Source organism: Lolium perenne, chromosome 4 (genome assembly GCF_019359855.2).
Source record: "Lolium perenne isolate Kyuss_39 chromosome 4, Kyuss_2.0, whole genome shotgun sequence".
In the NCBI taxonomy this organism is placed as follows: Eukaryota; Viridiplantae; Streptophyta; class Magnoliopsida; order Poales; family Poaceae; genus Lolium; species Lolium perenne.
Genome location: NC_067247.2, coordinates 324,959,613 through 325,019,837, shown reverse-complemented (window position 1 = coordinate 325,019,837; position 60,225 = coordinate 324,959,613). Strand labels below are relative to the sequence as shown.

General features: G+C 47.0%; 3 protein-coding genes and 1 long non-coding RNA gene across 5 annotated transcripts; 2 read left to right on the top strand and 2 right to left on the bottom strand.

Moving 5' to 3' along the window:
• Positions 1-22,798: 22,798 nt before the first annotated feature.
• LOC127347848 (uncharacterized) lies at positions 22,799-23,487 on the top strand. Its single transcript, XM_051373995.2, has one exon. The coding sequence runs from the start codon at positions 22,825-22,827 to the stop codon at positions 23,485-23,487; it is 663 nt and encodes a 220-aa protein (XP_051229955.1). The 5' UTR covers positions 22,799-22,824.
• A 657-nt stretch (positions 23,488-24,144) lies between these two features.
• On the top strand, positions 24,145-25,084 carry LOC127349079 (uncharacterized). The gene is made up of 2 exons (XR_011756899.1): positions 24,145-24,607; positions 24,708-25,084. It is a non-coding gene; the product is annotated as an uncharacterized lncRNA (long non-coding RNA).
• A 2,850-nt stretch (positions 25,085-27,934) lies between these two features.
• LOC127296340 (uncharacterized) lies at positions 27,935-32,150 on the bottom strand. Its single transcript, XM_051326397.2, has 6 exons — positions 31,783-32,150; positions 30,793-31,262; positions 29,600-29,975; positions 28,734-29,362; positions 28,297-28,512; positions 27,935-28,036 (listed from the first exon to the last, which is right to left on the bottom strand). The coding sequence occupies exons 2-6, from the start codon at positions 31,054-31,056 to the stop codon at positions 27,935-27,937; spliced, it is 1,587 nt and encodes a 528-aa protein (XP_051182357.1). The 5' UTR covers positions 31,057-31,262; positions 31,783-32,150.
• A 9,622-nt stretch (positions 32,151-41,772) lies between these two features.
• On the bottom strand, positions 41,773-48,915 carry LOC127296339 (RNA demethylase ALKBH10B). 2 transcript variants are annotated; one of them, XM_051326395.2, is made up of 8 exons: positions 48,160-48,915; positions 45,684-45,779; positions 44,515-44,618; positions 44,264-44,381; positions 43,775-43,888; positions 43,586-43,698; positions 43,324-43,475; positions 41,773-42,814 (listed from the first exon to the last, which is right to left on the bottom strand). In XM_051326395.2, the coding sequence occupies exons 1-8, from the start codon at positions 48,707-48,709 to the stop codon at positions 42,079-42,081; spliced, it is 1,983 nt and encodes a 660-aa protein (XP_051182355.1). In that variant the 5' UTR covers positions 48,710-48,915; the 3' UTR covers positions 41,773-42,078. The 2 variants fall into 2 exon arrangements, with proteins under 2 accessions (XP_051182355.1, XP_051182356.1); XM_051326396.2 differs by having other exon boundaries at positions 43,775-43,885.
• Between the last annotated feature and the right edge of the window lie 11,310 nt (positions 48,916-60,225).

Sequence of the window (60,225 nt, the reverse complement as noted above, 5' to 3'; positions counted from 1 at the left end):
GAACTCTATGGCTCAAGGATTGTTTAGGGATGTGGGAAAGAAGAACAAGAAAGGCAACAAGATTCTTGGCAAGCCATTCACCTTGCATCATTGCTATGAAGTGCTAGGGAATTAAGAGAAGTGGAAGACCCGCGGCAAGTTGGATGCGGCAACTATGGCGGCCAATGCTACCGGTGATGCAACAATCATCGATGATGATGATTCAAGTGACGAAGGCAAGAAGAGAAGCTCCACTCCTCACTCGGTCAACAATGGGCGGAGGAATGTGCTTGGTAGGAAGACCGCCAAAGATATGAAGGGGAAGAAGGCCGGAGATGATGACATTGCAATGGCTATGGAAAGGATTGCAAATGCACGGTTGCAAGCAAATGAAGATAGGAAGATGGCAAGAAACTTGGAGAAAGAGGCTGCTATTGAAGCTCGGAGAGCCGCTTTGGAGGAGAGGATTGCCGCCAAAGAGGAGAGGAAGTTGGCTTTGGAGGAGAAGAGGCAAGCCACCGAGGAGCATCTACGCCTAACGCAGGAGGAGAGGAAGCTTTTCTTCATGGATACTTCCCAAATGGATGAGAAGCAAAAGGAGTATATCAACCTTGCTCGCGACGAAGTGTTGGCCAAGAAGAGATTGTTGATGGCCAACATGAACACACCCACGGTCGGCATGTTTGGAGGAGGCATGTTTGGAGGAGGCATGCCGACGTTTGGAGGAGGCATGAGAGGCATGGCCGGCATGGGAGGCATGGCCGGCATGGGAGACATGCCCGGCATGGGAAGCATGCCCATGCCCGCCATGGGAGGCATGGCCGACATGGGAAGCATTCCCATGGCCACCATGGGAGGCATGGCTGGCATGGGAGGCTATGGAGGCATGGCCGGCATGGGGGAGGACCAAGCTATGGAGGAGTGTTTTGAGGGACTATGGGAGGCTCGGTGAGTGGTGTGTATGGGACTATGGGAGCACCACCGGGAGGCTTCGTGTCTTCCATGAATGCTACTATTCCTCCTTCAACCCAAGATGACGAGGAAGAAGAAGAAGGTGTTGACTTGGAAAATGCGCAAGTGTGATATGCATTTGCCATATGCAAATTGTGTGTTCCACTTTGTCCATTTGAACCATATGTCGTGTGTTGTTGTTGAACTATGTCATATTGTGTGTCGTTCTTGAACTATGTGATGTGTGTTGCACTTTGTGTCCATTTATTCATGATTTATATGCGAGTGTTTGATCTTGTGAGATGCATAGTAGTGTAGAAAGCTGTTTTTCGCGCGTGCGCGCTGTATTTTGGCGCGCCCGGCGGAGATCCATTTTTACCTCTCGCGCAGGCGCTGCATTTTAGCGCGTCTGGCGGGGCAAAATCCGGCCCAGCGTGCGCCATGCATTTACCGCGCGGCGAAACGGAGGCGCACCAACTTTTAGCGCGCCTGTTGGAGATGCTCTTAGAATTAAAAAAAAACCATCGCTTTGAAACTCACTTTGTATCGGCCAAAGAAAAAAAACATCAGCAGTCCAGATCATACCTGGCCAACGGGCCGGCACGGCCCGGCACTGGCCCGGCCCGGCACGCAGGTGGCCCGTCAACTAGCGGGCCGTGCTGTGCCGGCCCACGTGCCCCGCCCCTTGCCCCGGTGAAAGAACATCTCTCATATTATGTTTTGTGTGTTTGATGTCAATGTATGTGATACACTAATGTTTGTCTAAGTGGTACAGGGTTTATATAGATACATTTATATGTGTGTTGGATGTGGTTAGTCATGTCAAAAAGAAGCAGCAAAAGGATCATCAGGCCGGATAATCCGGGCCGGACCCAGTTTTCGGCTAAGGACTTGAGGAATTGTGGCTCAGTATGCTTTTGGATAGGGGCCGGACATTTGCCCGGATATTTGCCCGGTTTTGTCCCAGGGCCGGATATTTCCAAAATATCCGGCCCCCTCGAAAATGGCTAAGGACTTGAAGAAAAGCAAGTCTGGATAGAGGCCGGACATTTGGCCGGACATTCTCCTGGTTTTGTCCCTGAGGCCGGATTATCCGGGGGGGAGGATGGATTATCCGGCCCTTACTTAGGCCGGATTATCCGGCCCCCCGGAAGCCCCAACGGCTGGATTTTGGAGAGGGGTATTTATACCCCCTTCTTCCTTCCTTCCTCCTTTGCTCAATCATTGCACAAGAAATCTGCCAAGCTTCACCTCCATTAGAGCCACCTCAAGAAACACAAGATTTGCAAGATCTCCTTCCTCCCCCAACCAAAGCTCGTGATCTTTGGAGATTCGAAGGAGAAGACACCGATCTACATCCTCACCGAAGCGATTTACATTTCCTCCTCATTTGTTTGAGGAATCTCTTGCTAGTGTTCCTATTTGGTTCCCTAGTTGATTTGTGTTGATGTGTTGTTGTTGATTGTTGTATTGTTACAGATTTGGGAGCCTCCAATTCAGTTGTGGATGTGTGCCCCAAGAACCTTGTAAAGGCCCGGTTTCCGCCTCGAGGAAATCCCTTAGTGGAAGTGGGCTAGGCCTTCGTGAGATCTGAGTGAAGCCTTCGTGGCTGTTGGTTTGGCTTTCGTAGCAACCACACTCCTCCAAACGTAGACGTACCTTCTTGCAAAGGAAGGGAACTACGGGAATCATCTCCGTGTCATCGCGTGCTCCACTCTCGGTTACCTCTATCCTATTCTATCTCTTATATTGTGTAGCTATATCTTGCTTAGTTGATTACCTTGTCATATAGGTAAATTCACTTAGTTGCATATCTAGAGAATTTACCTTTGTGTCAAGCCTAAATTGAAAAAGAACTAAAAATTGGTTAGCACCTATTCACCCCCCCCCCCCCTCTAGGTGCGGCATACGATCCTTTCAATTGGTATCAGAGCCTCGGCTCTTATTTCGGGCTTAACCGCCTAAGAGTATGCCGGACGAAGAACCTATGGAAGGGGAGGCTAAGATGGTCACCATGGATGATATCAATTCGTTGAGGTCATCCATGGAAGCTCAAATGGAAAGCATGAGAAAGATGATTTCCGAGCTTTTGACTCCACCCCGTCCCGTGGCTCCCACCAAAGAGGTTAATGTCACGGATGCGTTAGAAGAGGGAAATGCTTCGGTATTACCCTCCTCTACCAAACCCGCGAATGGTGATAACTTAAACACTATCACATCCCCCATTGCATCTCCTAGGGGAACTAGTGGAGGTGAGAGCTACAATCGAGTGGCTCCACCTTTTATATCTCCCGATATACCGGTTCCCCATCCTCATATAAACATCCGGGGGGACCCACCTAAGTTTTCCGTTAATGATTACGATACTTGGCAATTTGAATTTAGCTCTCATGTTCGCAGTGCCTCCAATGAACTTTGGAGAATCATCGTGGAAGGCTTCAAGCCTTACAACCCCGACAAGTTGACTAGAAGAGAAGCGGTTGATAGTCAACTCAACAACACCGCCTTGCACATGATTCAAACTAGTGTGGGGACAAAGGAGTTGTCTCGTGTTCGGCATTTCACCACCGCCAAGGAAGCTTGGGATGGTTTGGCCGCGAGTTGCATTGGAAGTGAGAGCACAAGAAGGAACAAGTATAATGCTCTTCGGAATAAAGCCGAAGGATTCATGAGGCTACCGGATGAAGATCATGAAGACATGTATGGAAGACTTCTCACCGTTGCCGGTGCTCTCCGGAATGTTGGTGCCACTCACATCGATGACTCTTGGATCAAGGAAAAGTACATTGATTGCATGATGCCGTTTGAACCTATTGATTTCAAGACTCTTGTCGGTAGAGAATGCTATCCCTCTCTCACCTCTCAACAAGCTGTGCACAAGATGCAAGCTCTCAAGGTGCTTGAGCAAAACTCTCATGATTCTCGCAATCGTGCTATTGGGATGTCAAAAGGGTCCAACCTTGCCTTGGTGGTCAACTCCGTGGAAGAAGTGATTCCTCAAGAATCTTATAGGGCATCTTGGAGCATGTCTTATTCGGAAGACTTGGAACACCACTACCATGACCACATGGCATTCCATGCAAACACCTTTTGGATTGACTCATCCAAGGCCAAAGAAGACAACATCAAGAGAAACAACTGAAGGGGTCCCTCAAGCTCGGTCCCAAGAACAAGATCTTGCTACAATTGCAATGACAAGCGCCATTTCATTGCCGAATGTCCCTATGAGAATAGGGAGACTCATGGTGGAAGGCTCATCCCCAAGGACAAGAGCAAAGACTCAAAGGGCAAGTATTCAAAGCCCCCAACAAGAAATTCTATAACAAGAACAAGAAGGGCAAAAGGCCCTCAAGGATTGTGCTAGTGACTAAAGAAGAATACTCTTCTGATGAGATTGGAAGTGCTAGTGATGATGAAGAGGAAAGCTCAAGAGAAGTGGCCGCCATTGCCACTACCAACATCCCCTCTTCCTCTCTCTTTGATTCACCCAATGAGAATCCTCAATTCAAGAATGCACATTGCTTCATGGCAAGGTCCACCTTGGACACATCAATTGTGCTATCAACTCAATAAGAGTATACCTCCGGAGATGATGATGTTGATGATAAAGAAGATGCAACCTCAAATGGATTGGTTGCCCTTGCCTCCCTCTCCACTAACTCTTCATCAACAAGTGAATCTCCCAATGAGGTCATTCATGTGGAGGAAGAAAGTTGCCTCATGGCTAAATCTTCCGAGGTATCATCTCCTAACCCCTCTACGCCTAACATTTCAAATGATCTAGGGGTTGATCTTGCTAGTCTAAAAGTGAAACAAGAAATGCTAGAGTTTGATGATTTCATTCTTAACCTACAAGGTAACACTAAGAAGCATGTTTCTAATCTCATGGTTCGTATAGCTCAACTAAATGGTACTCTTGAGAAAAAGTGCCAAATTGAGAGAGAAGACTCTCTAGAAATACATGCTCTTAAAAATGCTCTTGAGGAATGTCAAGAAACCATAGCATCTCTTGAAGAGAGGCTAGAAAATCTTGAAGAACCTCAAGATAAACTTAACAAGCTCACTAAAGCTAGAGATCTTATTAGAGCTAAGACTAAAGTGCTTATAAAGGAAAATGCCAAATTTGGTGTTGATCATGAGAAACTTGTGAAGGATCTAGATGAACTAGACAAGGCTCACAAAGCCCTGAAGAGTGAATACTCTCTCCTCTCCAAGTCTTATGATCAACTTCAAATTAGGCTTGCTTCATATGACATACCTAGTACCTCTACTCCTTCATGTGATCATGCAAATATTATTGAGGAAAATGCTAGGTTGAAGGATGAACTTGCTAAGGCCTCCTCTCCCCAAAGTAAACTTTTCTTGGATGATCTTTTGAGTAAGCAAAGGTCAAACAATGGGAAGGAGGGACTTGGCTATAATGCCAAGGCTAAAAAGGCAAACAAGAAAAAGGCCATGCCCGCACATGAGAAAGTCACCACTAATGGTGAAACCCCAAAGGGCAAAACCATTAATGATGATGGTGCGGGAATTGATAACCCTCACTATGTTCTTTTTAAAGATTATTATGGTGATGTTTATGCTAAATATGTTGGTCCATATGATGGTTATGTTGCTTGGTCTATTTGGGTCCCAAATACCCTTGTTGCTAACAAAAGAGGACCCATTGAAAAATGGGTACCTAAATCCAAGAATTGATCTCATGTAGGACTATGCCGCCGAGGTTCAAAATGGGTACTTGATAGTGGATGTACAAGTCATATGACCGGCGGCAAGAACCTCGTCAAGGAGTTGAGACCCAACATAAATGATATCACCGTCTCCTTTGGCGATAATTCTACATCTGAGGTATTGGGTTTTGGCAAGGTTGTGGTTGCACACAACATTACTCTTGTGGATGTCATGCTTGTCAAAACCCTTGGTTACAATTTGCTTTCCATTTCCGCCCTTGGCAAGATGGGTTTCGCCGTCTTTATTGATAATGATATTGTGGTCCTCTTGTGGAGCAAGACTCTAAAAGTCGCTTTCGTTGGGTATCGCGAACACAACTTGTATGTGGTGGACTTTTCGGGGACCACCACGACAAGTGCGATGTGCCTGTTCGGAAAGGCAGACGTGGGTTGGTTGTGGCATCGCCGCCTAGCCCATGTCAACATGAGAACTTTGCAAAGTCTCCACAAGGGGAAACATATTGTGGGACTAATGGAAAATGTGTCTTTTGCCAAAGATCGTGTTTGTATGGCTTGTGTTGAAGGCAAAATGCATGACTCCGCATCCAAGCAAGACCATCATCTTTTCCAAGAGGATCTTGGAGCTCCTTCATGTGGATCTCTTTGGTCCCGTTACTCATGCAATTCTTGGTGCGAAGAAACATTGCTTGGTGATTGTTGATGACTACTCAAGATACACTTGGGTCTACTTTCTCAAGACGAAAGATGAGACTCAACAAATATTCATTGACTTTTCTACCAAGGTGCAACGCCAACACAACCTCCTCATTATGGCAATAAGAAGTGACAATGGCTCCGAGTTCAAGAACTATACACTCAATGACTTTCATAGTGATGAGGGGATTCGACATCAATATTCCGCTGCTTACACCCCTCAAAAAAATGGTGTTGCGGAGAGGAAGAACCGGACTCTTATGGATATGGAAAGATCTATGATGGCGGAGTATAAATCCCGCTATAACTTTTGGGCCGAAGCCATCTCCACCGCTTGTCACTCCTCTAACCGGCTCTATCTCCGCAAGGGCTTGAACAAGACTCCATATGAAATACTCACCGGGAACAAGCCTAATATCTCATACTTCAAGGTGTTCGGGTGTAAGTGTTTCTACAAAATCAAAGGGGTTCGTTTATCTAAATTTGCTCCTAAAGCTTTGGAGGGTATATTTGTTGGTTACAGTGCCGAATCTCACACTTATAGGATCTTTGATATATCCTCCGGGATTATCATCGAATCTAGTAGTGTGAAGTTCGAAGGAAATGATGGCTCCCAAGTGGGGCAAGTTGATGTATGTGCAGGTGATGAAATACCTCAAGATGCCATAGTAAGAATGGGTGTGGGATTTTTCCGCCCCGTTGAGGGACACGGTGTGGCGTCTCGGGAAGGATTATGCTCTACCACGGTGGAGCCCTCATCTTCTCAACATCAACAAACCCCATCAAGTGAAGCAAATGATGCACCAACCCAAGAACAAGAACAAAACCCTCCCTCTTGTGTGCAAGATCAAGGACAAGATCAAGGACAAGATCAAGGACAAGATCAACCAAGAATTCATGATGGCTCCGACGAGTATCCATTTGATATTTGCTTCGCACCAAATGATGTCCAAAATCAAGCACATGAGGTTGAGCACACTCAAGAAATTGAAGCTGCTCAAGTTGAAGGTCAAGACGGGGACCCAAAAGATCAAGTTGATCAAGTGATACCTCCAAGGCCAAGAAGAACCAAGGAGGAGATCGAGGCCCGTCGTCTAGCAAGAAGAGATAGGAACCTTGAACTTCGTGGTCACGCACATGACAAAGTTCTTGGTGATGTAAGGGCAAAGGTTTCCACAAGAAGGCAATTGGCTAACTTTAGCAATCATCATGCTTATATCTCCTTAGTGGAACCCAAGAAAGTATTTGAAGCCCTTGAAGATTCGGATTGGTTGGAAGCTATGCACGAAGAACTCAACAACTTCAAGCGCAACAAAGTATGGACTTTAGTAGAGAAGCCAAAGGGGTGCCGCAATGTTATAGGCACTAAATGGATATTCAAGAACAAGCAAGATGAGTTTGGAAATGTTGTGAGGAACAAGGCAAGATTGGTGGCTCAAGGGTTCTCTCAAGTTGAGGGAATTGACTTTAGAGAAACCTATGCTCCCGTGGCTCGCCTTGAGTCCATCCGTATCCTTCTTGCTTATGCATCGCATCATAACTTTAAGTTACAACAAATGGATGTGAAAAGTGCATTTCTTAATGGTCCTTTGCATGAAGAGGTTTATGTTAAGCAACCCCCGGGGTTTGAGGATCTCAACTTCCCTAACCATGTCTACAAGCTTGATAAAGCTCTTTATGGTCTCAAACAAGCTCCTAGAGCTTGGTATGAGCACCTTAAAGAATTATTGGTAGACCGTGGGTTTGATGTTGGGCTAATCGATCCCACTCTTTTTACTAAGAGGGTCAATGGGGAGCTTTTCGTTTGCCAATTATATGTTGATGATATTATCTTTGGCTCTACTAACAAAGCTTTCAATGATTAATTCTCAAAGCTTATGACCGATAGGTTTGAGATGTCTATGATGGGAGAGATGAAGTTCTTCCTTGGTTTTGGGATCAAGCAATTGAGGGAAGGAACCTTCATCAACCAAGCAAAATATCTCCAAGACATGCTCAAGAGGTTCAAGATGACCGAGTTGAAGGGTGTAGCCACTCCTATGGTTACTAAATGTCATCTTGCACTTGATCCCAATGGTAAAGAGGTGGATCAAAAGGTATATCGCTCCATGATTGGATCCTTGCTTTACCTTTGTGCATCTAGACCGGACATAGTGTTGAGTATTGGTGTGTGTGCAAGGTATCAAGCTTCTCCTAAGGAGAGCCACATGATGGCTCTCAAAAGAATCTTTCGGTATTTGATTGATACCCCAAGATATGGTATTTGGTACCCCAAAGGCTCAAACCTTATTCTCAATGGATACACCGATGCGGATTGGGCGGGAGACAAGGATGATAGGAAATCAACTTCCGGGGCTTGCCAATTCCTTGGTAGGTCCTTGGTGTGTTGGTCTTCTAAGAAGCAAAATTGTATATCTCTCTCCACCGCCGAAGCCGAATATGTTGCCGCCGCAAGTGGATGCACTCAATTGTTATGGATGAGGCAAACTTTAAAGGAATACGGTGTCATTTGTGACAAAGTGCCTCTATTATGTGACAATGAAAGTGCCATCAAGATTGCCTATAATCCGGTGCAACATTCAAGAACGAAGCATATTGAGATCCGGAATCATTTCATTAGGGATCATGTTGCCCGTGGTGATATTGAGCTTATCTATGTTCCTACCAAAGATCAATTTGCCGATATATTCATGAAGCCTCTTGATGAAGCAAGGTTCACTTATTTGAGGAATGAGCTAAATATCATTGATTCAAGGAGTATAGCTTGACCATCTTGCAAACACACCTTTGTCTCAAAACTTTATTTGGTTTAGATGTGGGCATGGAAATAGGGGGAGTGCGGTTTAAATTATTGAGCTATCCCTCCCCCCATAATGCCAACATTAAGAAATCATTCTCTTTATATCATATGTTGATATGTGAGCTTCAATGATGAGTAGTGGCTTGGACCCAAGATATATCTTCGCGGTGCCATGCCACAACACTCATATATGGTGGCCTAGGTCACCACACTCTTCTTTGAGAAGAGTTGGAGTTATTTGGATCTTATCGCCTTTTATTTGACAACTCCATGTTTTTATGGGAAATCACTCTAGTTTGGCCTTATTTGCTCATATCTTGCAAACTTGAGTGATCATGTACCATTAACAGTTTGTACCCTCTAAACCTAAGCCTACACTCTCCTATAAGACACTTCCATCTTGCTCATTTGTCATGTTCGGTAAAAACTTGGAGTTTGAGGTTTCTCGGTCGGATGATCTAGGTTGCCCCATCTTATTGGTAAATATGCATCTTATATGTGACGTGATACATTATTGCACCACATATGGGTTCACGCAAATAACCAACTAAAGATAGGCAGGATTTCCGGTGTTCTGGAATTTTCCAGAAAACCAGATAATCCGGCCCCCTGGCACCCCGAAATATTCGGCCGGGCTGGATTATCCGCCCCTACTTTGGGCCGGATTATCCGGCCTGGGCGATTTGCGGGAGGACTAAGAGAGGCTGCAGGGAGGATAGTTGCCACAGCAATCAGTTCCCCCCCACGCGCCCTCCTCTTCCTCCTCAGCCGCCGGAGCTCCTCCTCCTCGCCGGAGTCGCCCCGTACGCTCCCTCTCGGAGTTTTTGGGTGGATCGGATGCCTCTCCTCCCTAGCTACCTTCTCCTCCAAGCGGCTTCCACAATGGATGCGGGTATGACTCACAATCCCTAACCCTAGGTGTTGTGATTTGTATGTGCTATTTTCTTGGTGGAGATGGTGTCTAGTTGTTCCAAATCGTGTGTAGTATACTCCTCTTGCATGCTATGAGGCCGATCTGGTCATAGACAAGCTTTTGATTGGAAGAACTGCAAGATTCGCAGGGCCGGATTATCCGGCCCCCGCGTAGACCGGATTATCCGACCTAGCCGGATTATCCGCCCCCAGGGGACACCGGATTATCTGGCCTGGAGCTTCATCGCCGCTGTAGTTTTTGTTTCAATCTATCTTTTCTAGACTTGTACCGACTTATAGTATGTTTCTAGAGTACATTACTGTATCATACATGACTTATGAGCATTATCTTCTCTTTGCTATCCGCCTTTGCTATTCACAGGTCGTGTTTCTCGGGGTGCTCGGAGACGCCCAAGGGGTGATCGCTCAAGTGATGAGTTCGCACCAAACGCTCCTCGCAAGTCCTCAGCATCTAGGCAGAAGAACAAGGCTACAAGGGCAAACTACAAGACCATGGACATTGTCACTTATTCAGCTATCCGCATGAAGAACTGGTATGAAGACCTCCCAAGGGATGAAGAGACAGAGGGCAGGAAATTCTGGTGCATGGAACAGGAATTCATCTACAAGGACATTTATGAGCCCATGAAGAATCTGCGACCCATGCAAGCTATCGATGTGGATCTTTTGGCAGTCAACAATCATTTTGAAGATGCAATCTGGGTAGCTGGCAGGTTGGGCTTGAAGGATCTCATGGAGATTCAATGTGACTATAGTCCAGAGTTGGTGAAGCAATTCTTTGCCACTTTGGCCATCCAGAAAGATGAGGACCGCACTATGGAATGGATGTCTGGCTCCACTCACTGTAGGGCAACCTTGCGCCGGTTTGCTGGTATTCTTGGACTTTCTGCAGGAGGAGGTCATCGCATCCATGGACCACAGAGGACAGATAAGAATGTGATGTTTGATCTCTACACTTCTGCTGGAAAAGTTGGTACTACCAAGGGGCTACTTCCCATCTATGGTCAGTTGCTCAGGTTCTTTCGGGCCACCATTTCTCCAAGTGGTGGTAACAACGATGCACTCCGGGGAGCTCTTGTGGATCTTTTGCACCTCAGCCTTAGGTGTGCTCGTGATGCTAATGAGGAACGTAACTACACTATTGATGTCATGGACTTCATCTTCAATGAGATTCATGATGCCATGGTCTCCCGGACCACCATACCTTATGCACCATATATCTAGCTCCTCATCAACAACTCTGTGGCCTTGGATGGTGAAGACTTGAGCGGGTACCCATTGATGAAGCAATCTGTCAAGAAGGCTTACAAGCTTAAGCCAGTTTCTTCTGCTGCACCTGCACCTGACTCCTTCATGGGTGATGCTCGTTCTACTGGATTTGCTCCTGCTCGCCATGCTGACCTCCCTGCTATGAAGAAACAAGTGAGCCAGCTTAGTTGGTTTCAGCGTCACATCCTTTGCATGAACATTGAGATCCATAAGGAGAACTATGCGGCCAGCCGAGAGCGTTCTGAGATTAAGCATACTCAGGCGGTCATTCTGCATAAGCTCAGTGGTGAGCAAGGACCCCCGCCTCAGCCTCCAGTTCACCCAGGTTATAGTGGGTGGCATTCTTCACAGGTTCCGTGGAGTGATATTGATGATTGCATTCAAAGGTCCAACCTCACTCGCCGCTCTCCGGATGCCCCTGACACTGGAGATGAAGATGAGGAAGCGGCGTACCAGTCCGATGATGAAGATGCCTCCGAGTGATCCCCATGGGGCGAGTAGCATCACGCTTGTCCCCTTTTTGGCGTCTCGATGCCAAAGGGGGAGAAGTGTTCTATAAGGACTTCTCTCGGGGATTTGCATGGTTTGGGCACAAGCATATGCGTTTATCATTCTTCTATTGCTTGTGTTCCCTCTTATTAGAACTATTTGGTTTGTTTGTGTTCCTTTTAAAACTATGTGCTATGTGGTGTGAGACATTGTTATGGTTTTCGGATTTCTATATGTTGAGATCAAGGCTATTATATTATGTGTGATGCTATATCTCCGTATTATATATCTACACATGGGTATGATTTCTAGCATCCTATCTCAACTTCATATATGTCTATGTCTCTTGTTAGAGCTCATGTTGGATACCTCTTGTGTTGAGGCACCTCACATCTATGTGTTGTGTATTTGTATTTAATTGCAAATTACTTATATGCACACATGTAGGGGGGAGTGCCTCTATGTTTTGCCATCATGCTTGTCTCTATAGTGATTCTCTTGCAAATCCGTATATTGTCATCAAACACCAAAAAGGGGGAGATTGAAAGAACATCTCTCATATTATGTTTTGTGTGTTTTGATGTCAATGTATGTGATACACTAATGTTTGTCTAAGTGGTACAGGGTTTATATAGATACATTTATATGTGTGTTGGATGTGGTTAGTCATGTCAAAAAGAAGCAGCAAAAGGATCATCAGGCCGGGTAATCCGGGCCGGATATTTCCAAAATATCCGGGCCCCAGTTTTCGGCTAAGGACTTGAGGAATTGTGGCTCAGTATGCTTCTGGATAGGGGGCGGACATTTGCCCGGATATCTGCCCGGTTTTGTCCCAGGGCCGGATTATCCGGGCCGGATATTTCCAAAATATCCGCCCCCCTCGAAAATGGCTAAGGACCTGAAGAAAAGCAAGTCTGGATAGAGGCCGGACATTTGGCCGGACATTCTCCTGGTTTTGTCCCTGAGGCCGGATTATCCGCCCCCCCGGAAGCCCCAACGGCTGGATTTTGGAGAGGGGTATTTATACCCCCTTCTTCTTCCTTCCTCCTTTGCTCAATCATTGCACAAGAAATCTGCCAAGCTTCACCTCCATTAGAGCCACCTCAAGAAACACAAGATTTGCAAGATCTCCTTCCCCCCCCCCCCCAACCAAAGCTCGTGATCTTTGGAGATTCGAAGGAGAAGACACCGATCTACATCCTCACCGAAGCGATTTACATTTCCTCCTCATTTGTTTGAGGAATCTCTTGCTAGTGTTCCTATTTGGTTCCCTAGTTGATTTGTGTTGATGTGTTGTTGTTGATTGTTGTATTGTTACAGATTTGGGAGCCTCCAATTCAGTTGTGGATGTGTGCCCCAAGAACCTTGTAAAGGCCCGGTTTCCGCCTCGAGGAAATCCCTTAGTGGAAGTGGGCTAGGCCTTCGTGGCGTTGCTCACCGGAGATCTGAGTGAAGCCTTCGTGGCTGTTGGTTTGGCTTTCATAGCAACCACACTCCTCCAAATGTAGACGCACCTTCTTGCAAAGGAAGGGAACTACGGGAATCATCTCCGTGTCATCGCGTGCTCCACTCTCGGTTACCTCTATAATATTCTATCTCTTATATTGCGTAGCTATATCTTGCTTAGTTGATTACCTTGTCATATAGGTAAATTCACTTAGTTGCATATCTAGAGAATTTACCTTTGTGTCAAGCCTAAATTGAAAAAGAACTAAAAATTGGTTAGCACCTATTCACCCCCCCCCCCCTCTAGGTGCGGCATACGATCCTTTCACCCGGCACGGCACAAAAGTTAAGCGGGCCGGCACGGCGGCCCGTTTGGCACGCGGGCTTGATACGTCTCAAACGTATCTATAATTTCTTATGTTCCATGCTACTTTTATGATGATACTCGCATGTTTTATACACACTTTATGTCATATTTATGCATTTTCCGGCACTAACCTATTGACAAGATGACGAAGAGCCAGTTGCTGTTTTCTGCTGTTTTTGGTTTCAGAAATCCTACAAAGGAAATATTCTCGGAATTGGACGAAATCAACGCCCAGGGTCTTATTTTTCCACGAAGCTTCCAGAAGACCGAAAGGATTACGAAGTGGGGCGACGAGGCGCCGCCACACTAGGGCCGCGCGGCCAGGGCTGGGCCCGCGCCGCCCTAGCGTGTGGGGCCCATGTCAGCCCTCTGACTCTGCCCTTCCTCCTATAAAAAGCCTTCGTCGAGAAAACCCAGTACCGAGAGTCACGATACGGAAAACCTTCCAGAGACGCCGCCGCCGCCAATCCCATCTCGGGGGATTCAGGAGATCGCCTCCGGCACCCTGCCGGAGAGGGGAATCATCTCCCGGAGGACTCTTCACCGCCATGATCGCCTCCGGAGTGATGTGTGAGTAGTTCACCCCTGGACTATGGGTCCATAGCAGTAGCTAGATGGTTGTCTTCTCCTCATTGTGCCATCATGTTAGATCTTGTGAGGTGCCTATCATGATCAAGATCATCTATTTGTAATGCTACATGTTGCGTTTGTTGGGATCCGATGAATATGGAATACTATGTTATGTTGATTATCAATCTATCATATATGTGTTGTTTATGATCTTGCATGCTCTCTGTTGCTAGTAGAGGCTCTGGCCAAGTTGATACTTGTAACTCCAAGAGGGAGCATTTATGCTCGATAGTGGGTTCATGCCTCCATTTAATCTGGGACAGTGACAGAAAGTTCTAAGGTTGTGGATGTGCTGTTGCCACTAGGGATAAAACATCAATGCTTTGTCTAAGGATATTTGTGTTGATTACATTACGCACCATACTTAATGCAATTGTCTGTTGTTTGCAACTTAATACTGGAAGGGGTGCGGATGCTAACCTGAAGGTGGACTTTTTAGGCATAGATGCATGCTGGATAGCGGTCTGTGTACTTTGTCGTAATGCCCAATTGAATTTCACACTACTCATCATGATATGTATGTACATTGTCATTCCCTCTTTATTTGTCAATTGCCCAACTGTAATTTGTTCACCCAACATGCTATTTCTTATTGGAGAGACACCACTAGTGAACTGTGGACCCCGGTCCATTCTTTTACATCTGAATACAATCTACTGCAATACTTGTTCTTACTGTTCTTCGCATGCAAACATCATTTTCCACACCATACATTTAATCCTTTGTTACAGCAAGCCGGTGAGATTGACAACCTCACTGTTAAGTTGGGGCAAAGTATTTGGATTGTGTTGTGAAGGTTCCACGTTGGCGCCGGAATCCCTGGTGTTGCGCCGCACTACACTCCGTCACCAACAACCTTCACGTGCTTCTTGACTCCTACTGGTTCGATAACCTTGGTTTCTTACTGAGGGAAAACTTGCTGCTGCACGCATCACACCTTCCTCTTGGGGTTCCCAACGGGCGTGTGCTTTACGCGTCATCAAGACAGTTTTCTGGCGCCGTTGCCGGGGACCTGAAGAAAAGTTACACTACAGAGATCTCTAACTCCCACGTCAACTTCACGCCAGCAGGGCTCGGGAATCACAAACAAGGTCCCGCGAAATATACCTTAACAAAACGCCGAATCCCCCATACACCAGCAAGGTTTCCCTGGTCTGTTGGTTAAGTGGTCGTGTGAGAGGGAAGAGGTTGCGGGTTTGACCCCCCTCAGACCCTATTTCGCTGAATATTACGTGAATTGTGGCGTGCTCACGGGACGGTTGTGTGCCCTCACGGGCCACGCGCCTAACGGGCCGTGCTGGGCTGGCACGCGTGCCCCGCCCTCTGGCCCAGGCACGGCACCTGAATTTCGCGGGCCGGCACAGGCCTGGCACCTCACGGGCCAGGATGGGCCCGTGACGGGCTTTTTTCGCGTGCTGCGGGCCGGCACGCCAAAGCCCGTCCCGTTGGCCAGGTATGGTCCAGATGGAGATAGATTTGACTCAGATGATGTTCACAATACACTGTCATGCTGTGTTTGGTTGCAACGAATTGAGCTCTGAATTGAATTGGCAATGGAAAACCAAATCAACCAATTCAATGGAATACCACAAAGAGTGTTTGGATGCGCGTGGTATTCAGCTACAGAATTCAGATTTCAATGGAATACCAAATCCTGTTTAGATGTCACATGTGTGGAATTGAGAGTATTTTTGACTTTGAACAATATAACCTCTGTAATATGAATGAAAATAGCACAAAGTGGACAATTATGCTTACAAATAGTAGAAAGTGGATACTTTTATGTCTCACAAATAGCACAAAGTGGATACATTACGTCTCACAAATAACACAAAGTGAATACATTATGTGTCAAACAATTCATAAACATGGAAGAAAATAATATGGTAGCAATCATCAAGGCAAGGTCATGAGCCATGCCTTCCTCAGTTCCATGGGTAGTGCCATGAGTGATTCGAAGGTGCACTCGTTGCCGGTGACCTTCCCATAAGCTATCAACAACTCATTACCCACCAAATCCGGTATTTTCTTCAGTTCAACCAGGATTTCAGATGAAGGAGTAACCTTTGGTGCTGGTGGTGGTGGTGGTGGTGGTAGTGGGGCGGTTGAGTTGAAAGCCTCCTCAAACGTCATTCTTAGCTCTCCCACCATGCTCATGATAGCATCAGCAGTGCGTTGCTTCTTCTTCTTAAGCATCTCAGGAGTTTCTTCATCATCCTCAACCACCACCTGAGGAACGGATGAGGATCCAACTTGAGCACACTCACCTCCTGTCCTTGCACCTACACCCGTGGCATGGTCTTTTGAATATATAGTAGAGGTAGCTTGCCAATTCTTCACTTCCTTGTGCCTATATGGAGTTGCATCCTTGTTTGCCTACATAATATGCACATATATTTGAGATGATGTTCAAGTTGCAAAAGAATGCATAGTCAAGTTGCAAAAAATTATTATGTTACATACCTCCACATATCTAGCCCACACTTCATCACTGTCAACACTCACCATGTTATTATCCCAATCCCATCCAAAGCCACTGTGGGAAAGCATCTTGTTGATGACTTCATAATGCTTCTCAAATGTTTTAATTCTTGCTACTATCTTGTCTTTGTTGATGACAATAGTACATGTCTCCTTCACATGCTTTATGCAAGCATTGTACACATGTGGCTTTCAACCATTTTGTGCATGGTCACCTCTGTTGTGATGGTCAACAAGAACGGATAATAATGCAGTGTCCATCTCATTAGTCCACACAAGGTAAGTCCTACTAGCCTTCTTATTTTTTGGTTCAGCCATGCTTCTACAAGTGACATATATAATACAAGTAAGGAGAAATAGCAAGTTGTACATAGTTAAAACATATATATATTCAGCCAAAGGTTCCATGTAGGAAATATCACACAAATGGAAAAAACATCATCATCTAGCTAGCAAAAAAAGGACACCATAATCTAGATTTCTACTCTACTCGAACACTACTCCATTGCTAGTTCGTCATGTGTCACAAGGTACTCAACAAACATCTCATCAGCTAAATCCTGCCTAAACGTGCTCCATGTGTCGCTTAGCTGCACACTTCTAATTAGTGCGACATCATCTGCAGGTTCAGGGACCGTAGCTGCTAGTTCAGCGTCAATCTCCTGCAGCAATAGATCATCCCTCAAATGTTGTCTATCCCTTGCATAGTTGTGTAACACACAACAAGCATTAATAATTCGAATCTGCAAATATTTATGTCATAGTTAGCAATTGTTTTTCAACAACCCAAACCATCTACAAACCGTACCGACATGTATTACCTGGTCTTCTATGGAAAAGAAAGAACAAGAACGTAGGATGGACCATTTTTTTCTTCAATAGCCTAAAATATCTCTCCACTACATTTCTAGCACGAGAATGCCTCAAGTTGTACAACTCCTTTTCTGTTTTGGGCCCTAGTATACTAGCAGCCCACTCTTTCAAGTGGTACCTAGTGGATCGAAATGGAGATATGAATCCAGGTCCATTTGTATAACCAGCATCAACTAGGTAGTACTTCCCTATATGCATCAAATAAGTAAGTTAGTTATGAATTAAACATGAGAAAAAGAAAGCCAAGAGCAAAGAGAGGTACCCTCTAGTACAACAAATGCATCTTGGCGGTCAATTCTCATGGCATCTTTCAACACTTTAGAGTCCGATGCCGAGCCCTCCCAACCAGGTAGAACATAGAGAAACTTCATGTTCCAATCAACCACACCCAACATATTAGTGGTGATGTCTTTTTTTCTATTCCTATACATCCCTTTGTCAGCCACCCTAACAAACACATCAATATGACACCCGTCTAGAGCTCCAAGTGCATTGGGAAACCACTTCCATTTGTAATCATCTGGAGGGGTGGCAGTAGGTTCAGGAAACTTGATGAACTCTCCAGTTAGAGATAAGATGGCAGTTAACACATTACCGAAGTGCCTACTGGTTGTCTCTAAAGACCTCTCATAGCCAATCATCCGCATTTTAGTTCCATACCCAACTACTTGTAAGAACATAGCAACATTTTCTTCTACTGTGACATAGGTTGTATCTTTGAGATCACCCTTCTCACGCAGCATAGCACAAAGATTATGGAAATTTCTTTTGGTTAAACGCAACTCATCATAGCATCTTGTCTCTGTCCCATTGTATGTTCTTGCCAATACATACTTTCTATATGCAAACTTAACAAAACGCCGAATCCCCCATACACAAGCAAGGTTTCCCTGGTCTATTGGTTAAGTGGTTGTGTGAGAGGGCAGAGGTTGCGGGTTCGACCCCCCTCAGACCCTATTTTTCTGAATATTACGTGAATTGTAGCGTGCTCACGGGCCGGTCGTGTGCCCTCACGGGCCACGCGCCTAACGGGCCGTGCCGGGCTGGCACGCGTGCCCCGCCCTCCGGCCCAGGCACGGCACCTGAATTTCGCGGGCCGGCATAGGCCCGACGCCTCACGGGCCAGGTTGGGCCCATGACGGGCTTTTTTCGCATGGTGCGGGCTGGCACGCCAAAGCCCGGACCGTTGGCCAGGTATGGTCCAGATGGAGATAGATTTGACTCAGATGATGTTCACAATACACTGATGTTGTGTTTGGTTGCAATGAATTGGGCTCTGAATTGGGGAATCTAGAATTGAGGGCCCAATTCTGCTGTTTGGATGTGCTAGATATTGGTGTGTGGAATTGCTGCCCAATTCTAAGCGCAGGCCCGCGCGAGGCAACTTATGTCGTGCCCCAATTCAGAGCTCCCGAGCTCCGTATTCCCTCTGAATCGAGCGACGGGCTCAGTCTCTCCCGAAAAAGTACGAGGCGCTCCTCCGTTCGCCCTCCTCCACGCACCTTCGAATCGCCGGCCGCCAGGTACATCGCCGCCCCCTCTCTCCCTCCGTCCCCACTCCGGCCGCCCTCCTCCGCCTCTCCCATCCCTCTCCCCCTTGGTCCCCTTCCCCCGGGCTGCCCACTGCTCGCGCGACCCGAACCCTAGGTAGCTCCCGTCGTCGCCCGCCGGTGGTAGAGAGGCGGCGGGAAGTGGTCAGCGATGTGCTGCGGACGCGCGGTGGCCTCCCCTCTAGCAGACGAGCGGCGGACTCCCCTCGCGCGGACGCGCGCCGGCCTCCCCTCGCGCGGACTCGCGCGGACGCACGCCGACCTCCCCTCGCGCGGACGAGCGACGGCGTCCCCTGGCGCGGACGCGCGGCGGCCTGCCTTGTGTGCACGAACGAGGGCCTTCCCTGTGTGGACGAGCGAGGGCCTCCCCTCGCGCGGACGCGCGGCGGCCTGCCCTGTGTGGACGAGCGGTGGACTCCCGTGTGTTGTATGTACTGACAACAATTTTATTTCGATTTTTGCAGAAGTTGAGGAGAACAAGTGCTGAGACCAATTCGTGCTGCGGCCAAGGTTTGAAATTCATGTTTTGTGTTATGAGATATGAACTTGGGCTATGCATACTTGTTGTTCATAATGTTAATGCTTCCATGTTAATATGAATTTGGGCTATGCATATTTAAATTTCAAACTTTGTTTGTGCATTGTAGAATCATCATGTCTCACCAAGAATTGGTTCATTACATTTGTGAAGAGAACAAACGAAGAAAAAGAAAAAGAATAATGCTCACAAAGATGTATTTTGAGGTGTCTATGGTTGCATTAGCATATGCTAGTACTCAAAGGTCACCGAGGGACCTAGGTGCCTTCGATGACTTTGAGAAGAAGGTTGCATATAAAAAGTATGTATTGGCAAGAACATACAATGGGACGGAGACAAGATGCTATGATGAGTTGCGTTTAACCAAAAGAAATTTCCATAATCTATGTGCTATGCTGCGTGACAAGGGTGGTCTCAAAGATACAACCTATGTCACGGTAGAAGAAAATGTTGCTATGTTCTTACAAGTAGTTGGGCATGGAACTAAAATGCGGATGATTGGCTATGAGCGGTCTTTAGAGACAACCAGTAGGCAATTCGGTAATGTGTTAACTGCCATCTTATCTCTAACTGGAGAGTTCATCAAGCTTCCTGAGCCTACTGCCACCCCTCCCGATGATTACAAATGGAAGTGGTTTCCCAATGCACTTGGAGCTCTAGACGGGTGTCATATTGATGTGTTTGTTAGGGTGGCTGACAAAGGGAGGTATAGGAATAGAAAACAAGACATCACCACTAATATGTTGGGTGTGGTTGATTGGAACATGAAGTTTCTCTATGTTCTACCTGGTTGGGAGGGCTCGGCATCGGACTCTAAAGTGTTGAAAGATGCCATGAGAATTGACCGCCAAGATGCATTTGTTGTACTAGAGGGTACCTCTCTTTGCTCTTGGCTTTATTTTTCTCATGTTTAATTCATAACTAACTTACTTATTTGATGCATATAGGGAAGTACTACCTAGTTGATGCGGGTTATACAAATGGACCTGGATTCCTATCTCCATTTCAATCCACTAGGTACCACTTGAAAGAGTGGGCTGCTAGTATACTAGGGCCCCAAACAGAAAAGGAGTTGTACAACTTGAGGCATTCTCGTGCTAGAAATGTAGTGGAGAGATGTTTTGGGCTATTGAAGAAAAAATGGGCCATCCTATGTTCTTGTTCTTTCTTTTCCATAGAAGACCAGGTAATACATGTCGGTATGGTTTGTAGATGGTTTGGGTTGTTGAAAAACAATTGCTAACTATGACATAAATATTTGCAGATTCGAATTATTAATGCTTGTTGTGTGTTACACAACTATGCAAGGGATAGACAACATTTGAGGGATGATCTATTGCTGCAGGAGATTGATGCTGAACTAGCAGCTACGGTCCCTGAACCTGCAGATGATGTCGCACTAATTAGAAGTGTGCAGCTAAGCGACACATGGAGCACGTTTAGGCAGGATTTAGCTGATGAGATGTTTGCTGAGTACCTTGTGACACATGACGAACTAGCAATGGAGTATTGTTCGAGTAGAGTAGAAATCTAGCTTATGGTGTCCTTTTTTTGCTAGCTAGATGATGATGCTTTTGCCATTTGTGTGATATTTCCTACATGGAACCTTTGGCTGAATATATATATATATATATATATATATATATATATATATATATATATATATATATATATATATATATATATATATATATATATGTTTTAACTATGTACAACTTGCTATTTCTCCTTACTTGTATTATATATGTCACTTGTAGAAGCATGGCTGAACCAAAAAATAAGAAGGCTAGTAGGACTTACCTTGTGTGGACTAATGAGATGGACACTGCATTATTGTCCGTTCTTGTTGACCATCACAACAGAGGTGACCATGCACAAAATGTTTGGAAGCCACATGTGTACAATGCTTGCATAAAGCATGTGAAGGAGACATGTAATATTGTCATCAACAAAGACTAGATAGTAGCAAGAATTAAAACATTTGACAAGCATTATGAAGTCATCAACAAGATGCTTTCCCGGAGTGGCTTTGGATGGGATTGGGATAATAACATGGTGAGTGTTGACAGTGATGAAGTGTGGGCTAGATATGTGGAGGTATGTAACATACTAATTTTTTGCAACTTGACTATGCATTCTTTTGCAACTTGAACATCATCTCAAATATATGTGCATATTATGTAGGAAAACAAGGATGCTACTCCATATAGGCACAAGAAAGTGAAGAATTGGCAAGCTATCTCTACTATATATTCAAAAGACCATGCCACGGGTGTAGGTGCAAGGACAGGAGGTGAGTGTGCTCAAGTTGGATCCTCATCCATTCCTCAGGTGGTGGTTGAGGATGATGAAGAAACTCCTGAGCTGCTTAAGAAGAAGAAGCGACGCACTGCTGATGCTATCATGAGCATGGTGGGAGAGCTGAGAATGACGTTTGAGGAGGCTTTGAACTCAACCGCCCCACTACCACCACCACCACCAGCACCAGCACCAAAGGTTACTCCTTCATCCGAAATCCTGGTTGAACTGAAGAAAATACCGGATTTGGTGGGTAATGAGCTGTTGATAGCTTATGGGAAGGTCACCGCCAACGAGCGCACCTTCGAATCACTCATGGCACTACCCATGGAACTGAGGAAGGCATGGCTCATGACCTTGCCTTGATGATTGCTACCATATAATGTATCCACTTTGTGCTATTTGTGAGATCGTAATGTATCCACTTTTTGCTATTTGTGAGACATAATGTCTCCACTTTCTACTATTTGTAAGCATAATTGTCCACTTTGTGCTATTTGTGCTATTTTCATTCATATTACAGAGGTTGTATTGTTCAAAGTCAAAAATACTCTCAATTCCACATATGTGACATCCAAACAGGATTTGGTATTCCATTGAAATCTGAATTCTGTAGCTGAATACCACACGCATCCAAACACTCTTTGTGGTATTCCATTGAATTGGTTGATTTGATTTTCCATTGCCCAATTTAATTCAGAGCTCAATTCATTGCAACCAAACACGGCATGAGCCATGCATGCAGGCAGCCGGACTGGGCCCATATAGCCGGGAACGGGACGGAAAAGGTCCCAGGAAACGGATCGAGGTTGCAAATCCAAGAATCCCCGGCCGGAATGTCGCCGCAGAGGGTGGCTGGAAGGAAGCGCAAAGGCGCCTCCTTGGCACCGCTCGCTCCCAGCAAGCGCCCGGCGCGGGCAAGCGATGGCTGGGCATCCCTGCCCACCGACATTGTCGATCTCGTCCTCCGCCGGATCCTAGCCGGCGGCGACGACATTGTGGACTACATCGCCTTCCGCGGCGTGTGCTTCAACTGGCGCGCCTGCACTCCCTCGCCGCGCGACCCCACTCTAAGGGACCCGCGCCTCCGGCCGCGCGGCTGGGTGGCGCTGTGCGACGGCGACGCGGTCCGCCCGGACGACGCCTGCGAGATCCCCTTCTTCAACACGCGCACGGCTAGGCGCATCCGCGTCCACCTGCCGGAGCTCCGGCGCCACAGGATCGTGGGCTTCTCCGACGGCCTGGTCATCCTCCTCCACCTGAGCACCACCGCGGTCCGCATGCTCCACCCCTTCACGCGCGTCGTCGTCGATCTCCCGCCCCTCGCCCGCGTGTTCCGCGGGTGGTTCGGGCGATGGAAGGAACACGGGCTGGATATGAGGGCCGTGGTATGCGGCGCGAACTCGGCGAACTCCATCGCCGTGGTGGTGAGGTTCCCGTGGAAGGTGTTCGCGGCGGAGCCAGATGATACAGACTGGAAGTTGATCAATCGAAACTAGGGATGGCAATGGGTACCCATGACCCGCGTACCCACCGGGTAAAAACCCAATAAGAGTACGGGTATGGGATAAAATATTACCCATGAGTTTGTAAATAGGAAAAATATCGTACCCATCGGATAGAGCGGGTACGGGTATGGGATGGTAGAACCCATACCCACATACCCATTTACCCATCTAAATTTAACTAGTGGGTCATTGTAATATTCTAAACCTACTTAATTCCCTTCTAATCACGTCTTCACGTTGCTAGGCTGAAGCTCACGCTTTCCAGTCTCACAATCTTCGGTAGGTTAGTGAGGCTTAGACCCATATTTAGGATCGGTTCATCTCATATCATATTTTTTTATCAATTAGATGTGTTGTAAGCACGGGTATTTTTTACCCACGGGTAACCATTTACCCTGTCGGGTGACGGGTATGGAAAAAACTTGTACCCATTGACGGGTATGGGTACGGGTGACGGGTAAGATTTAATGCGACGGGTACGGGTATGGGATGGCTCTACCCGTACCCATACCCTGCGGGTGCCATCCCTAATCGAAACGGTGATGTTTGGAGCATGTTGTCGTTCCAAGGAACACTCTACGGCACCTTGTCGCCTTCAAAAGAGATCGTGCAGCTATATCCACCACCGCTCGGCGGCGGCGACGGCAACCACGACTCTCAGCTGGTGGTTATTGCTCAAATTCCAAACATGTTCGGCGACCACATCCATTTCTGCCAGCCTTTCCTGGTGGAGTCTGGCGGACGAATGCTGGTCGCCGACCGGTATCCACCTGCTGCTGCTGAATTAGGAGGAGTAGGCTACGGGCTCTATGAAGTGCACTTGCGAAGCGGCGAGCTGATTCCGGTCAAGTGCCTGGGTGATCGCGCGCTGTTCCTCAACTGCGATCGCTGCCTCTGTTTCGGCCAGGGACCTCCCTTCTCTGATGGGCAACTCCATCTACTTCTCTGTAAAAAACGGAAGCGCTGTCGTGCTGCACTCGCTGACGACTGGACTGTCCGAGGACTTGGCGGAGCACTGCCAGATACACAACATGGTGGATAGGATCCGCCCCTCCGTGCGCCCCTTCACCATTGCTGATCATCTTCTCACATACTGTCATCATAGTGAGTGGTAAGTTTTACTGCTCAGTTTCCTTCCTTACATCTACCCACGCAGTACTGAATTTATGTGTTTTGAATCCTGATAACCTTATCTTCCAAAACATGTGTAGGGCTCAAGGACTCATGTTTCACGAGTACCACCATATACCTGAATGTTTCAAGGAGCTGAGGGAGAGCATCCGGGCAAATATTTCAAAACTGCGCATGCCGCCGCGCAGCAAAAGACAGTGAATTTGTTAAATCCTACCAGGGGTAACGTGATACAGCTAGTACTACCTATTACTTCTACTGTATCTGAAGCATATTCCATGGAACTGTAAGGAATTATTCGGGATCCCAAAAAAGTCCCCAGTAGTGCGTTTACTAAGTAGGTATTGGATGGAATTATCCCACAGATCTTCCTATTTTTGTCTAGATTAAAAACTCTCCACCATGGGAGAGTATTGAGGTGGAAGTGTAGTTCAGCAGATTGACAGAATTCACAAAATCCCTTCTCATCCCAAACCCCTGGGAAATAGAGGTAAACAAGGCCTAGATTAAGGTCTGACATGGCTAACTAGAGAAACCCAATGACAGGAACGACTGAATCATATCAACAACTGGGAGAATCAAACATCAGACAGCTGAACAAGGCGTGTAGACGCCAAACACTTTGAATTTCACAAGGGAATCAGGACCATGTGAACACCAAGAGCGAAGGGACAAACCCAAGACACGAACACATATGCCATAACTGCACGAGGTCAAGAGTTCATTCGGCCAACACTAACGCGTAAAAATACAGCCAAGAAATAACTACGGAGTATCAGCGAACATTTTCAGTTAGCCAACATCTTTAGGCTAACTGACTACTATAGCTCAAGAAGGAATATGCAGAAGGACCATTACCATGATATCAAGATTAACTAAACAAGCACAACATAGATGACCAGGTTAAACTTTTTAGCCTGTAATTCTACCAAGTGGCTTTTCCCAACAACAAAAAAAGCATTTTAACGGCATGAAAACTACGCCTACAAGTTCATCATTCATGGTGTATTGTGATCTAAATTCATATACTAAAGGCAGGATAACTTCTGACGAGTGGAGCGAGGCCCGTCGCCGGAGGCTTGGGCCGAAACGTAACGGAGTCAGAAGTTAGCCCATACGTCGTACCCTGCAGGGACGCCTGCGAAGGGGGTGCGGGGGGCGGCAGCCCCCGCGGTACGGTACGGATCGTTGGCACCGCCTATATATATATCTTGTAAGCCGCCGGCTAGGGTTGATCAGATTATAAGATAACCCACGGCATTTGTAAACACTCCCCGATATAGTGAAGTTTTGCTGGCTGACGTCCGTGGTATTTTTCCCTTCCGTGTTGGAAGGGGTTTTCCACGTTAAATCTCGTGTCTCCGCTGCGTATTTCTTTATCGTTCTTCGTTATTTGCTTGTCGCTTTTATAAAGGTACCCCTTTATACAAGAATCCCATGGCCAGGAAATTCACATATACAGAGATAGAAGGGGCGGTAAGCACTCTGAAATTAGTACTACTGTCCATGCAAATAGTACAGCAGGAGAATCTAGCTATCCTCTACCAACTGAAAGGAGATCACGGTTAATCTAGTTGCATGGTCAGTAAGGACCGGTAAACCACTATGAAGCTCTAAATAATCCACTAGTGCTAAAATCGTATCATGTCTAGCTTAAGGTGGAACTACTAGTTTTAGGAAAGCAAAAGCAGCACATGGATCCTGCATCCACATGGGCTCAGCGCTTCCTCTTATGTATCTGCCACTGTTTCAGGATAAACTGGACGGCTTCTCCTAGTTTTGCTTCCCGGCCATCCTTATAGTTCCACAACACCGGCTCAACATAGCGACCACTGGGGCTGTAAGAGCATCTCCAGCCGCGTCCCCCAAAGCGTCCCCCAACCGCGCCGAATTGAGCGTTTGGGGGACGTGTTTTGTTCGTGCCGCCTTTGGGGGACGTCGCTCCCCAGCCGCGTCCCCCAAACGCCTCCCCCAAACATTTAAAATACTTTTTTTGGCTTTTTTATTTCAATTTCCACAAACTAATACATAATTTGGAACGTGGTTTACACGAAAACATAATTGGGAACGTGGTTTTCCACAAACTAATACATAGTTTGAACCGTCGTGGACACAAATATAAAATTTTGCAAAGAAACTAAACCTAACTAGGCCGTGCATCGAAGGTTTCCTGTGTTCGCTGCTAAGAAAGAACACTCGAGGGCACACCCAGTCACCTAAACTGGAAAATCCAGCGGGAGGATGGTGCCCTTGTTGGTTCTACCGATGAGGCGAACAGGCAGAAACCTCCGTGCACGTATTCGCTGCGAAGAAACAACACTCATTCAGTTGTCCTCCTCGTCGGTGCTGTCGTCGTGGGAGTCCCTGTCGACGTGGTAGTCCCGGAGGCAGCGCCTCTCGTCGAAGACCTTGACGCTCATGTCCCTGTTGCCGAAGTAGGAGAACACGAGGATGAAGCCGGCTTCGAGGCTGTGGTGGCGCGCGAACTTCTCCCAGCCGATGTTGAGGTACATCTTGCCGCGCGCGTCGTAGATCGCCTTGACGATCCACCGGCAGTAGCCGCACGAATGCTCCCGCAGATGCATCATGCGCGGGCGTACGCCGCCGACGTACTCGGCGAAGGAGTCCGGCAGCCTCTGGATGCCGCGCGGGTCGCCCTTGAGGACGTGGACGAACTCGAACAGGACGTCCGGCTCCACGTCCATCTCCGACGATGAAGACGACGGCGTGGGAGGCGACGGCGAGCGTTCAGCTATGCCGCGGCCACGACCACGACCACGACCACGGCCGCGGCCGCGAGGTCGGCCTCCGCCTCTACCAGACATAGCGTCGAGTCTTGTTGAGAGATGGTGGCGGCTAGGGTTTGGGAGAGAGGCGCTAGGGTTTGTGTGTGAGAGGGACGATGAGAGGCGCCCCTTTTTATAGGCCGGAGGGAGGCGGAGGAGCGGTGGCGCTCATTAACGCCGGCACGCAGAGCTAGACGCGACGGGACGCGTCGCTGCGCCCTCTGCGGGAACTGCACCGTCGCTGCGCGCCAATAACTTCCGTCGCGAGGTAGGCGACGGTTAGGTTTAAATTAATTGTGCCGCTGACGGGTCGGCCCCGCCACTCCCCGCCTCGCTTTTCGTTGTGTCCGGCGTCCCCGGAGCGTCCCCTGTGGGACGGGGACGGGCTCGGGGCGCCGGACACCGAATGGGGGCGCGCCGGACAAAAAAGGGCTTTGGGGGACGCGGCTGGAACACATTTTCTGTCCGGCGCGCCCCAAATCCCTTTGGGGGACGGTTTGGGGGACGCGACTGGAGATGCTCTAATCATTGATCTCAAGCAGCGCCTTTGTGACTGAAGTGTATATTTCTTCACCGTGCTCTTTTAACTTCCGAAGCTTATCATCATCCTCACAGAGAATTTCCTGCATCAGATAATGCATGCACTGTCAAATGGAATCAGAGATATGTCGGCAAGACTTATAAAAAGATGTAAATGCTGACACAGCTAAAGGTGCTACAAGGAAGCAACCAGAGCTAGAAAATAATGAATATTACTACATGTCAATTAACTCTGTAATAAGCTATAGCAATATGAAACTATGATGTAGAGGCCCAGGTAATAAAGCTTCCTTTTCTATAAAAAAACTATATGTCAAGGGAATAGTAGGGAGATTCTCATTACCGTAGGTTCACCATCAACTTTGACCACCTTAAAAGGGTACCACATTGGGTTTGTGATTTCGGCTTGCCAACTTGAACAAAGAGACGCAGCAGAAATGTGTGCATCCTCCTGTGATAAATCTTGTCTGCAATTTGTAAATACTTTTGTGTCAAGCTCGCCCATCCTTTTGACACCTATATTTGCTCGTCCATTTGTAAACTTCTGTAACCGTAACCCCTGAAAAACAAGCAGATGATCGATCAGTATGAAAACTAATGATTATATAGTGATGATGCCAAAGTATCACATGAACATGTGAGAGATTGCTGGAACAGGTTGATAAGAAGGAGAATTAGTGAAAAACGGTGCAAAAGTACGAAATTTTTGCCAGTGATTGTTGAAACGGATCAGTCACAATGACAGTGAAGGAAAAAAGAAGGTACTAGTTGCTCATTTACATCTATTAGCTGCTTCCGGACATCTTGCAACTCATTGTTGCTTCTTATTTCCTTGGTTGTCAGAACATTGTTGAGTAAATCCAGTGCTTCCTGGTTTTCTTTAATGCATTGCAACTCTTCACTGCTATTTCTTTCCTTAGCAGCCAGAGCCTGATTTAGCGTCTCCATTGCGTGCATCTCATCCTGTAACTGTGATAGTCGCTCAGTAAAATTTACCAGCTGTTTTCGAACATGCTGCAACTCATCGTTGCTTTTTGCTTCCTTGGAAATAAGAGCCTGGTTGAGTGACTCCATCGCATGCATCTCCTGGTGCAACTTTTCCTTGTCCCGTTCAAGGTTCCTCCTATCATAGTCATACTGCCTAGCTAGCTCGTCAAGCTTCTTGGCTTGAACCTCCATAAACCTAGCCTCAAGCTGGTTCGACCTAGTGTCAAGCATCTTGGATTTCGCTTCAATCTCCGTAGATGGCTCCTCAAGCTGGTTGGACCTAGTGTCGAACAGGTTGCATCTTGCTTCAAAAACTTGCATCTTGGACTTCACTGTGTGCATCTCCGCCTGTAAATGTGTTATTTGCTTGCTCGCATCTATCAGTTTTTTCCGAGCTTCCAGCAGTTCATCGTTCCCTTTTCCTGTAAATGGTGTTGTCAGGATTAGTTTCAGAAGGCGCATTGTGTGCAGCTTCTAGAAGTGAAAAAACAAGGTTGTAAGTGCAATAGTTAGATCTGAAGCAAGGCAAGAAAAACAGATAATACTACAAACACAAAGCTAGCGGTGTAGTATTGGGCAGTGGTTGAGCCAGGTCTCACTGGGTAGAAGAAGACTGAAAGATGGTGCTATTGTATCATAATTTTCCCGTTGTCTTGTACCTTGATCTAGGTTGGTTTGAGCTGAAGCAGGTGCTCGGGGTGTATCTGGCATCTGGTTTTGGAAGGTTGTTTTCTCTTTGCTTTGTTCCACCTCATGTTCGTATTGGACGGCATCCTTCCAGAACCGCGTTTCAGGTGTTGCTTTTGAAGCACTACATTCAGCTTGGTGAAGGTTTGAAACATCGACAGCCCTGGGCGACAACGCAAAGGAAGGAGTAGGTGTGGTATGGTCCTTGATAGCAGTGAGGAGATCACGAGAAAACTCAGACATGCTGGTACCATGTTTTTTTGTCAACATTGCTGTGGGTTCTTCAATTTCTGTAGCCCATAAATGCGCATGCCTCTCGAAAATGGGGATAAGTAAATCTGGAAGCTCCTGAGTAATAAAAGGTGAAAAATGAGATGAGGACGCATTGCATCCAGTGTAGGAAGCATAAATAATAAATAACTAGTAAATTTGTCCGGCCTTGCTATGGACATGGTCCACTATCACAATAGCAAAGCTTTGCCCACACTTTTTCAAGACGCACACAAAAAAATTGATCTGATCATATTATTATCTTGCACATTTTCTATCAACTATCAAGCACACACCGTAAGATCAACCATCATCTTTCCCTCATATAACCCCTCTCCTCTCGTTTCAACATCGTGCACTTTCATATTTTCACATCCGAAGTATCACCACCATGGTCCACTTCTCTTTTTAAACCAGTTCAGCTAATATTTTTTATGTGGAGGCTACAACAGCCGATAAAACCTTTCGCCGGATAGCCGATGGGTTAAGTAAGCAACAAATTAGTAGACCTTATTTCCAGTTCAGCTTGACCATGCAATCACCAAGCAATAAATAGGCATGCATGTCAAACTCCCTCCATTCTAATGAATAAGGCCTATAAATTTAATAAAAGTCAACCTCCTCGAATATGTGCAACTGAATCAAGACAGGACCACTGTGGGCCTGTATCCTACCGGTATGTGTTAACCATAAGCAGAGGTCATATTTACCTTCACTTTAACTGTAAAGCTTGGAAGAAACTAAATCTGATGCAGAGTGAAAAAAGAACCTTTCGGTCGAAAATCTAAAATAATTTCATTTCTCTATCCAGATGAACCAAGTTGACACAACAGTAGAAATGCCTCAAAGGGTAAGAAATATATGTTGATACCATTCATATAACCTACTGGTATACCTTAAAGGTAGATGCACTAAATTCTTCCTCTGTTGCGATATATGCAGGGTTCACCATCGCAATCGATTCTTTGCATGGTGTGTTGCGCCTAAACTCCCGGTTAGCTACAATTTGTTCTAATCTTGCTTTCTTTTGTTCTGGCTGCATATTTGCATATTTCTGCCTTTTTTGCACGCATTGTTTTTTCCTTTGTCCTGCCTCTAAATCTGCATATTTCTTTGTCCCTTTAATTTTTTTCTTTTGCTTATAAGCTTCACGGCGCATTTCAGTATTTCCTGCTTTTCTTCATCGCTCATCTGCGCATACCGCTCTCTATCTCTTTTCCTTCTTTGTTCCTTGACATCTATGAATTGAGAATGCGGTCCAAATGACTTGCCTGCCAAACCACTCGATGCCGAACCTTTTGCTTTTATAAGAGGTTGGTTATCAAAATCCTCAACAATGGTTGATTCAACATTCTGATCCATTATCTGCAATCACAAAATGAAATAAATATAAACAAGAAGTTCACAAGAACTAAACAGAAAACTTGTTTTTTATCATGAACAGTAGCTACCCGTAAGAGACGATCATTCCTAATCACCCGTGAACTTTTGTATCATATTTCTAAGATAATCGGTTTGCGAAGTGATGAATACAACAATATTGAGAATCTTATTGATCTTTGTGTCATATTTCTGAATAAACAGTAGTGCGGTTGTCAGTAAGCAAACTGAAACATGGCTAAGATTCTCAACAATATTTATACGCATTGGAAGCATACATTTTTTAACATGTGAAACCCCAAATTCCTGCCACCAAATGTAGGAGTGGATGCTCTCTTTTTTTAATCTAGGGAAACTATTTTCATCAATCAAAACTTCAAATTTGATGGCATACGAGATCGGTGGAATTTTCGCAAAAAAAAAATGTAGGAAAGGTAACTTGCAATCACTCAGTTGATCGAATTGCGCGTCAGAAAGAGATAAGCAATGCGATCTGATTTGATACCTAGGTGAGGCGAGGACGAACTTCCGCCCGTGCTGCCGTCAATAACGAACGGCGAAGCGAGAAAATCCAGACGACGGTGGCTGCTCTCCGTCGCTCCTTCCGGCCTCCTTGTGGCCCTCCGGGCCAACCCGGACGGCGGTCGGTGATGGGGAAGCTTGGCCGCTAGTGTGGGGTGGTGCCCCAGCGTGGTCGAACGGGGGCCTTAGGGGCGAGGCTGAGACGGTGGAGTTGATCGGCAGCTCCACGGTGGCGTGGTGGTTCGAGGGGAGACGAGAGGAAGGAAGGGGAATGGGGAACAGCCTATACTCACACTCCCACACTGTTAACTGTTGAGTGAGTAAAAGTTCGCATTAGAAATCGACAGCTAGTGTGTTCGTGTCGGGTGTACCCTCACATTTGCGACATGATTTTTTTTTTCGATAAAGGATGCTTTATTACTTTAAGAAGCAATTACATCCAGCCTCTGCATAACCAGGATGCACACAGCCGTTTTGTTGTCTCAAGTCCAAAAGGATAAATAATAAAAACTAGGCGAGATACATATCGGAACGATGAATCATATAACGCCTAAGGTGTAGGTGGGGCATCTATCCGTAGATTATGCTGCCACACATGTAGGGAAAAAAGTATCCCTCGCCGTAGCCTCCAACCGTGTACAGACCTCCGTAAATAGGTCCCGGTTCTCCACTCTCTGAAGAGGTAACCATGAACGGAGAATACCTTTACATCTGTAGATGACCTGCAACAAAGAGCAATTTTTGTCATTAAAAATCTTGTCATTTCTACATAGCCAAAGCGCCCAGATAACTGCTAGCGCCCCCACCCTAAGAAGCATCTTAAGCCTTGAATCTATACCATGAAGCCAATTGCCAAAGACATTGGCGACACTAGTCGGAGGATACAGGGTAGACGCTACTTGGATGACTGACCATATAGATCTCGCGAACTGGCACTGGAAGAATAAGTGTTTGATTGTTTCGTCCTGATGACAAAAAACACACCGTGTACTTCCATGCCAATTCCGCTTAACAAGATTGTCTTTGGTGAGAATAACCCCACGACGAAGATACCATCCAAATATTTTAATTTTTAATGGTATCTTCATCTTCCAAATCTTCTTATTGCTATCAACTGGTAAATCAGAAAGAAGGATCGCATTGTAGAAAGATTTTACGGAAAAAGTACCATCTACATGAAGGTTCCATCTAAATTGCCTCGTTCAAAGCGATAAATGAATATCTCCGAGCCGTTGAATTAGGGTATTCCATGCCACAAGTCTTTGTCCAAGTAAAACCCGTCTGAACGTCACATTTGGAGGTGAGGTAGCCATTACAGTAGCAATGGTATCACCTTGTCGACGAGCAATCCTATACAGAGCAGGATACTGTTCACTTAAGGGTGCATTGTCTAGCCAAGCATCTTCCCAGAACCGTATTTGTGCTCCATTCCTGATTGAGAAAGTACCATGGCGAAAGAATACATTTTTTGTCGCCATAAGACCAGCCCAGAAGTGAGAATCCCCAGGTTTCCAAACCACTTGGGATAGTGTCTTCGAACCGATATACTTTCTCCGAAGAATAGTTTGCCAAGTCCCATCCTCAGTAAGTAGCTTAAACAGCCATTTACCCAGTAGAGCTGAATTCTTGACCTCCAGGTCATGAACTCCAAGCCCTCCTTGATCTTTGGGACTACAAACTATACTCCACTTAACCAGTCGATATTTCTTTTTCTCGCTGTCCCCTTGCCAAAAGAATCTGGATCGATAGTAATCGAGTTTATGCAGAATTCCTTTCGGTAGGATGAAGAATGATAACATATACAGTACCATATTTGTGAGTACCGAATTAATGAGTACCAATCTTCCTCCCAGGGACAACAATTTACCTTTCCAACTACTAAGGCGTTTTTGTAATCTTTCTTCCACTAATTTCCATTCCGCGATTGTAAGTCTCCGATAATGAATCGGAATACTCAAATAACGAATAGGAAATTGGCCTTGCCCGCGCCCAAACAACTCTGTATACAGAGCCGTATCGTTTTGGGCATCACCGAAACAGAACAATTCGCTTTTATGGAAATTGATTTTCAATCCTGACAACTGCTCAAAAGCCGCCAAAATTAATTTCAGATTTTGAGCTTTTTGAAGATCATGATCCATAAACAGAATTGTATCGTCGGCATATTGAAGTATAGATAAACCACCATCAACCAGATGTTGAATCACTCCTTCAATCTGGCCATCAGCCTTGGCCCGCTCTATGAGTATAGCCAGCATATCCGCTACAATGTTAAACAACATCGGTGATAACGGATCCCCTTGGCGTAACCCTTTTCGTGTTTGGAAATAGTGGCCGGTGTCATCATTAACCCAGATTGCTACACTACCTCCATACACAAAATCATTTATTAGAGCGCGCCACTCTGGAGAAAATCCTTTCATCCTGAGTGTCTGCTGTAGGAAAGACCACTTGACTTTATCATACGCCTTTTCAAAATCTAGTTTTAAAATAACCCCATTTAATTTCTTAGAATGCATCTCATGTACCGTCTCATGCAAGACCGCCACTCCATCAAGGATGTTCCTTCCTTGCATAAAGGCTGTCTGTGATGGCTGGACAACATGATCCGCAACCGTATTAAGTCTAATGGTGGCCACTTTCGTGAAAATCTTGAAACTTACATTTAAGAGGCAAATAGGTCTATATTGTTGAATCTTTTCTGCCTCATTAACTTTCGGTAACAAGATTACTTCACCAAAATTTAGACGAAATAATTCTAGTTGTCCAATGTGTAGGTCACTGAACAAATCTAGAAGGTCCGATTTAATCGTATCCCAGAAAGTTTGATAAAACTCCGCTGGAAAACCATCAGGACCCGGTGCTTTGTTGCATTCCATTTGGAAAATTGCCTTCTGAACCTCTTCCTCAGTATAAGGTGCGGTTAGTAGATCATTTTCTTCCATAGAAACTTGGGGTATATCGTCCGTTAAGTCCTCATTAAGAGAGAAGGTGCTTTCCTCCGGAGGACCAAACAGACCTTTATAATAATTAGTAATGTAAAATTTGAGTTGCTCATGGCCTTCAATCAACCCTTCATCTTGAATAAGAGAGTGAATACGTTTTTTCCGATGTCTCCCATTGGCTAAGCCATGGAAATATCGCGTATTTGAATTTCCTTCCAATATGAATTGAGCTTTGGAACGTTGATACCATTTGAGTTCCTCCTCGCGAAGAAGACTCGCCATCTGCACATTTGATTAATTTTTAAGTTCAATCTCTTGCGTAGACAATGGTCTAACCTCCGCAACAGCCTCAAGCTCATCAATTACATTTGATAAGCGAGCCTTCTCTTTTTTAAGGATACCAGCCGTATGGGCAGCCCAACCAGAGAGATGTTTGCGCATTGTCCGCATCTTATTATTCCATCTCAAAATTGGAGTGCTGCCCCCGACCGGTCTCTCCCAAACCTTCTTAACCATATCATGAAATCCCTCTCGATGTAGCCAGCCAAGTTCAAATTTGAACGGCCGTTTACAAACAAGACGAGGATTCCCAGTAGTTAGGAGGATGGGAGCATGGTCAGACAGTTTTTCAATACGTTCTAGTGCACGGAGTGACACCATAGGATATTTATTTTCCCATTCGGTATCCATCAACACGCGATCTAGTTTCTCGTATGTGGGTTCAGGAAAGATGTTGGCCCAAGTAAACTGTCGACCAGATATAAACACCTCTCTTAAATCAAGGCTATCAATGACAGCGTTGAACAAGAAAGGCCAATGTCCATCGAAACGGCCTTTACTTTTCTCATGAGGAAATCTCAACAAATTAAAATCGCCTCCGATTAAAATCGGATAAGGATTATCTTTTGTAAGATTTACCAACTCACGTAAAAAGTCAGCCTTAAAAGCATCCTGGGCGGCACCATATACAGCAACCAGACTCCACGTGAAACCGTCTGCTTTATTCTGAATGTCGAGCTTAATGTGATACTCTCCATCAGAACTAACTAAGACAGTCATGGTGTCTATACGGACGCCAAGTAAAATGCCACCGGACCTAGCACGAGGTGGGCGAGAAAACCACTGAAAGTTAATCCCGCCTGACAGTCGGTCGAGAAAACTTTGTGTGAAATTTCGCCTACCCATCTCCGATATAGCAATGAAATCTAAATCATAATCTCTACAACCATCGGCTATGTGGGAATGCTTAGCCAAGTCACCAAGACCTCTGCTATTCCGAAACATGCCATTCATCGAGAAACTATTTTAGATTTAGTATTCTTGCTATATCTACGAGATTTCTTTCCAGCCGACGATCGAGAACCACGTTCAGAAGCTTGTAGATCAGAACTAAGCTCCACGTGTTCTAAATCGACTTCTGAAATATTACCAATAATAGCCGAGAGAAGCTGACCATCTAGGATGTCATCCTCTTCCTCATCGTCTACTACTGCTGTTTCATGCCCAGTGGAGACATTCGGAACAACCGTTAGACGGTCAAGCTTCGTCTGTCTCAACACATTGGCTGAAACTGAAATCTCATCAGACCGACTACCCATATTAACCCCTATGCTACTCAAATTTGAAGAAATACGAGTATCTGAAAAAGAAACAATCGACTTGGATGGTTGTTTAGTACCTGCCGTGTCGAGGTTCTTCTCAGCCTTACGCCGCATGGCTCTCTGCATGGTGTCCTCATCCGTCGCCCCCGCCCCATCCGCCGCAAGAGCGTACCTCCCACTCCGCCTCACCGTCGGCTGAACAACGGGAGGAGGGACCGTGGGTGGCGGCTGCTGCATGGTGGAGACCGGCGATGGAGAAGTCGTGGGCGGTGGAGACCTAGCCGGTGAAGGAGAAGCGGTCGTCGATATAGGGGTAGAAGGTGATGTAGCCCCCTGTATCACAGCAGCCCCAGGCGAGTCCCCCATCGCGGGGGAAAAAGGTGTCGAAGAAGAAGCACCCTCCGACCCATCAGCTTGCCCCTCCGCCCGTGGAGGCGGTATCACAGGCTCAACGGGTCCGTTCACCCTGAAGGTCCGCTGCCCCGCATCCAGATGGTGCGGCAGCGAAGCGTCCTCCGAGGTCGGCAGCACCACGACACTCCGGCGCCCGACCGCCCGTGATCGTATGTTGTTATCGTGAGGGACGCAGCGAGGCGCCTTCTGCACAGCCATCACGGCCCGACCGAACCAGGCCCATCTACCTTGCGGTCCTCCAGAGGAGGCCTCCAGTGTCGCGTCCGCTGGTTTGAATCGCGGCTCGAGACCCGTCGCGATCACCCCGGGAGACGCAGGAGGCCGCGCAGCCCCAGCCATCTCCACGGACGAGGAGACCCCAACGACGACTTGCGCGAAGGATCGCCGCAGCCCTGCACTTTGGGATGGCGTAGATGCGGGTGACGACGATGGTTCGACGGTGGCGGCTTGAGGTCGAGCGGCGGCGGCGAAGATGTCTCTGGAACGATAGGAGAACTGGTCGATCGCCCGTGATCGTATGTTGTTGTCGTGAGGGACGCAGCGAGGCGCCTTCTGCACAACCATCACGGCCCGACCGAACCAGGCCCATCTACCTTGCGGCCCACTAGAGGAGGCCTCCAGTGCCGCGTCCGCTGGCTTGAATCGCGGCTCGAGACTTGCCGCGATCAACGGCCGCACCGCCGGTACCTCGGCCGGCACCGAAGACGAAGCTGCCAGCGTCGCCTCCACCACCACGCGACTTGGCGTCGGAGACGCCCCAAGCACCACGGAGGTAGCAGACCCCGACGAAGGATCCAAAGGCGCGATCGCCGCCGGCCGACGTGCAGAAACTGCAGCGAGGAAGTCCCCAAAAACAGGCGGCGCCGGCGTGACTCGACGACGCGGAAGCGGGCCTCTCCAGGGCTTCATCCGCGGCATCCAGGAAAGCCGCAGGCCTACCGGTGACGAGGACGCCGCCCTCATCGCAGACCTCTTGACCTTCTCCCCCGGCGGCGGCGACGCAGATCTTGCTCGCTCCGACGACCTGCACGACGAAAACGTACCTCTGGCGATGCAGACCTTGACCATTCCCTGGACTCAGACGTCGGATATCCGATCTTTGTCCAGAAGTCATCTCTCACCTCCTCTTGGGACAATTCCGGCGACTGCCCGATCTGCTGCACGATAGGATCTAGCCCTAGCACCGACCACGCCGCCTCCTCCGCCGTTTCCCGCGTCTCCTCGTCAGAATCCTCGTCCTCCGCTAGGCAGTAGAACCTAGACCCGACGGTTGGCCGCGCCGGCGAGGGAGGAGACGATGCGCCGGCGGCACGCGCAGGATCCGACCGAACCACCCATCGCTAGACGCCATCGGAACCGGCCGGCCCGCACTTGCCTCGTAGGGCCGCAGATCGCAAGCGTTCTGCGAGGCGAGATCCCCGTCCACAGTTGAGCACCTCCCACGACAGATCCCGGCGAGACGGCGGCGGGCAGGCTCGGCCTGGCGGGATGTAGGGCGGGCGCAGCGAGGCCGCAGCGGGCAGGTGCGTCCAGGCGCAGCAGCTGCGGGCGGGCACAGCGAAGCTCGCGGCGGAGTGCGGGCACGGCGAGGCCGCGGGGTGGCGTGCGGGCAGATCGAGACGGAGGCCGACACGTGCGACATGATTTATGTATGATCAGGTTACTAAATACTACTGCGAGCTTTTTTTTTTTTTTGAAGTAAAATACTACTGCGAGCTAAGTTGGTTTTGATCAGCATTTCAACATGGATCCTTCCGTCCTTCGTGGTGGCGTCGCACCCTTCCGTGGGGAAGAACTAGTACTGGTACAAGCCTACAAGTTGACCGCCTTCAGTTTCCAATTAAGTGTTTCATATTTGTCTAAACCTTTATGTATTTACACACTAACATCAATAAAGTTGAGACGGTTATTTTGAAACAGTGGAAGTACCTCATACTACCCGTCTTCAGCCGATGCTATGCTATCCAGGGCGCCGTCTGGTAGGCTATGAGCCCTTTGCCTCGCATTGGCCAGAAAAAACCGTTTGGTTGCATGTAAGAGCTCTCTGTTGTGGTCTAATCGGTTCTCAAAGCACCTCTGGGACAGGCCCTGGAGAAACGCTTGAACCGGCAGTTTCCAGTGGGCATGTCCCGTTATCGTGCCATTTTGCATGCCATCGTGCAACAGTTGCACGCGTGGAGAAGCGCGGGAGACACCGCGTTGTTTTGGTCCTCGCTCCCCACTTCCAAGCACCGGTTCCCTCCTTCTCTCTCCCCATTCACTCCTCTCACTGACAGTCACCACCATGTTGCATCAACCGCCGCCCATGGCCTCCTCGCCTCCGCCGCCGCCTTCCGCTCCAGCGCCGATGGATCCAGTCGTCCGGCCGACGCCCACGAGGTCGAACGAGGCGCTCTTGCGCAACGTCCGCGAGTACGAGGCTGGAGGTCGCGACTCGGGTGCGCAGATCGATGTCGGTCGTGTGCCGGTGTTGAATCGGCCGTCGCCGTTCGCGAGTATGAGGCCCGCCGGCATGGCAACTCGCAGCGCGGCCGTCGTCGCTCTTCAAGCCACCGTGATTCCACCGGCGGATCCCTCGACAACGGGGGTTTTTGCCCCCTCCCCACTAGGGTTTCCATCGGCGAGGGCGGCCGCAATGGCGGCAGGTGCACCGGGATCCAGCAGGGAGATGGAGCCCCCGCCGGGGTTCGCGTCGACACCGATGCAGGCGCCAATGCCTTGGGGCATGCCGCGTCCGTCTACTCCGAATGGCGTGTCGCGCGTCGCGCCGCCGCCGTTCGGCCTACCACGTGCTCGACGGCAGTCGACAGCTCCATCGGCGCCCCGCTTCACGACCTACGCTCCGGCTCCGCCTCCTCCTCCACCAGGATTTGGAGTGCAACCTCCTAGAGGACCTACCGGCGTGTATGTGTGTCCTCCTCCGACGACGACTGGGCCGCTCTCGCTCCACCCAATCGTAAGTACTCTCAATCGCCTCCTCCTTCGCTTGTTTAGATCGATTAGATGACATTGTAGATCACATAGTTGTCCGGCCGCTCAGATCGATGTGAATGTAGATAGGATTCATGGCAATGTGCTTGAGTGCTTGATATTAGCATTGGCATTGTCAATTGTTCATGATAGTGGTTGAAGTTGGTCATGCCAAGCTCAAGCACCATGATGGACTTGACAATATCAAGTCAATGACTGCGCTTGAGCTTGGCATTGCCCATGACAGTGCTTGTGCTTGGCATTGCCAAGCTCAAGCACCATGATGGATTTGATAGTGTTTGTGCTTGGCATTGCCATTGTCCATGACAGTGCTTGTGCTTGGCATCGCCATCATGGACTTGATCTTGTCATTGCCATTGGACCTCAGCAAAGACAAGTATCGCTAACTCTTTGCATTGTCATTGCATCTGCAGAACCGGTCCTTCCTGGAATTGTTCGCGGAAGGGCCCATACTGGACGGAAGAGACATGGCCGTCCGGGTGCAACTTCGTGACCCCAATAAAGCGTTCATGGAAGCCCACCGGCAGATCACCGCGCCATGGGTTCACGCCGGCCGTCCCGCTGACCTGGGGCACACTCCTAGGCAGCGGCTGTCGGCGTTCTTCGTGCAGGTGGAGAGCTCGGACCTCCTTGCCCTCGCTGTGCCGCCCTACATGCAGAAGCTCCTAATCACAAAGTACAAGCTGAAGAACAATGGCCCGCTGGTGAAGGTGTGCTTGTACATGGGTCAGCGGTGCAAGTGGAAGGTGCAACTCCAGTGGATTGGCCAACGCGTCGGCTTCATCAAGTCCTGGAGGGAGTTCGCCGCCAGGCTTTTACTCCGTGTCGACGATACGATCTTCTTTACCCCTCAGGACGACGGCTTCAAGGTCGACGTCTTCAGGAAGGAGACTTCCTGCTCCAGCATCTTCGGCTGCAAGAGGCATCGCGAGGACCCTTATGCTGATCCTCGCCGTTAAGGTGTTGCTGCTTGATCATTGTCTCTGCTTATGTCTGATTGTCACCGTCAGTAGTTGTGTTGGCCTCTAGGAGGATGTTAAACACTTGCTTTTGTGCATACGTGACTGTAATGTTGGCCTGTAGAGGCTGTTGAACATTGCTTTTGCACCTGGATAGTCTGCCCCCAGGTTTAGGTAGGCGTCTTACCACTCTGACGCTAGATTAGGTACTAAGTACTCTGTTATGTTCGTTAATTGTGTGCTGTGATTATGATCGTGTTTGAGCTCTTTTGTGTGCTGTTATGTGATGGTAAGATTAGCATATTTGAATGTAGTGAGGAGAAGCCTTGCCTGAGAGCCCAAAATAGCAACCAAACACATATAGTAGGTTCTGTTTATAGGGGCGAGTTTGGTAGGCTGGGCTGGATTCCCGCACCACTAGCGTAGCGAGACGGGTGCCTTTGCACGCCGTAAACGGGTCATGGGTCAAATTTGGCCCATCGTTTGATAGTCTGTGTTGCATCGGCCAGAACACAAGTGCAGATTATTTGGATGCCTGGATACAACGTTCCATCTCTGTTTAGGCACAATAGTTGTTTCGTCAACCAGTGTTTAGCCACAATAGTTGTTTCGTCAACCAGGTTGTTGACAGAATAGAGAGCCGTTGACAAGAGCGAGCCAAACCTTCACTTCGAATCTCTGCACCTGTCATGGCTAACTGCTAGAGAAACACGAGGTGCCCCGTAGACAAGAGCGACTGAATCAGGTCAACCACTGTGAGCATAAAAACCATACGCACGCACATTCAGTTCCACAGAGGAGTCAGATCCAAGTGTACACAAGATACAAGAGACAAGAGAAACCGAAGACAAGCATATACCATGGGAACGGCCACCGCGCCACCAAATGTCGTGCTGAAGTCAAGAGTTTAGCAACAGTTCACATCTACAACGGGTGCACCTTGCCAAGAGTAACCAATCAGCGGAGGAACATTTCCTATTCACCATCTCTTAGCTAACTGACTATATAACACATGAAGGAATATGCATATGCAGCAAACGAGCACCATTACACCAAGATAAGATTGACATAACAAGCACCACAGAGATGACCATTCCCATAATCATAGCAGGTGACAAGTTAACGCAGCAAGATATATCCAGTTTTGCTACACAGCAGCTACAAAATTAAGACGGCGTTCAGTCTTTTAGACAACTCGACGTCAAGGTGCTTGCAATGGATGAGAGTTGCCAGTGAAGGCCTAGGTCGAGCTCAATTTGCTCCAGTGAATGTCTATTCTTTTTCTCTTCGAATTCCTGCAATCACGATCTGAAAACTTGAAGTTTCCTCAGCTCATCTTTCTGATTTCTCTATGTACTATACCTCCTTTCTACTTGGCAAGGGCACCTGGCTCAGCCTTGCTGTTCCCAGCCTTCTTCATACCACCATTCTGCTGCTGCTCCTTATGAACAGCTGACTTCTCATCCACTAAGCCGCAGCCACCATTAGAGCTCCCATTGCACTCTGGTTTTGCCTCGACTGTATCAGGCCTTTTACTTGTTGCCGTGCTCCTTGGAGAAGCATTACCATTAGCCATCTCCGCATGAGCATGTGAAGCTTGGATCATCTGATGAGGCGGCAACAGTTGGTGACCTGATCCAGGAGGAAGAAAGACCCCTGTACCTGGAACAGGCAAACGTGGTGGGGCAGGCCTTGGGGCAGCTTCTGGAATCCAAGCTGGTGCTGTATTTTGCAATTGAACAGCTGCTGGGAAAGGTATGGCTGCGGCAGCAACAGGAGCAGGTGCTACAAAGAGTGGCTGCATTCCATCGGATGGAGGGATGTGGAGAGGTCCAGCCATTGGTGCTGGAAGTACACTGCTGGCGGGGGCATATCCGAAGTGCTTAGGACTAGGGGAATGTGGCCTCATGTTAGCTGGCCTTGATGGTGGACCCCAGGGCATAGGAGGAGGTGCTAATGTGGGAGTGACTCGTGCAGCACTTTCTGATGAAACAAGTTTTCTTGGCACAGACTTCCCAAAAGTCAGTAAGATTCGCTGCTTGTGTGTAGCAGGAATAGATCGCTTGGCTACATCAGCACTTCTCCCTTGCAACACTAAAAGAGACCTGCAATTCAGAAAAACTGTTTAGTGTCACAACTAATATGGAACGGAGGGAGTAATTACTAATGGGTTAGTGCCTATTATCTTCAGTTGTGGCTCTCTAGTATTTTATTATCTTTTATTACAAACAAGTATATTTTATTTTGATTTTGGTCTAACTGAAGATCGCAGACACTAACCCACTAGTAATTACTCCCTCCGTTCCATATTAGTTGTCTTTGTACTAAATCACCAACAACTAATATTAAATGAAGGAAGTAACATATATTATCTTATTACAAACAAGCATTTTATTTTGATTTTGATCTATATTATGTTTATTGTTCCTACTTGAGAAATTCAAGACACAGAGACAGCTCAGATGTGTGTTTATATATCCACTAAAATACGTAACAAAATCACCAGCATCTGGTGTTACGGTATGATGTCTGCCACCAGAGACATAAACTGAAATTTGTCAGAGAGTGAATGGTCCATACAAGTAACAGGGAACACTACTGGGGAAAGGCTTACCCTGTAGAAAGAGATAGCTTTAAAGGGCCTCTGTTATCGCCTCGTTCACCAAGGATAACTCGGCCAAATACCATGTCACACTCTGTCAGGCAGAGAGTACAAAGAGGCCTACCATACCAAGGAGGAGGTTGCTGAGGATGAGAATATTCCCCCTGCAAAAAAATCATTTGGCCATTATTAGATTCTCCTTTCAGCAAGTGATTATCCACTGTCTCAAGAAAAACTTTCAACCAACAAAGTCTACATCATAAAAATAAATTACCTCATTGAAGAAGTCGATAACACAATAGTCTGGCTTAGAAGGTATGATTCCCTGCTGAAAGAAGCGATCAAACAGGTCTTGCAGCAACCCAGGAACAGCATCCACCCTTGTCTCTGGAAGAGGATACAAAGGAAGTCATCAAAACATGAGGATAAGAAGACAAGGCTCTGTGGTAAAAGCTTGACATACCTCTTTGATTTTCATCTTCAAAAGGGCCTTCAATGATAGGAACTCCCAGCTGAATAACTGCGCTTCCATGACCCCTCAGTGGTCTTCTACCAACAATAACAGTCTGCCCCGCTTCTTGCACCAAGTAAAAATAACGGTGAAGTTCAATATAATTGTTAAATCGCAGTATCCCAAAGAATTAGACAAGGACAGACTAGGACATTATCTGTTTACACAAATAAAGAAACATTAACAAGAGGCAAATGGACAACCAAACCTTGTAATGCAACATTCAAGGCAACAGACCCTTTTCTTTAGGGAAACCAGAGTACCTGATAAGCTGTAACATTTTCCTACGTGTTCAGCTAGGTAATATTAATACCCGGTTTTCATTTTAGATATAAAATCAATTCAATGTGGCAAAAGTGTTCACAGTTACATTGGCACACATGTACAAAGAGTCAAAGCGCATGGGCACATAAAAATAGCAATTAGAGGCCATAGAATTACCTTCCAACCCTCCTCGGCGAGAAGAAGCTTTTGTCTCATTAGCTAAAGAAACAATCTTGTTTATCTCAATCACATTTACCAACCCTTCATAGACCTTTAGTCCTTCAACAGTATTAACCTAAAGAAGCATAGAGCATATTTTCATCATGGTGTGATTTGTAATGAGCTAATGGATTTTGACTCAACTTTGAGATTCCAAACAAACTGCATGGAACTTGAACTTAAAATTTTAAATTGCAGGGCTAACATACCGGCCTGCCATCAATGATTTCCCTGGTTGTATACTCTGAAGGAGCTGGAGCCACTTTGCTGCTTCCTTCAGAATCAGTTTGCAGCTTAGGGTTTTTCTCACCTTCTACAAAATACACAACAGAAGGACATGTTTTAGACTTCAGAGATTAATTAGCAATCCTTATTAAAAACAAGCAACTGCATTCCCCTGAGTACGACAAGACAGTCAGCTTTAAGAAACAAAAAACAAAGAGTTGCACAGTTGGCAACAAATGCACAATTATCAAGAAAGAGACAAGGGGTCAGATCTGATACGTCACCAATTTGTCTAGTTCATCCTAAAATTTAGTGTAGATATTAACATTGTGGGCGTCATAAGTTCAGATGTCTATCCTGAGGACACTTCATTACAAATAAACAAGAACCCAAAGCTCAGGATTGTCCATAGTTCTACAAGGAACTTTGGAGGTTATGTAGCACCGAAGGTTTTGGGGGATAAGAGAAAAAATTGCAAAACGTAAATTGATAACTAACCCAAAACTGAAAACGAAGCTCAACATTGTATGACAGTATGAGTTGATGAAGAAACAAGACTTAATATAGAGTATAATGACAATAATATAGTTAGTAAGACAATAATGCAAACTTCTTTGGTTCAAGCCGTATCTAATGTGACAAATAGCTTCTCAACAAAATTCAGAAATTAAGTACTCCTACAGTGTGCAAAATTATACACCAAATAACTGAAGATGACCATGATGGAATATGCCAGCATTGAGACGCGCATATAGCGCAGTGGTTGTGCGCGGCAGTGGCCGGCCAGCCCGTCCCAGGTTCGAGTCCCGTTGGTGGCCGAATTTTCTGGGATGTCTCACCGGGGCTCTGGGTCCCAAATAAAATCCCCTCCACACATATGTGCCACAACTACTAGCTCCTAGGGACACTCAAATTATGTGTGCTGTGTGTATAGTTCTAGAGTCTAACTTGTGCACTAGTGGTGTGCGTGTGTGTGGTGTGAGTGTGGTGTTGAGTTAGTGCATAAGTTCAGATACTACAGCTGTAACACAGATCGAGGGGTCTCAAAAAAAAAAAAAAAAAAAAAAAAAATATGCCAGCATTAAACAGATGAATACTGCACAATGCCAGAATGTATATATCAATATATGTGTGTATGTTTGCGTTTGTGTACCATCGGTAATAGGAGAATCCAACTGTAGACTTTTAGCATCAACAACGTTCTCTCCTTCCTTAAGTCCCTTCCCTTCTTGGTTATGAAGTTCACGTCCTAGAAGCATCAAGAGTACATGAGTAACTGTTTCGGATTTTCCACCTTACTAAACATTAATGTTAGATACCCCGCAAAAAAACATTAATATTAGTATAAAAGAAATGGAAACTGGAAATGCATTAAAAAGGAAAATTAAAGGAGGGGAATACAGTAAGCTGCAAATTGAAATACAGTATGGTAATCACAATATAAATACAAACAGAAAATACGAGCTTATTCCATCTATAACTTAATAGTTGAGTGGAAGACACAGAAAAATTGTATGTTTACCAAAACTAGCCGACCTCTGCAGACAATTGTGCAGATAGATAGAGAAAAGCATACATTATATATGAAACCAGTCAATTTGTTACGAAACCACAATAAGTGGCGTAGAATATACTCTTGTATATTTCTCTTTATGCCAGAAAATATAATAAGATGATAATTTTTGTAAGGATTAATGTCAGAATCTCCTTTTATTAAACAACATAAGTATAATATGTTGCTACATTGTATTATACAACATAGCCTGCAGAGCTAGAGATAGAATATTGCTATATTTTTTCTAGCATTGGTAAAACACATGTCATCGACTTCTATTATACAACATAAGTAATGTGAATGGACTATCAACTTTTATTATACAACATAAGTAAATATAAGTAATAGGGATGGACTATGAGGCGACGCCCGTAACCCTTGGCACGTCAGCCAGAAGGAGCGCGCCGCTGCATGACACAACCGGACAGCGCGGGCAGGTGTCACGCAGTAGAACACTGCACCGAATGCTTGCGCCATATCTTTTTTCACAAGTAATAACCATCTCTTTGACTTATTCAGCTGCTTGGAACCCTTCACCGAACTCAATTCATGCCATATATTTTTGTCGCAAGTCATATCTATATTAGCATTCAGCTACTGAACAAACAGGACCAGGGTGCGACAAAAATTATATGGCACGGGCGGGTGCCACGCATTAGGACGCTGCGCCAAACTTTCGCGCCATATCTTTCGTCACAAGTAATAACTATCTCATTGACTCATTCAGCTGCTTGGAACGCTTCACCGAACTCGATTCACACCGTATATTTTTGTTGCAGGTAACAACCATGTCATTGACTCGTTCAGCTACTTAACAAACAGAACCGCGGAATGCTCAGAGCGAAAAATGTTGCCACATAAAGCAACTCGAAGTGGTTGATTGCACTTGCCCTATACATATCTTTACGCGGGAAAACTATTTTTGGACAATTTTATCCAGTACCTTATGACCTCCGCAACTAGAAACTGGTATAGAAATAGACTAGACAAACCGCGAAAAGCTTGCCCTTCCAAGACATCAGTACAAAATGAACAGAAAAAATAATACAAACAAACAAATAGCAGTAATTGAACTTACCAAAAAAAAACAATATACTACGTATACTTTACCAGCCGAAGCAAAATTTCTGCAACCTGGAAGGAAGATTTAAAAAGTGGTCTATATTCATGCCCAGCCCAAGATGAGATATGACTAGTCAATTAGTAGCAAGCAGGTGTCTCCGCAGCAGGAACGCATTTCATGGATCGGACCATTTTAGGACAAAAACATATATGGCGTGGGCAGGTGTCATGCAGAATGACGCTGCGCCAAACTTTCGCGCCATATCTTCTGTCACAAGTAATAACCATCTCATTGACTCATTCAGCTGCTTGGAACGCTTCACCGAAGTAAATTCACAACATATGTTTTTTCGCAAGTAACAACCATATCATTGACTCGTTCAGCTAGTGAACAAACAGAAGCGCGGAATGCTGAGAAGGAAAAATGTTGCCACATAAAGCAGCTGGAAGTGGTTGATTGCACGTGCCTATAGATATCTTTAGGCGGGAAAGCTATTTTTAGACAGGTCTATCCAGTACCTTAGGACCTCCAGAATTAGAAATTCATATAGAAGTAGACAAGATAAATCGCGAAATTGAAGACATGAAAAATACTAAATGAACAGGAAAGCTGACAAATAATACTAGAAACAAACAAACAAACAGGAGTAATTGAAGTTCCCCAAAAACAATATAGTGCTACCTAGTAGTATACTTTTCCAATGGAAGCAGAAATAACAGAAACAAACAATAGTAATTGAATTGAACTTGTCCATAAACAATATATACGTACTTTACCAACCGAAGCTATAATAACCTGGATAGGTAAGATTAAAAAAAAAGTAGTGCATATTCGTGCCCAGGATGAGATATGACTAGTCAATTATTACTAGTAGCAAGCAAGTGCGTGTGCGGCAGGAAGGCATTTCATGGATGGAACCGTTTGAGGACCCAACATAAGAGAATAGCGTTGTTCTACCGGACCGAACAGAAGAGATATACGAGAGGAAAGAGGGGAGCGTATCTGACTCACCATCTTTATCGGATCCAGCGGCGGCGACGTTTGCGGCATGCCGCGGCGGATCGGTGCGGCCGTTGCCGGCGTTGCGATGGTTGTTGTGGGATGGCGCGTAGGAGGAGCTGTGGCGTCGCGCGGGTGGCGGCGGCGGGTTGGGCGCGAGGACGGGCCCGTGCTGCTGCGGCGGCGGCGTCGGCGGCTGCGGGTGCGGCTGCTGGGCCCTGCGTAGCCACTCGGTGTGCTGTAGCGCGAGCGCGACGTCGGTGACGGGGAAGAACTGCTGCATGTGGATGATGTGCGCCCAGTGGTGCCTGCGCTGGTGCACGGCGGCGAAGACGTGGTCGTAGTCGCCGGGGACGCTGCGGAGGTGCAGGACGAGGAGGTCGATGATGGCGTTGGCGGCGGCGAACTCGCCCCGCAGCCAGGAGATGAAGCCGTCGCGCTCGTCCATGAGCCAGGCCGGCTGCTGCTGGTGGTGCGGGTGGTGCGGGTCGAGGGGCGCCCCCGCGACCATGGCGGCGGCGGAGGAGGGGATGGCGGCGGCGCCGGCGGCGGCGGTGGCCATCGCCTTGGCTGGTGCTGGCCCTCAGTTCATGCAAGGGAGGCGGGGCAATGCGAGCGGGGGTTGGAGATCTAGGGTTTTGCGGTGTTTTTTGGCGGTGCCGGTGTAGCGACGGAGCGGCGGTAGTGGGGTGTCTGCTAGCGTCGGAGGAGGATGGGGGAGCGATATGTGAAAGAGGAGGCGGATCTGGGGCAGCCTAGATTCCCGAAATGCGGGGCGGAGAGGGTGGACGGACGGGTGGAAAAAGAAAAAATAGGCTGACGGGTGGGGCCCGGGGCCACCGGGCAGTGTCTAGGGCTGGGACGTGGCGGTGGGCGGACGCGAGCGCTCGTGGTTCAAAATCAGCGACGCGAGTGAGGAGCCGTGTCGCTGCCGTGTGGGCCCTCCGACCGGTGCGGTGCGAAGCGCGTGCTTCGCTTTGCTAGATCATTCGGAATTGACCGGTGGTAGTGAAAAGCGGAACGGAAAGAGGGCGTGCAGTTACACGGGGGAAAAGACGACCGTTAAGTCGCAGGTAACGGCGCCTGGTTTCACGGCATGCGGGCTTCGCGATCGGGGACGGACGGCCAGGATGTGCCGTGGTTGGTGTCAGTTGGGCAGGCCCACGCTTTCTTTAATGGAGGTTGTTGACGGGCGGGACGGGACGGGACGGGATAGCTCTGCTCCCTCTTCCGCTTTACGCCACCGTTCCACGCGTGCCGCGCGGGTGGCGGGCCCAGCGTCAGCCACCTTGGCTTTTCTCCACTCGGCTCGGCTCGGCTCGTTTGAAGAAGAAGCGGAGTTGGCTCAGCTCGGTTCGGTTCGGTTCGGCGGGGGGGAAAATCCCGTCTTTGACTCGGCAAACTCGGAGCGTTCGTACCGTACGTACGTTGCCTCCGTCCTTGTGCGGGAGTAACTACTCCGTGACCGGCACGGCACGGCACGGCGCGCGGAGTCCAAATTAGCTGAACGTTAATTGCGCGTCGGGGTGTGTGGCCGTTTGGGTTTGGTGAGCCTAGGCCTAGGCCGGCGGTGGAGCTCTGGCAGCGTTCGACGTGGCGCCGTGCGCTCTTTTTTTCCAGCTGTCTCCGTGATAAGGTCCTCGGCAGCTTTTTTCAGCTCTTTTTTTTCATCCTCATGGTATTATTCGATGTCGCGTCTCGCGTCCTCGGTTTCTCGTTTTCTATCAGAATAGGGGCCCTTAATCCATCTGGAGAGCCTAGACCATCTCCGACCTCTCGAGGCGCGGTCGGTGATTCTGGATGAAACAAAAAAAACACGAGAAACGTCGAGTGGGCCCGCGGTGTCGGTGTCGTTGCCTGATCGACGGTACCCCGGAGGAGGGATCCTCACGAGGGGGAGAAGAAGTAGGGGCCATAGGGCGGAGTGCACACGGGACGGTGGTACGCGAGTTACCCAGCTTCGGAACACCTGCACGATGACAGGGCCTACTGCTGCTTGTCTGGAATTATCTGGGCGCTTTCGCGTTGTTACAATGAGTTGTGGTTGTGCCTCTAGGGCTCCCGGGATCCGGCTTATATAGGCGCACGGATCTAGGGTTTACATGGAGAGTCCTAGCCGGAATACAAGTTGCCTAACTACGGTACAATGCCTTGCCGTGTACGTCAAGGATCCGCCTTCCTTCTAGGCCGTGCTGGATCCGGATACTCCATGGGCCTCCACGGATCCGGCCTCCTTCGTAGGTCGGTTGAGATCCGGCTTCCTGTTCCTGGGCTGGACTTCATCCTCCATGATCTACAGCAACTGGGCCGCCCGATGGGCCACATGCCTCACCACCAACTATGGGCCACCCGGGCTTGCCGGATCTAGGCCATGCCGTTGATATACCCATAAAGTATACCCACAACAGTCGGCCACAGAAAGGGTAGCTCCCTCCATTTATTTCTTTTTCCCTCCAAAATGAGTCGCATATACCCATTTTCCTCGCCGAATTTCGGAGGAGCTACCCCCATTCCCCCACAGTTGCAGCTCCTCCTCTTCCCTTCCACCACCATGTCGCCGAAGAAGATCACCGACGATGCGCATCGAAGTCAAGGAAGCCACGGGCGCCAAAAGAGAGGCCGCCGAGTTGGACAAACGCAAGGTGGGCGCGCAGATGTGGAGCGGTGGCAGACCGAAACTCGCGGCAGGGCGGAGAGGGAGAAGAAGCTCGCTGCAAAGAGGGCGGCGGAGGTGGACGAACAGGCGAGGATGGTCTCCATGTCCATGAACATGGGCCAGCCACGCGTCGGCCAATTCCCCGGTCCATGGCCAACCCAAGGTACGATCGGCTCTCCTTCCACCTTCTCGCTGGCGTCACCGGCCATGTTCCATGAAAGCTACGTCGCCGGCATGTCGAGGTTTACATCGTCGATTCCGGAGTACGATGGTGCGATGCACGAGGGCATCTCGCCTGCCCTGTGCCGAGGGCCGCTCTCCTTCTCCAACCCCATGATGCCGCCGCCGAAATGACGGCGTGATGCACGAGATGATCACGTCAGACTCCATGGCCGCCGTATTGAGCCAGGGTTTCTTCACACAAGAGGAGTCAAGGGCGACGGAAGCCGTCGCATCATGGGGTGTCATCGAAGATCAGAACGACGGGTTTGGAGACAGCACCAAGACGTCGATGAAGAATAAGAAGAGCTGGCTGGTGCCGACGAGGAGGAGGACGTGCCTAAGCCCACGACAACGTCGAAGGAAGGAAGAAAAGGAAGAAGAACTCATCGCCGATTGAGCCGTTGATCAAATGGACGGGTAAAGAAGAGGAGTGCCTCGCCGAAGCTTGGAAGACCGTTTCCATGAACGGCATTATCGGCGCCAATAAAAACTATGAGACGTATTGGAAGCGGGTCAAGTTGACGGTCGACGAGCGCAAAATCGTCGATCCCTACTTCAACAACACGGTGAAGATACGAGGCGACAAGGCCATGGGCACTCATTGGGGGATCATGCAGGCGGCGTGCAGCAAGTGGCACGGCATACAGCAGGAGATCAATGCTCGCCCGGTGAGCGGCGCCGACTTCGAGAAAAAGGTAAGCTCACTCGCCGTGTCGTTCGTTGACCCTGGATCGCCGAGGTTTCATTTTGGTTCGCCGGCATGTCTTTGCAGATGCGGCGGGCATTCGACATGTACAGCGACGACACCGACGGCCAGACGTTCAAGTACCTCAACGTCTTCGCCAGCATCGAGAATTGCGAGAAGTGGAAGGAGGTACGCCGGAACCTCCTGAAGAACAAGGACGAGCAGTACAACCCCGACGCTCCAGCCCATGCCGCATTGGCGGGCCGCCCGAGCTTGGCCAGAAGAAGCTGAAAGAACTGAAGAAGGCGGGCCATCCAGCCGAAAGGTTGCAAGCGTCCTTCGACAAGTGTTGGGCCGACGCGAGGGCACACGTCGCCTGGAGGGACGACAAGTACGACGTGCGGTGGAAGGATATGCTCGCCAACCGGGGCATCCGGATCGCCTTGCTGAATGCAACCTTGTAATAACCCAGAACATAGGAACAACGAAGGGTAGATTTAGAAATGGGATGTGCATTTCATCGCAAAACGGGGGAAATTTTTGCGCCTTATTGCAACTAAACCTAAGAGGGATCGAGGTTCTCTCTCATTTTGCACTTAGGGTTAGGCAATGTGAGTTAGGGAAATTTCGACATGATCTCTTTTGTATTTTGTTGATTTGGGGAATGATTTCATTTGACAAGTTATAACACATTAAACAATAAGCAATAAGCACTATGAATATTGAATTCACAATTCAAATACAACATATGAATTCAAATGACTTTGAATTTCAAATTGAATATTAAATACAATATTTAATCAAGAATATAAACATTAGATAAATCAAAAGCTCATAAGAAAACTTGAGCTTTATTGATAATCAACACAGATTACATCGTCTTTACAATATTCTTGATACAAGAATTGATGAATAATAAACAGAAATGAAAAAGGAAAATTACAATATTGTCCTAAACTAAAACCTAGACTAAATGCCTTGAAGAATATTTCCATGGTCATATTCAACTTCAGAACCTGCAAAACAGAATAACAAGTGCTAGCCAGAATGTTAAGTGTTAGAAATTCAGTTTGGACAGAGTGAAAGTATAACAGAATTCATTTTGGACAGAGGCACACTGTCACTGCACACTTGTGCTTGTCCAAAGCCTGAACAGCACAAGATAGGATCAAGCAGACCAAAACTGAGCACCACCAGAGGTCTCAAGTTTCAGCATATGAGAGCACACAGCTCATGTGTGCTGGGCAAGCCACAGCAAGGCCATGCAGGAGCTTAGTCACAAAGCAAGCCAGGCTTGTGTGTCATGGCAAGAGTAGAAGTAGGGTTCATATAAAAGGAACACAAACCCTAGAACAGTAACCAGTCGACCAGATAAGGAATTCACTAGGTAAGGGTGAAGCTAGAGCAACACAGTTCATCCAGTTCTTGCTCAAGAACAGAACCAACACACACAACCATTCAGCCACCAGAAAACATGGTGACCTGAGAAGATCAACCAAGACCTAGAGGAGAAGGGCTGTGGCACAAACCACAAGTCTGCATCAACACAAAATCTCACTCTAGGAGCTGGAACAAGGTATACCAAGTTCCTGGAGAAGATCCAATGGATCTAATCCATAAATCATGCATGACACAGTCATGGGATTGAGCAGATGCTCAAAGGGGTAAATCATCACTTGGTTTTCACCAAGGATCACTGCTAGTCTAAAAGCCACTAAAATAGAAATCATCCAGATACAGATCTTGTGCACAGAAGCTAGCAATCATGCACACATGCACACCATAGCAAGATCTTATGCACAGATAGCACCAGTAGATGTATTGCAATGATTAGCAGCTAATAAAGACTACACAGAAAATCCTAAGCATATAACCATTAGTAAACCCTAGATTTCTTCACAGGCAAGCATATTGGCATTCATATCTAGTATGATCCCCAAATATGCAAGCAAAGATGAGTAGCCACAAGATCCAACCAACCAAGTGAGCAACCAGTCAGTAGCAAGGCTACTGAGGTCACATCACACTTAGCACCATTCAAAGTAAAGCCAAATTCAAAGCATCCTTATCCAGAGATGGATTAAGATTCATTTGCTTGTCAAATAATCATGAACAGCAAATTCATACACAAGCAACTAATTTAAATCATCACTGCATAAGCAGTTCATCATCAATTAATTCATTCAAGCATGAATACATAACAGATTCATGCTATTATTGACAGTAGCACACTGTGAGGCAACACAGCACCAGTCACTGCATCATAGCCACTGGATCAAGTCCAGTGAGCTAAGAAAAGCAACAGCACATACATACAGTAGCAGTAGCATGCTTGAGCATCAGCATCAACAAGGAAATGATTCACTTAGCCACAGAAATTAATCAGCAACCAAGCCACTGACATTTAATTGATCAAATGGATCAATTGAATCAAGTCAAGCCACACAGATAAGCTAGCCAACAAGAAATGGTTGATCCAATGGATCATTGGCTTACACAGGAGGCACAGAAGCACCTCACAGGCATCACTGGCATTCACAAGTGTCACAGATGCATAGCAGTACACCTAGACAAGCAAGTATAGCATGCCAGTAAGCACAAGCAAGCCCATAAGTATGAACAGCATGGCATAGCAAGCTCATAAGCAAGTACAACATAGCATAGCAAGATCAGAGCATGAGAGGAGCAGTAGGCAAGCAATACATGGCATGTACAGCAAGCAAAGCAACACTGGCCAGTACCAGAAATTGGTAAATTGGCGAGAGCTTGCAGAAAATGGAAGCACAGGTAGCTTAGGCAGCTATGGCAAGGCTCTGTGTGATCACAGGATCATCAGAGAGTAGTAGAACAAGGGGAAGAAGAAGCACAGTAGCTTGGGAGGCGCACAGGCATAGAGAGGAGAAGGAGAAGGAGCAGAACACTTACACGCGCCTAGTGGCAGAGGCTATGGCATGGCGAGGCAGTGCTTGCGTGGCCATAGCAGCTGCAAAACCCAGGGAAGTCGCCGGCGTTACGCCGACGAACACGAACACGAACACCACCACAGCAGCACGGCACGGAGATGATGGCACAGGTACTGCGAGCAGCACCCGCGCCAGGTCGGTCTCAGGAACGCGCACGTCGACGGCGAGGACGGGAGCTCGTCGGAGATCACTCAATCGTTTGTGGCAATTCTCCAGTGGATCTAGAGAGGAGGCGATTCGCCAGGAGAGGAAGTAATCGGAGAAACCACGCGGACAGATCGATAGATCGTCTCGCGGCGGTCCAGATCAGGTAGGTGGCGAGGTCAGGGAAACCAGGAGATGGCCGGAGCACGGCGGCGGCCATGGCGGCGACGCCATCGCCTCGTGTGTCGCCAGGAACTAGGGTTAGGGCGAGTGAGTGAGAGAGACGCGTGAGTGAGCGAGGTGGGCCACTTCGGCGCCACCGACCCGCTATGGGGCACGCCTTAGTGGGCTGTCCCATGGGCTTTAGTTATTGGGCTGGCCCAATAGGGGCCAGGGGGTATTCTGGTCATTTCACAATTAAGAAAATAGCCAGAATTTCACCAATTTTTAGTAAATAAAATACAACTCTAAAAATCCATTAAAATTTGGATTAGTGAATGAAAAATAATTCTTAACCAGAATAAAATATGAAATAGAATTTAAGAAACAAATTGAAATTTATGAATTTAATGAATTTAAAATAATAACTTGGAATTTCAAACTATTATTTCCTTGTATTTAAAAATCAAGGAAAAATCTCAAATAAGTTCAAATACTTATTTTCAAACATTTCAAAATGAAATTCTATTATTCCAAGTCATTTCTATTGAGAAAGGTATTTTTCAAAGAAAAATACTCTATTACTTTTATTTCAAAAATATAGAGGCAACTCTATGATTTCAAATCATTTTTGGAATGAATCATGAATCACCAAGGTAAAGTAGTTTTACTTTGAATTATTCTACTTTATAAGAATTAAAGTGGTTTACACATTAAAGCAATTGCAAATTACTGCCAAAGACATAAATCTTAACTCAACCCTAAATTGTAATAACTCATTGGGGTAAAGGGATTCAACATAAAATAATACATTCATGACTGCATTATTTGGATTTTATAACATTGTCCTTACCGGACAATGATGCTTCTTACAGAACCCGAGGTCCAGGTTCCATCAACTGCATTGAACTGCACTATCTCGCAGTCCACAGGCAAGTTCACCCTTGCTCATGTCAACTTGAGTATTTTCTATTACTTTAATGCAAAGCTATATACTTATCATTCCTGCATCGCAAATAAAATATTACTTTCCAACTATGAAGATGACTATGTGGCTGGCAATGGAACCATGGTATGTGTTGATATGGTGGAGGTTCCATTGCATGGGTTATATTAACCTAGGATTAACTACCAATGCCGTCCAGTGATTCTAGCGCCGTACAAACCGCGTTAACCATGAGATCTATAATGGCTCTAGGGAAGCCAGCCGTATCTTTCCCTTCTGCACGCCAACGGACTGGTAGAGCTGCGGGGTGTTGGAGGCACTGCCGTAGGTTGGGATAGCCTTTTAAATCCCCATTCATTAGTGATGTTGAGCTCTACGGTCTATGATGGATTGTCCACAGTACACCGTGAGTAAAGCCATATTATTGGGAGAAGTCTACTGGGGGTGTACGGGTGGACAAAAGGGTGGGTTTGCAGTCGTGGAGAAGGCGGTGTGGGCTTGGATCTTTATATCTGGCCTCACACCAAAGGAAGTGTGAACGGGGGCAAGTCCCTGCGGATGGCAAAAAGGGTGGGATCTCTTGTGGGAAAAGTAACGCACCTCTGCAGAGTGTATCAAATTGTGGCTGTCACTCCTTGTTCCAGGAAGGGAATCGCTGACGCAGCGGCAGGAAAGGAACTCCACGAAGTTCTGGTCAACCTGTGAAGACTGACGGGCATAGTTTTCATAGTAAAAGCAACCTTTTGAAGAAATGATTTCAAAACATGCATTGACCTGCGATTTCCTGATCAATGGTCGTAGCTAGTGCATCAAACACCTTTTTACTCTTTTAGAACTTGCTGAGTACCTCTGTACTCACTACTTTCGACACCCTTGCTAGACTGTGAACCGAAAGTGGAGGCCATCAATGATGGAGCACCAGAAGGAAGCTACGAGCTGGTCTACGAGGAACCTGATCTTACCGGCGGAGTTGAAGGAGTAGACTATGGGATAGTCTACGGACCTGATGACACGGAGGTGGAGGAGTAGTGATATACCCTAGCATCATAGAGCCGAACAACGTAGAACTTACCTAAATAAGTTGTTGAGCTCTCTTCTATATATGGTTATGAGTTGTAATCGTTCTTAAGTAGTACCTTGGGGTGTTCTCATAGGACCTGTGAGAATACCAACTTGTTACGACAATGTTTGTAATAATATATGGAGTGTTATGACCTGCAATGTTTCTATTGTACCACTCTGAGGGATATGGCAATTGTGAAGAAGTCCCTTCACAAAGATCATATCAACGACTTGTATACTACAACATGCAGTGGTATGCTGGGTCACCGCAGTTGGTATCAGAGCAAATGTTGCGACCTTAGGTTGGAAAAAAACCTAGTATAGGGAAGAAACCTGTAGGAGTCAAGTAGAAATAGTAAAGGATTCTCTAGAAATATGGTGATTATTCACTTGAGAATAGCAAAACCATATATTTTAGTGCGATAATTCGTTATTATAGCTATTATGATGCATTATCACTACTAATATTCTGCTTTTGTATACAGCCATAATGGCGAACACTTTTCCTAAGAGGACTTTGAGGAAGGTTGAGGGATGGCTCGGTGATTATGATGGACAAATCACAGATCTCCTGCGTGGGATGCTGAAGGTACTCCATTGTGACCCACGGATACCTGTTATCAAGTATATCTATTACGATGGGGAAATCCTAGCCAAGTGCAGAGTATCGGTCCAACTACCGACAAAACTGCTGATGAGTCGCATAATGCCATACGGAGAAGCTAAAACCATCACCACAGCCTATCACATGGCCCTATTCAAGGCAATCCTTGAGATAAGGCAGCACAAGTCAGTAGAGCTGCTATGTTCAGAGTATTCTCATATACCTCATGCCGAGGAAGATGAGGATCCCACTCTGAATCATCTGGTGTTAGCACACAGGAGTCCGGAAGCTGCAGCACAGCACATGGATAGCTGTAAGTCTTTATTGACCACGATGTACCTTTTACACATGAAGATGAGGGGTGAGATTGAGCACATGCTAACTGAGTTCACGGATCCTGATAAAGTCCAAACTCGGATGTGTGATCTGAGGGCACAACCACAACACACTACACCTTTCTTTAGCCTAGACAGCTATGTAGATTTGAGTGACCAGTTGTCCCAGAAAGATCCACTCACACCCAACTTTGTCCCACACTATCCGCATGTGTCAGCATCGTATGAGTCTGGATATGGGGGAGATGATTCCAGGAACCTAAACTGCTCGGAGTCACCAATCAAGAATTCGACTGGTTGGCGTTTCGGGGAACCATTTGGGGATGAAGGAGAACCCATCACTTGTGATACAGAGGATGAAGGAGGCGCGGTTAACCAAAACGTTAACCAAAGCTTTGGGCAGGAAGAGAAAGACACCAACTCCATTTCTTTAGATCTGGAGATGGGATTACCAAAAACATCCCAGTACGTTGTAGGTGAGAGTTCTGGAACTAAGAAAAAGAAGAAGAAGAAGAAGAAGAAGAAGAAGAAGAAGAAGAAGAAGAAGAAGAAGAAGAAGAAGAAGAAGAAGAAGAAGAAGAAGAAGAAGAAGAGAGGTCAAGTGAGTAGGAATCCTCCATGGATGGCAGAAGAAGGTGAGCTGTATCCTACTGGGGATACATATGAGTCATTATCCAGCTACTTTGGCATGACAGATCTATGTCTCGGCACTTCGTCCGATTCAGATTACATACCTACTGGAAGGACCTTCATTCCGGACGGTGTTCGGAAGACGAATCGCTGTACCGGATGGACCCCAGGGATGTATGCGGAGGCGAGTTGTGATGACGAGGAGTAGAGCTCCAAGGAAGAATAAAGTCGTATAGGTGGTATTGTAATAGAACGTATTTTTAAATTCCGTTGGCTTGGGCTTTAAGCCAAATAAGTGGTTTATATATACCACATGTAATATAAGTGTGTGTGTTATGTAATATACAAAGTATATGCATAATAAATGTTTGTTTTGTATTTGCTTCTTGATTTTATTGTGTGACTAGTTCTGGGCAATGAGTTGAGCTCAGAAAACATTTGCATGGTGTAATTATGAGTAATCGCTCTTTGTTACAGGACTAGGGGGAACATGGCGTTAGTAGAAACCGAAGATGCTCGCAGAGAGCGGGAGGCGAGAGAAAAAGAGGAGGTAGATGCAGTAGCTAAAGTAGAGAATGCACCACCACCACCACACCCAATGATGCACCCAGACTTCCAACAGTATATGAGAGCAATGGAGGAAGATAGGAGGCGGTACCAGGAAAGTCAAAGCAAGAACATGCAAGACTTCTTTACCCATGTCATTAATGATAAGGGTAATGAAGGCAAGGGAGTAACCCTATCAGACTTCCAAAATGCAAGACCACTACCTTTTACATCAGCTCCAGAACCAATGGACGCTGAAGATTGGCTCATGGATACGGAACGGAAGCCGAGGACCGTTGGATGCAACGATGAGGAGAAGATTCGATATACTACTTATCTGTTGTCAGGACCAGCAGCGTCATGGTGGGAGAATCTGGTAGCAGTACACCCTCCAGATAAGGTGTTCACCTGGGAGGAGTTCAAGAAGAAGTTCCGGGATGCCCATGTTCCGGAGAGCGTGGTGGAGCTGAAGAAGAGGGAGTTTGACGAACTACATCAGAACACTGCACCCATTATGCAGTATGTTCGGGATTTCAACAGGTTGTCAAGGTATGCACCTGAGGATGTGGATACGGAGGAAAAGAGGAAGAAGCGGTTCATGAAAGGCATGAATCCATACATGAAGATGCAACTGAGGTTGGCACGGACTGCTGAATTCTAGGAACTGATTGACTCGGCAATCACTTTCGAGGATGACTACAGGCAAGTCCAGGAGGATAGGAGGACGAGGGCTCGTATCGAGCCAAGGAAGTACCCAATTAGCAAACCAACACCTGATCGGAGTTTCAAACCCCGATTTCGACCCACTACTGGTAATCAATACAACCGGGGAGGTCAGAGTCAGAACCCAATCAATCAGATCATTTGCAACAATTGTGGCCTGAGAGGTCATTTGCAAAAGGATTGTCAAAAACCCAGAATCATCTGTTATGGTTGTGGGAAGGATGGACACATCAAGTCGGATTGTCCAAACAAGGCGTCTTGGAGCGGACAATGCTCAGGAGGATGAGGTGGAAGTAACAACAACAACAACAACCGCAACAACAACAACAACAACAACAACAACAACCGCAACAACAACAACAACAACAACAACAACAACAACAACAACAACAACAACAACAAC

Excerpts from the sequence above, each read along its gene's own strand:
- LOC127347848 (XM_051373995.2), top strand. The coding sequence starts at position 22,825 with ATGTCGCCGCAGAGGGTGGCTGGAAGGAAGCGCAAAGGCGCCTCCTTG.
- LOC127296339 (XM_051326395.2), bottom strand. The coding sequence starts at position 48,709 with ATGGCCACCGCCGCCGCCGGCGCCGCCGCCATCCCCTCCTCCGCCGCC. Across the intron at positions 45,780-48,159 it reads CGCTGGATCCGATAAAGATG|GACGTGAACTTCATAACCAA; the intron begins GTGAGTCAGATA and ends TGATGCTTCTAG. Across the intron at positions 44,619-45,683 it reads GGATTCTCCTATTACCGATG|AAGGTGAGAAAAACCCTAAG; the intron begins GTACACAAACGC and ends TGTATTTTGTAG.
- LOC127296340 (XM_051326397.2), bottom strand. The coding sequence starts at position 31,056 with ATGCGCCGTGAAGCTTATAAGCAAAAGAAAAAAATTAAAGGGACAAAG. Across the intron at positions 28,513-28,733 it reads TCCGGAAGCAGCTAATAGAT|GGGTTACGGTTACAGAAGTT; the intron begins GTAAATGAGCAA and ends CTTGTTTTTCAG. Across the intron at positions 28,037-28,296 it reads AAGTTGATGGTGAACCTACG|GAAATTCTCTGTGAGGATGA; the intron begins GTAATGAGAATC and ends TATCTGATGCAG.